The 70,478-nt window shown below is 42.6% G+C and overlaps 6 protein-coding genes and 3 long non-coding RNA genes across 12 annotated transcripts in view; 5 read left to right on the top strand and 4 right to left on the bottom strand.

Annotated features, from left to right (window-relative positions):
• Window positions 1–342: 342 nt before the first annotated feature.
• LOC6611832 (thioredoxin-2) lies at window positions 343–2,611 on the top strand. 2 transcript variants are annotated; one of them, XM_002036318.2, is made up of 3 exons: window positions 343–463; window positions 1,880–2,026; window positions 2,082–2,611. In XM_002036318.2, exons 1-3 carry the CDS (start codon window positions 440–442, stop codon window positions 2,229–2,231), a joined length of 321 nt encoding a protein of 106 aa, XP_002036354.1. In that variant the 5' UTR covers window positions 343–439; the 3' UTR covers window positions 2,232–2,611. The 2 variants fall into 2 exon arrangements, with proteins under 2 accessions (XP_002036354.1, XP_032574909.1); XM_032719018.1 differs by lacking the exon at window positions 343–463 and adding an exon at window positions 1,772–1,819.
• Window positions 2,612–3,355: 744 nt separating this feature from the next.
• On the top strand, window positions 3,356–9,769 carry LOC6611833 (galactosylgalactosylxylosylprotein 3-beta-glucuronosyltransferase S). Of its 2 annotated transcripts, none has more exons than XM_032719010.1 (5): window positions 3,356–4,382; window positions 7,783–8,055; window positions 8,117–8,379; window positions 8,596–8,947; window positions 9,005–9,769. In XM_032719010.1, the coding sequence occupies exons 1-5, from the start codon at window positions 3,848–3,850 to the stop codon at window positions 9,064–9,066; spliced, it is 1,485 nt and encodes a 494-aa protein (XP_032574901.1). In that variant the 5' UTR covers window positions 3,356–3,847; the 3' UTR covers window positions 9,067–9,769. The 2 variants fall into 2 exon arrangements, with proteins under 2 accessions (XP_032574901.1, XP_002036355.1); XM_002036319.2 differs by having other exon boundaries at window positions 3,358–4,151.
• A 1,387-nt stretch (window positions 9,770–11,156) lies between these two features.
• LOC6611834 lies at window positions 11,157–12,025 on the bottom strand. The gene is made up of 2 exons (XM_032720744.1): window positions 11,762–12,025; window positions 11,157–11,686 (listed from the first exon to the last, which is right to left on the bottom strand). Exons 1-2 carry the CDS (start codon window positions 11,930–11,932, stop codon window positions 11,567–11,569), a joined length of 291 nt encoding a protein of 96 aa, XP_032576635.1. The 5' UTR covers window positions 11,933–12,025; the 3' UTR covers window positions 11,157–11,566.
• Window positions 12,026–20,882: 8,857 nt separating this feature from the next.
• LOC6611837 lies at window positions 20,883–42,605 on the top strand. The gene is made up of 20 exons (XM_032716691.1): window positions 20,883–20,986; window positions 28,268–28,405; window positions 28,503–29,236; window positions 29,318–29,477; window positions 29,535–29,778; window positions 29,850–32,391; window positions 32,455–32,798; window positions 32,859–33,069; window positions 33,142–33,500; window positions 33,559–35,521; window positions 35,592–35,750; window positions 35,809–37,355; window positions 37,419–38,043; window positions 38,100–40,368; window positions 40,430–40,599; window positions 40,653–40,739; window positions 40,802–41,361; window positions 41,418–41,618; window positions 41,684–42,374; window positions 42,439–42,605. Exons 2-20 carry the CDS (start codon window positions 28,333–28,335, stop codon window positions 42,499–42,501), a joined length of 13,002 nt encoding a protein of 4,333 aa, XP_032572582.1. The 5' UTR covers window positions 20,883–20,986; window positions 28,268–28,332; the 3' UTR covers window positions 42,502–42,605.
• Window positions 42,606–43,090: 485 nt separating this feature from the next.
• On the top strand, window positions 43,091–43,859 carry LOC6611838 (keratin, type I cytoskeletal 14). The gene is made up of 2 exons (XM_032727268.1): window positions 43,091–43,223; window positions 43,287–43,859. The coding sequence occupies exons 1-2, from the start codon at window positions 43,212–43,214 to the stop codon at window positions 43,791–43,793; spliced, it is 519 nt and encodes a 172-aa protein (XP_032583159.1). The 5' UTR covers window positions 43,091–43,211; the 3' UTR covers window positions 43,794–43,859.
• Window positions 43,860–50,200: 6,341 nt separating this feature from the next.
• LOC116803111 lies at window positions 50,201–65,754 on the bottom strand. Its single transcript, XR_004363393.1, has 3 exons — window positions 65,226–65,754; window positions 65,081–65,169; window positions 50,201–50,927 (listed from the first exon to the last, which is right to left on the bottom strand). It is a non-coding gene; the product is annotated as an uncharacterized LOC116803111 (long non-coding RNA).
• Window positions 57,946–60,426, top strand: LOC116803120. 2 transcript variants are annotated; one of them, XR_004363400.1, is made up of 2 exons: window positions 57,946–58,043; window positions 59,904–60,426. It is a non-coding gene; the product is annotated as an uncharacterized LOC116803120 (long non-coding RNA). The 2 variants fall into 2 exon arrangements; XR_004363403.1 differs by lacking the exon at window positions 57,946–58,043 and adding an exon at window positions 58,100–58,185.
• On the bottom strand, window positions 61,570–63,977 carry LOC116803135. The gene is made up of 2 exons (XR_004363410.1): window positions 63,457–63,977; window positions 61,570–63,381 (listed from the first exon to the last, which is right to left on the bottom strand). It is a non-coding gene; the product is annotated as an uncharacterized LOC116803135 (long non-coding RNA).
• A 3,841-nt stretch (window positions 65,755–69,595) lies between the features above and the next one.
• LOC6611839 (cAMP-dependent protein kinase catalytic subunit 1) overlaps window positions 69,596–70,478 on the bottom strand; it is a 16,141-nt gene continuing 15,258 nt past the window's right edge. The window contains exon 2 of the mRNA XM_032713999.1: window positions 69,596–70,478. This exon is cut by the window's right edge and continues 1,163 nt beyond it. The gene's annotated coding sequence lies outside the window, so the exon portion shown is untranslated.

Here is a 70,478-nt window from a genome sequence, read left to right on the forward strand (position 1 = left end):
AAAAGCCTCCTACCGGTTTGAAACTGAACTACTGCACAGTTGCTTTACGATAAACTCACAATAACATTACGAGACTAAAGTGAAGAGTACTACAAGCTTAAACCAGATGTAACAGATTTTTTTTGTAGGCCCTTACCGTCGCTATCTTCAGCAAGAAAATTTAACATTTTAAGTAATGGCATAGTGGCCAGCAAAACCTATCGCATAGATGTGCCAATCGATCTATCGATTCCAAATTCACCTTCACCAAACGCGACATACACATATGCTAAAAGAGAGTAGCATCAGAAGCGTGAGCGTGAGAAAAAAATCTATAAAAGCAACTGCGACGCGCTCATTTTGGTAAAAAATTTAGCTGTGCTGCAAAGAGCTGCCCGAGTGGTAATTAAGTAATTTTTCTACATTTCTACCGGTTCCGTCTCCACATCTCCCAACCAACATGGTGTACCAGGTGAAAGATAAGGTGAGTCACTTCAACCGGATCTATGGACCCACCACATCCGTCATCTATTGGGTAACTCGATAGCGCTACCCTTTGACCCCTCAGTGTTCCAGTTACACGCGTTTTTTTTTTCGCTCCGGACTTTGAAAATATGACATTGGAAGCGGCATTCCAATTACCCACTCACTTTGAATGATTGGATTCGGTACGCTTTTCGCCATACGCTCGCCCGCGAATAGAAGGAACTCACGTTCGGTCTAGACGAGCGAGAAAGCGGATAGCAGACGAGAAAGTTCGAATAGCAGCACAGCGAAATGATAATGATATCATCCAACCCGTGGACCGCAAAACGAGTCTCAACGGAAACCGAATTTTTAAATTGAAATATTGCGGGCCGAGCTTATCGGACATAGTGCCAAGATATACGTACTATAGAATCCACATATGTATGTACGGATGTGTGTGCGACTGGCATGAGTTTGCAATTCATTATTGTAGTCGAGGCCTGTTTTTTTTGGTTAGAAATATTCGAATAGTTGCTAAAGCACAGGGTGTGCTCTCCACACAAAAGTTGCGCGCCATGCAAGTCGATCCAAAGCCAAGAAAATGCGCGGGGTGAAGAACCGGTTCCATTTCATGAATAAAAAGTTACGTCAGGAAATATGGGGAAGTAAATACGTAAAAGCATTCCTTCTAATTTTATTTCACAATATTAGTTTATTTATATATGTATAAACACTATCAAACATTGCCTCTCGCGCTATAGTTTCATATATACAGCAAACCAAATCAAATTAAATTTCTTGGGCATACACTTATGCAAATTCCTCCAAACCGGTTGCCCATTCCAATTGAAATCGTCAATTTCATTGGAGCTCTGTGCTTGCATGTGTTCTGCGATTGGCATCGCCAGCAATTAATTAAAGGTCATTGGGAAAACGTGTCACGGGCAGAGAAATGGGTGGACGAAAGGGGCTGGAACTGCCCACGACCGCCACACCTTTCGGCATACATATAATTTGGAAATTCTTTAAATATTGATTTGCTGCCCAGTGGGTGCAATACAGAAACTGAAATGAAATTGACCCGATTTCACAAGTTTATGAAGCACTCATACATATTTAACCCGTCAATCGGCGATTATTGGGGCTGATTACAGCTTGGCAACTTTGGGGATGTCTGACAACGTTGTGTTAGCAGAGAATAGCCTTATCGCGCGATATAATAGTGGGGCCTCCCCAACAACATGTACATTTACAAAAGCACCGGATCAATGATCCACAATCCGAAATCATAAAGTTTGAAAACATGACCACCACCTGCCAAAGGGAAAAATACTGAAACATGTCTCTGGAGTGGGATATTATTAGCGCTAATGTATGATGACATTATTCAGAGAACTAATTACTCAGTACTAATTTACATTTTCATTTGCAGGCCGATCTCGATGGACAGCTGACCAAGGCATCCGGCAAGCTGGTGGTGCTAGACTTCTTCGCCACTTGGTGCGGACCCTGCAAGATGATCTCGCCCAAACTGGCTGAGCTCTCCACGCAGTACGCCGACAACGTCGTCGTCCTGAAGGTAAACCCTTTGTTAAACACTATGGAAATCCTTACTGAATGCGGTTCTCCTACAGGTCGATGTGGACGAGTGCGAAGACATTGCAATGGAATACAACATCTCCAGCATGCCCACCTTCGTGTTCCTCAAGAACGGCGTCAAGGTCGAAGAGTTCGCCGGAGCCAACGCCAAGCGCCTGGAGGATGTCATCAAGGCCAACATCTAAGTGGGCAGCGCAGAGACGTCTGGCCGTCCCCCTGATCCACCTATGAGTTCTCTTCATAACATTTAGTTAATTAATTAATTCCATAAGTGCAGGGTTTTGCTCCATTCCGCCTGCTCCGCCTTGTCCAGAATCCCTTAGAGCTGCAGTGCAGTTCGCAAGGTGGAGGTCAGCAGTGGCAGCAGCTGGAACAGCAACAAACGTGAGAAACTAAGTGGCTTTTAATCGTAAAATTTGCTTTGTTAACAAAATCAATAAATCACACAAAGATTGTTCATTTTTGTATGAAAAACAACATTAAAAAACGCAATTGTAGCCAGTTGTCCAAGAGAATACGCTAAACAATAAATGTATTACACACTCGCCGTTTGTAACCGATCAAATTGTTTCGCAAAATTCTGAAGGGTGAGGTGGGATCTAGGAATTGCAAATAAAGTTGTGAAATGGAAGCCTCATTACGGTTAAGTAATAACGATTGAAACCGAGTAACTGCCGATTAGATAAGATACGGCAAACAAATTTGTATACTCCAAAGGCCTATGAGGTGCGTGATCAAAATGGCCATTTCAGAATTAAAATCCACCAGATTAAAACTAATTTTAAAATTTTCACTTTGAGAAGGCTCTTTCTATCTGTCATAGATAATATGAGAATTCTCAAAAAATATATTTTAACATATGTGTATATTGACAACGAAATTCAAAAACAAATTTTATATTTTCATGAATCCGTGTTTGAACTAAAGAATTTCACAAGGCATTTTTAAAAAAATAAATAAATAAATGTAAACTCATTTGAAAATGAAAATAAGGTAAAGAGTACACTTCTTGCGATCAAAAATATCAAAAGATTTAAGTTTGTCCAAATTATGTTTGACAGCATATCGAAAGTATGCATTGCCAAGTTGATTCTTGTCATAAAGTTAAAGAACGAAAATAAGTAGGAAACAAAATAAAAACAAAGTGTTTAATTAAGAAACTATTTTGATAAATTTAAACATTTGAAAAAAAACCGTTAGGATGCACAATCGATACTTGGCCTAGTGGAGACACAAACCGAATGCAACCCTGCGCCAGCTGTGTTGGTGGTGGGAGCGAAAATTGCCCGATTTTTCAGTAGTGTTTTTTTTTAGTAGTGTCACACTCTCGGTGACAACAACACATCGTGAAGCCGCAGCGCTGTGGAAAACAATAAAATAGAGCGTGAGAGTGAGAGAGAGACGCGCGCGGGTGTCGGTCAGAAATAAGCAATATTATCTGTGATTTTTGAGTGTGACGTCCTGTTTTGAGTGCTTCCGCTTCGTAATTCGCGGCAGTGCTGCGGCCAAAAGTTCGCCATTTTATGGTTTTTTATAGCAACCAGCGCGCACGGAAATAAATCGGAGCACGGCGAGCACCCAAAGTGCAGAGATGTCGGGGCAATTTGCATAATTTTCGGGTGGTCGCAGCTAGAAAGTTGTATAATAAGATTGCGAAATCCAGGAGGTACGCCCGGCTCACCACAAATGGACGGGGAATGCCGGGGCAGCTCCACCGCGTCCTCCAACACCACAACCACCGCCACCACCACCACCCCAGCTGAAAGCGCCTACACCATCGAATCCCAAAATATTTCAAAAAATGTCTAGTGCCCACTACCAGGCACTCGAGCCGCAGACTTCCGACGAGGATAACGAGGACATCGAGCGGCGGCACCACCAGAGCCATTCACGCAGCTGCACCACCAACACCACCGCCACCCATCCACCACATCCCATGGTCAGGAAGGGGGGCGTGGCCAGGAGGCGCTGCCTACTGCCCCTGCTGGGCGGGGCACTGTTCCTCGTCGCCTTCTGCTACCTCACCCTCAGCGGGGACACTCGCCTCGCCTTGGGACTGGGCGGTGGCTCCGAGGACTCGGAGGACGGATCTCACCATGGATTAGGTAAGCAGCGGATCCCAGTAATGGAATCCCGCCCGGCGGACTGGCTGTTGAGATATACTCGACCTGACAAGCACGAGGGGTATGACCGGAATCCAGGTGAAGAGGAGTTCCCGGGGAATCTTAGTCATAGAATGCAAGAAATCAACGAATATGAATGGAATTTCAAGATAGAAGAGCAAACGACCAAGCAAATGCAAATCCGAAAAAGGCATCGTTTCAATCCCAGAATCCGTGAGTCACGCTGCTACTCTAAAGTTCCATCGCATAGGAGGGGGCAATGCAGTTGGCGCTCTTTCACGCGGCCGAAAGTGAATTAGTCGCTCTGCCAGCACTTTCACTTTTCATTTTGGCCCACTGCCAATCAAAGCCTAGTTCACCCTACGTTTTGTGGGGGACTTTAGTTAGCGCCCTACGTTTGTTTGAATTAGAAAACAAATTTTACCTAAGGGGCAAAATAAGTGGGTACTAAACTTAAAAATGTCTTTGCTTGTGCTACTTTTTTTTTAAAGAAAAGATGATAATGTTTCGAATAAGACCTAAGAACATTTGAGCAGTAAAAACGTTTTGTTAACTGAATGGAAATACCGACTAAAAAAAACTATAGTTTCCAAAAAAAGATTATTTATTATTTATATTAGTCGCATGAAATCGAAGCATTATACATACATACATAAGTCGCTGTGACAGCACCACTTCACTTCTGAGAGTTATTGGATGCGGTAATTATCGCGTGAAACGCGTCGGCTCGTCGCTGTTCCCGTTGCGACTTTGGGTACTGGTTAGTCAGGTTGCTTTTTTATTATTTAACCGTAATTGGATCTATTTGGTAACTATTCTCTTCGCCAAACGCGATGTACATACATATATATATATATATGGAAGTAGTCACCCACCCGCACATGCAGCGGCAATTACATCGATTCGCCTGTTGGCCGTTTTTTATTGCAATGAGCGAAAGCCGGAACAAGGTCAAATTTTCCAGTTTACTTGGCATTTTCATTGAATGGCCCATAAAAGGGTTAATCTGTTTTGACCAATCTAAACCTACTGATTTACTCTATTCAGACAAACCTTTTCGATTTTTGGTAACAGATTTGTTTTGTATCTGCAGCCTGTTTTAGTTATTTATTCCCGGTTTATTGGCTATTAAAGTTCCCGAAATACAGCTGGATTTGCAGAACGAAAATACGGCAATCTAGATTCAAGGCTAACATGCAATAAGGTTACCATTCAAGTTTGCGATCAATGGTCGGGCCAAAAGAAAAAAAAAAAATAATCATGAATCTATCTTCATCTACGAACATGTGATCTGCGGTTCATTTAGTCAAGAAAATCCAAATCAAGTGCGCGATTTGAGTGGCACCAATTGTGTAATTACACATTTCCCCACAATTTCCTAGATTCTAGATTGAGCATAGAAAAAAGCTTTTAGCAGTTTTTTGCCTCTCATTTCATGAGTATAATTCGCACATCGCCAGAATTTTATTAACATCTTGTATAAGTAGGGGAACAGGGGGTCTGTAGGTCTGGCAATCGCTTTTGTTGTACCATATTATGGCGAACATGAAAAAAATGAATATATTTATATTTCGTCTAGCTCCTACATACAAATACAAATTCAGCTCATCTGTTTCGAGTCGATTTCAGTATCTTTTCAATTGCGCGTGTCGAGTGCTATATGTCCCCCCCTCCACTTTTTTTTCTACCTGTTATTGTTGCTCAAATTGCACATTTGAATGTGCACCTTTAAGCATGCTACCGTAGCAAATTGCCATCGAATTGTCTACACAAATATTTACAATCTGTGAATTGCAGCCATATATCCAGAGTAATTTGAAATGCATGGCGTGAAAGGCAATTCAGCAGAATCTAAAACACATGTCCAATAAATATTTAAGTTCAATTATATTGGCTGTGGCCTGCAATCTGCAAGGGAAGATAAGTGTATCGTCAGGTAAATAAAACGAGCTTCTTTCTTTTTAAAATTACTTCGGCTTGCAAACTGAGATTGACAATCAAAAGTTGCTCTACATTTAGCTACATTCATAAAATAAGTTCATGAGATACAAACATATAAGCTTCACTAAAATCGCTTCATAGATAAGACGCAACGAAATATTTGTTGTATGTATGTATGTACACATATTGGGGTAGATAGTATTGTGACTAATTATTTAATTAGTTGATTATATACCTGATAAAAACTTATACCGTTGGTGGCACACGATGCACCTTCTACTCAAGTTTTGAATTTATTCTAAGAATGTATTTTTAAAACGTCAACCATAGTTACATCTTTCTTTGTTATCATATTATAGATACCGCTCTGTTGCTTATATAACCTGAACTACTTCTCGTATCTTTTCGAGAACCCTTCTTAAATATCAATCAAGGGAAAGTAACAATGTCGTTATGTGGTATCAACAATCGAATATAACAGGTTGGGATTGCGAATGTAGAATTGCTGAACTTGTCATTTCTTTATTCTGCACTTTATTCGCCAGGTTTTGCCAGGTTTTTGTTTCCTTGTTTTGAGTGTACAGCGAAAGAGTGAATGAATGATAAGGGCGGGCCGTAAAACCATTTCTGACTCACACTAGCTAGCCGTAGATCAGGTGTCTGGGGAATTCTCAATTGACTGTAATCAGGCTGCGGTCACGGTTTCCCATCATCTACATAGATATGGCAACAATCAATCGTAGACACGTATGTGAGGTTGTGATTATTGCCAAATTGGTGTCGCACCCCATCAAAAAGTACCTGTGCTATCTAATATACTGGGGCAGCTAGCCCCGCCACTATCGTTTTTTATATCAAGGAGTCTCAATAGTGTTTGTCATCTGGAATACCCGAAAACCATTAGGTTTTCGATTGGGGATGGTTGAACCCGCTGCCTTTGTGTGGAGCATTTCGATTGAAGGGGCTTGATTTATATTTGCTTTGTCAATACTAAATAACTTATTAGGGAATACTTTCGCCAGCCCCTTTATATTACCAATGCGGCTTTTGGGGTCCTGTCTGGTATTTCCGGTTATCAGTCATATAAATCGGTAATGGGTATTCGTTCCCCCCAAAAGTTGCTCCAATTGCGTGCTTTTCACTTTCCGTTCTGGATAAATGATAAGGTGCTCTAATAGCATTCGAACACGCAATCGATCCGAACACTATATAGCTTGTTAGGAGGCGAAAGATTTCTAGCACGTATTAACCCATTAGGTAATTACCTCCATTATTTTCGATCGTATGATCTTTGAAATGTGTGCATAAAACAAACATTTGTAGGCTCTTAGGCTTTTTGGTTTGTTTAAATAGTTATCCAAACAATTTCAGGCCGGCTACAGCAAACGTTTCGTTGCGAAGCTCTTAAGAAAATCTGATTAGCACATTTTATGAAATTAAGACACACCGCACAGATTATTTTTCATCACTTTGAAGTGTCAGATTGTGATCTCTGCACTACGTCACGTAGTTATGGCTGGCTGCTTCAAAAGGGGGCCAGATGTCAATGAGTTGGGCTATTTTAGTAATTGAGAATTGTGATTAATTCATCAAATCCACGGCACCAGGCGGAGGAATTTCATAAGTAATTGACCCACTGTAACCGCATTACTCTTGCTTTGCTCACCCACAGATAGTATGAATTTCCGGCCATTGAACGAAACCGTTCACATTTGCAGCGAGAGTTACGAGGATCGCCGGCAGTTCATGCAGGATAAGCCCCAATCTGATTACGGCCAGTTGCCCGTGATATACTTTGTTACTCCAACGTATCCGCGGCGCGAGCAGATCCCAGAACTAACCCGTCTGGCGCACACGCTGCTCCATGTTCCGCGATTGCACTGGCTGGTGGCCGATGATCAGGAGAAATGCAATGACTTTATGGACACGCTGCTCTATCGATTTGGTAAATATGATTAATATTATTAAGAGATTCAATTTGAGTAATTAGCCATTGTTATTAACAGGTATGCCCTTTACCCACATGGTCAGCCCGATGCCCAGCAAATTCCGGAATGAAAAGCCAGCGCCGCGAGGTGTGGCAAATCGGAGGGCAGCCTTGCAGTGGATACGGCAGCATAATCTCACCAACGGAATACTTTACTTCGGAGACGACGACAACACCTACGATCTGCGTTTGTTCTCTGAAATCCGGAAAACGCAACGGGTTTCCATGTTTCCTGTAGGTCTTATTGCTGATTATGGCGTCAGCGGGCCAGTTGTACGCAAAGTAAGATTATTAATTACCCACTACCCACTGATACTAATAATGGGGTCAAAACTGAATTGATTATAAAATTTTAACTAAAATGTGTTACAAATTGATATGGTCCGATTTTTAGCGTGCCATCAAACAGATTATTCAGTTTTCATTTTTTTTTTTTTCATTAGGCATTTCAGTTTTACTTTCTTGAAAACTACTAATCTAATCTTTTGGATTTTTTAGGGCAAGGTTGTAGCATTTCTGGACTCCTGGGTTGCCGGTCGACGCTGGCCCGTTGACATGGCCGGCTTTGCAGTGAATTTGGAGTACATGGCGCAGTATCCCTATGTAAATATGCCGTACAAGCCCGGCTACGAAGAGGATCTCTTTCTGCGCAGCATTGGCCTACAAATGAATCTCATAGAGCCGCGCGGCACTAACTGCACCGAAATTCTGGTCTGGCACACACAGACGAAGTCAAAGAAGCTGGGAATGGTTCGCTTAGAAAGCAAATACCTGGACGATCGCTCTAATTTGGGCGCCCTGCTTCATAATCTTAAACTGATGGGCGTGACCAGTACAACGGAAAGTGAAGGTGAGTTAAAACTGAATCAATGTTAAACAATTGCTATAACATTTTAAATTTTTATAGGACGCAATGCACTGATCAGCAAAAATGGCAGGGAAAAGCCACACTCCAAAATTCTTAGCTGAGCCCCATGATCCAACATACGAAGAAGCGCCCGAATAACAATCATAGACTTATAGAGCTAAATGTATAGTTATTCTGAAACAAAACTAATCTCGAATCCACTGCTCGCTGTATTTCCATGGAAATTTCCTGTTCCATTTATTAGTCGTTTTCGTACTGCACAGTTCTATATTTTTTTTTACAAATTATTGCGTGGGTGCTGCCTCTCTGTTCTAGATTCTCATAATGAAAAGTTAATAAATTATGCTTGTATTGTTAATTAGTTGTAGATAAGTTTGTTCGTGATAGCAAGATAGTAAAAACAGGGACGGCCACAAAGATAGGACTTATTTAAATATATCGTAATCGCTGACAGTAGGTTGTAAAAGCAGCTAGGAATGTTTATTACTTGCTTATTGAACGTTCTAATTTGCTAAGCAAAACGAAGGCTTCGGTCTGTATGGTCTTTCGACCAAGCCCTTAGGAATCATTTTATCGTTGTTAATCACCTCATCGAATTGCAACACATATCATTAAGCTTGGTATAAATTATTTAGGCTTATCAAAAGTTATCGAATTCCCACAAGAGCAATGGTCATTAAGTAAGAAGGACTTATGTCATTTTTAATGTAAACTTTATGTATACTCTGTAAATCAGTCAATAAGATAGTGAGTCATAATGTAAAAGAATTAAACGCTAGTTTTATGAAGCTTTCCCAAATGGAATGAATTATTTTTCGATTATTTAATAAGGAAGTTAGGTAAGTATGCTAAAAATTGATTGACAGCGATGGTTCAGCAACATTCGTTTCCATCTGGTTAAAAGAAGTGTCATGGAAATGGTATGACAGAGCAAAAGCAAACAATACTTTTCAATTAACTTGACATTCCCTCGTCGTTTGCATCGAGCCCATCCCGAGTTCATTCCTCATCCTAAGACATGTTTTTACTTTGCAGTAGTTCACTTTGAATGTCCCATAGCATTCCGTGCTTGCTGCAAAAGTCGAACAGTCAAGAAAAAGTAGAAACTTATATTGTGCATGAATGGGAATGGAAGATAGGACACAGCGTATACCCTTCCATGCCCTACAATATTATCAGAATTTACTAAATGTTGTAAAGTTGCCCCATTTATATATAAAAAAGACAAGTTTTTAACATCTTTTTAATATATTTGTATTAATATGCAGTTTTCCGACATTTAACTTTCTTCAGGCAATGGCTCTCGAATACAGAGGAGCACATCCAGATTTAAGAACACTGAAAACTGGGATCTGGTTACCGGGTACCTGAGTCATTGCAGCTGGGAATGGCATGAACGTGTTGCATATGCATCTTCCTCAATGCGAAGTTATGAGCCAAAGTTTCGTTGCAGGACGAGAAAAAGGAGTTGTGTGCTACGTGTGAATGGGTCTCCTCCGGAGCAGAGTTCCTCGCAATTGGGGGCAAATAAATAGTCGGGCCGGGTAACTTTTGTGCGCTTCACCGGAAATTTGTTTGGCAGGAAAATTGCTTTAAAGTGTCACAGGGCGGTTGGCAGCCATTAATACTCGAGTGGCACTCCTGGGGCTTTCTGCACTTTGCTCTGGGCCATCGTGGAGGTGGCAAATCGAAAACAACTTAGCAATGGGATGGGATGGGTTGCGGCCTGTGTCGCCTCCTGTCTGTTATGACCAGGACCTGGCCCAAACGGCGAGGGCCCGCATTAGGCCATTAAAGCTAATTAAACCCAGCCGCCCTGGGGCCCAGGCTAACGCCATCAATCCTCCCATTTAATGCCCGTTCCCATTCCAAGACGGGCATGCCTCGGCTTTATTAAACGCAGCCAGTCGCTTCAGTTGCCATCGCCGTAATGAGTGCGGCTGCCAGCAGACAACTTGATGAGGTTGCGATTGATGTTGCAAATGAAGTCGTTCCATCCATGAGCAGCCAAGGGGGCAGCGGGGATCGGGATCGGGATGTCGTGGCTTGTTACACTTTGTGCGCCACTTTCCTCTACACTTGCAAAAAACTTGATGAAGAGGAGTAAGTACGTGACATAGTCATTACTATATTTTAATTTTAAAGTTCCCTCTACATTTTATACAAAGAAAAAATAACTGCAATTTTTACATATATTACAAGATTTGTTTGTGGATTTTATATACTTAAAAATTAGTAGTACAAAATATTTCTAGAAAATACATTACAAGTTATAATTTGGTACTTTATATTGGTTAGCTGAAAACTTGCACAATTTCTTCCACTGGATGAGCGCTGATTTTGCGCCACTTAAACTTTAAACTCAAACCACAAGCCAGGCAAGCGGACACCAGAAAGACAGAGGACGGGGTACGGTACGGATTGGATGCAACTTGAATGCCACTTAGTGTCGTCATGGTGCGGGCTGCAATAGGAAAACGAGGTGGGCGGTAATAGGAGGTCCAAAGTGTTTCCGCCAGAGAGCCGATCCGGCGAATATCGACCGGCGCAAACTTTGATTTCAGCTGTCCCACTTCTATTAACACAAAGCGGACCCTATATCTATCTCCCCAATCGGAAATGATATCCCAAATAGGCTGTCGGGCTGGCCTGCCACGGAGGGATCTGCCGCGAATCCATCCTCGGCGGGTGCAGGTTGCTTGGCTCGTTCGGATGTGTCATCTGGCGGGCAGAAGCAGTGGATTGTTTGGATATACCCCAAAGTCGTGACCAGAGCGTAGAGCTCATCCGACGTACCATACGGCTCATCCGAGGATATAGTCCTTCCCCACTCGACGTTACGGGCTCGTCCTGGATTGGTTTTGCATCCAATCGGGCAGCAACCTTCCTGCGCCGCTTGTGGGTTATCTTTTCATCCTGTTGATCATAAAATTTGGATCGATTTTTAATGTTCTTTAAATTTGACATTGCTAAACAGTTCTCTATGTGATTCCGACACTTCAAAATTTATTTATAAAATGAGTTGTAGGCCCATATGCATGTGACACAAGGAACTTAAGGTTAACAAGCTACTACGTTGAAATTCGAACTCAACTTACTGCTACTCATTAGCCACAATAAAATTGACCAATTATACGTGTAGATATTCGATTTGGGGTTCAACTTAAATTTATGGTTTGTCCTTGCAGACTGATGATTTAGTAAATGCAAACCAATTACCGCTATTTTCGAACCATCCCATTAGCAACCGAATGTCAATTACCACGGCAACCACGCCCGCTGCTTGACCGCCCCTTGCCCACCCCTTCCCCCCCTGACACCCTGACACCCCCTACCGTTTTGGCCCAGCCTGGCACATGGCTAACAAGTTAATTTCACAATGTTTGCGGCTTGAGTGCGAACAAACAAATTGCGTGGCATTTCCGGCACCCAGGGGGCATCGCTTCGAGTGGCGACAGCAAAGAGGCCAACAAATCAATTGGCCAAAGGGGGGTGCGGTGGTGGTGGCCTAAACAACCGCCAATCAAAGCACACCGACACACTCACAACTCGCATTCAAAAGTGACTATTGATTGAGCACCAACAACAACAGCAGCAGCAAGAACGAGAACAGAAATTTGTAAATTATTATTACTAATACGACATGTGGTGAGCGGTCAATGCAGTTAATGCAGAACGCGCGAACGAGGGAAGTTTCTATCGAAAGTAAAGGGTTGTATGGAATATGCGATACAGGTAGTTGTTAAGTAAAGATCAGTTTTCATTGAATGCCAATAAATGTTGGCTGCTTCTTGATATGAGATATCATACGAACTGATATGAGATGTATTTCAATCTTGAGCAAACTATACAACTGCCCTCGTTTGCCACCCGATACCCAATTAAATGTACGCCCCCACCCACCGAAAACTCACCCGGTGTTGACCAAATGTGCTTACATTTGCATAGTGCCAGTGTGTGGGTGAGTTCGGCGACTGGGCCTCTCCCAGCGTTAATGCAATAATAAATTTTATTTATACCAACATGCATGTAGCATGCAGACACGCACACTACTGCCTGCGCTTGTATATGGCTCACACAAAAACTAATTACACGCCACAATGATTACATTTTACAGCGCCATTGAGCTTTTGTTGAGCAAGTATGGCCGCAACAACAATAGCAACAATTGCAGCATCCGGAAGTGTTAAACAACAAACACTCTCACCCACACACACACACACGAGCGCATTCACGCCGAAAAATGTTGAGCTTGCGAAAGGAGTTTCGCTCGTGGCCATTCTGAAATGTGGTAATAAAAAGTTTTCCCTCAATGAATGACACCTTGGGGCATTGCATCCCCAAAAATTATGCCAAAACTATAGAATAAACTAATGAAAGATGAGCAATATGGGATATATACACACTACTGGCTCTTCTATGCGTGGAGATCTTTCAACTGCAGTTCAGCAATGCCGTTGATAAGAAAATATTAAGTGTAACAGTTGGACTAGAAAACAGTAAACTTACGTACTTACGTACATACGGAAAATATCATTTAATATTAGTAGGGTATGTGATATCCTCACAACTCACATATCTGCTGGAATCCAATTTGCCCTCGTTATGTTCGAGTACCGGATATGCATAGCAAACCGCAGAAAGTGGTGCGTTCCGCATTCTGTAGTCTGCTTTTCAGCGCACTTCTGCGGGATGCGAGTCAACAGGCGGCAGAAAGTGCAGGAGCGTTCGTTCAACATGCGTTCCCGTGCATATTTTAATTACCTCAACAATATAATCAGCGCAGCAGACAGACCATTGAAAACGTTGGCCGGATGTGCCCTAACTTGCACAGGGTATATCTGACTGAAATCCGCAAATAGCACGATATAATTGGCCAGGTAACCGCCGGTCGGTGGACAATTATTATTGTGCTCTCATTCGCTTTTGCTCCATTGCCCTGAAATGAGATTATATTGCACTACAAACATGTGACAGTCACTCACGAGGTTTAATTTTAATTATAGCTGCAGGGGCAGTGAACAAACCAAACCGGAAATGCGCCCAACAGAGACCGATCCCTTCGCATTGAACTCTTTCAGGTGAAAGAGGGTCAACGGGTGTTGAGCAGACAGAGTGTCTGCACTTTTATTATATTGAAATTCATTGAGGCATCGGAACGGTGATGAAAGCGACCCGAACACTGCGAATAATATTTGTTCTTCAGCGAGGACATCTTTTATTCAAAATTGAATGGAACGCTTTAAAAGTACCAACTTTACTTACTCTGCTTGCCTGTAAATAATTGCGAACAGAACCACGTTTTTTTTTATATAGATATTTCAAGTTAAATATAGGAAATCCGCTTTATTCCGTACCAATGTGTTTGCTTTCCCATCAGCTTTGGGCAACCTTTATCCCATTTTGGCAGAGTGGACACCCATCGATGGCCAGAGTGGCAAGAAATTGCCGCTTCTGAGTAATGTGCGAAAATTTTATTTTAAAATTAAAATAAAATGGTTGCCTTCGCCCGCCGCCCGCCACTCGAGCCCATCTCCGGCAGCAATTAAAAGCGACCCCGGACCCACTCGTGGACTCCAAATGCATTTGCATTGGTAATGCTAACGTCGTTTCGAGACCCGGACTCTGGACGAGACCGGATTCGGTGCCGGAACCGTAGTCCCAGCCGGGCAATGGCGTTGCGTTGCCAATTTAATTTCCATGGATGAGAGGGAGCGATGGGTGGCAATGAAATATGGGGAAGACAAATTATTGGTTTTTCTTTGAGTGCGCTTAAAATGAGGCAAACTGTTTAATTAAAATGGAGTGGAAAGATGCGGACGACTGGTCAGCTGCTAATTGCGGTCAACTGAAATGCGAAGTGTGCGGCGATCAAATTTCGATGCATACGTCGGTATCATTTAAGATTAATGCCTAAACTGAGTCAATTATTCATTATCCGGGCGAGATAAATGTTTTAAATTAATTACATAAAATATGTTCGCTGGCTCATGGCACATGCCACTTGTTTACTCGTTTATTATGCAACACTTTCATCGCATTACACAAACAATCCCCACTTAACGCAGTTTAACATATCGCCCGCCCAGATTATGCATTAATGAAAATGCCAGCCGCAAATTGTTGAACGCTTTGGCGCCCCGAACCGGACATTAAATATTTGCAAAAAAATGTAAACGGTCTGTGAATGGGAAAAACTGTGGGCCAGTTTCCGATGGAGCCAAGAACTTTTTAATTTCCGTTTCAATTGCCTGGCAGAGACATGTTGTTGTTACCCGTAACAAAACATCAATTTTCGAAAGGAAAACAGGAAATAAAATAGGTCCTACCACAGCAGAGCCAACCAAATAAGCAAACACCCACCCACCCACTCGATGAGATATTCTACATGCGTGTGACAATCGAATCCGAAAAGTAGGCAAGAAAACATTTTGCCTGTGGAGAGTTTGGATTAGAGGATATTAGCAGGCAACGCGTCGGATTTCGGTCTTTTCTGGCCATATCGCCACCATCGCATCGAGAACTGCACCATGTCCAGCGAAGGCTGAATGGTATCCAATAAATCTCGCTCGTATAACAATGGCTGTGATCCTGCGATGTGCGGCGTTTGCGGCATCCCGGCATGCAAGTGCCACTTTTTGCAGCATTTCCCATTGTTCGCTGCCCCTGCAGGGAAATGCCACTCCACATTCACTTTTATGATTATTTTTCATTATCAAAGCAAGCTCGGTTAATGCAACAACAACCCGGTCTCGTGCCACATGTGGACGAGGGGGTCCACTTGCCTCCTCCATAAAATAGACAACAAATTGTTGAGCTTGTTTGGTGTTTGGTTCGCTCTGCTGGGAATTTCAGTGCAAGTTTGGTTGGCAAAATTAATAAAAGGAAAATATTTAAGCATAGTCTATGAACGGTTGCGAGCGTGGTTGGTTTTATACTGCCACATGTACACACAGCCATGACATTGTCTGCGCGGCGATAACGTGTCGTATACGCAATGCTCGCCCACAAACATGCAACACATGAGCCGGGCAATTGTTGGGGCGAGGTACAATGGGGATTTGTTTTAATTAGTCGAGGGATTAAGTGCGGCAAATTGAAAAGAGTCGCCTTTATGGCGACGGTAATTGCTTGATCAAATATTCGTGACTATGCACTTGATGGATATGCAAATGCCAAATAATTTATAACTTTATTAGTAGGCCCAGTGAATGTTATGTGGATATGGGTCTCATGTTGCCTTAAGTACGCCGGCCTAAGTTGAAGTCTCCAGTTCTAATCATACATTGAAAAAAAATGAAAAGGTACCTCGTATATCTTTTTGTATTCCAACTCATTATAAAATAAAATGCGGGTAACCGTATCATTCATTAGGTTTAAACTAATTATTGGAAAATAGTTACTTTCAGGGAACTTTTTCTCTGTGTACTTGGAGTGGGTGCGTCCAATACGGCAGCATTCCCGACTGATAGTTTATATTTATGGCCCACGTATTGGACATAAATGGCTCATAACTGTCCCAAGGCAAGTGTGTTTGCCTTGTAGCAATTGTCTCCGATGGTTCCGGAATAACAATTTCATCCGGAGCTGGGGCCAATTGAACTGGAATGCGAGAAATTGGCCTGCTGGCACAATTTAGCACTCCTCGTGCGAGATTATTGAACCTGGGCACATGTCACGCTCATCAGGACAAATATTTAAATAAGCTCGCATCTGTTGCCCGGGGCTTGAAATTGAATTTACACACTTCTGCAACATTGTAACTACTAAGGGTTTCCTCGGTAATTTTGCCAGCGGCTTTCTGGTAAACTTGTCCTTACCCTCAAAAATACAAGCTAGTTGAAAGTTTGTTTTTTCGACAACATTCTGTACTGAATGATGATATTAATACTAACTCAAGACTATTTACTATCCGTTGCTTCCTTCCTCTATTTATAACAGGGTAGTAGGATATTGACAACTGACTTTTTAAAGGACATAATTTGAATAGCTCCTCAGTCCTTTTCCCATAATTAGCGACCCTTCAACTTTATGGGCTTTTAATTGAAATGCCAAAATGGAAACAGCGACAAGGAGCAATACCTATACATATATATATATATATATATATATATTCAGCTACACATTCATTAAAAAACTTTCGGCGCAAGAGCAACACGTTCCGAGTTGCAAAAGTTTTGCGATTGTCAAAAACTATAAGAAAAGGCAAGCCAACCGCAAAAAAGAAAGCCGCACAAAAAGTTCCGGGGTCGTGGCTGTGACTCCGGCCCGGAAACTGCTTCTGCATTCATGTAGAAATAAACAGACTGGGCCAAAATAGAGTAAAATCAAAATAAGCCAAAGCAGCTGAATTAAACTGAAACTGGTTTGTGTAAAACTTTGACATTTTCTGCCAAAAGAGGGGCGCGAAGGGGCGGAGATTGCAAATTAAAACAATGTCTGCAGTGAAGATCCGGAGGTCCGGCAGCAATTTGCAATGTCCGCGCTGATTAAACTCCGGCGAGGAGTGGGAAGGTTCGAGCGGGAAAATCCGCATGGTGGGTGTGGCTATCTACTTTTTGCTGCAATTCTTCGCGTTTGCCATCGCCGCCTATCCAGTAAATCTTTCATCTGTCGAGGGGCTTCTCCGGCTCTTCGCTGGTCCACAGATGGCTGGCCAATTTGTACTCGCATCCACACACTTGTCATGCTATTTATGAGTTTATTATTTTTTGCGCTGCTCCATTATTTAGCCACCCCACATCCTTCTGGCCTGCTCCTGAGCCAAATCCTTTCGCTGGGCGCTTAAAACTTTCTTTCATTGCAAGTGCTGCAATTTTTCACAACTTTTTGAACAACATTTTTTCCACATTCCTCCGACCCCGGGTCCCCAGACTTCCCCTCGTGCGTTTATGGCCACGTTATTTATTCAGTGGCTTTATGTTTACTACCTTCGAAAGGGTATCTCAGCTTTGAATACGTATTTTGAATTTTATCCAATTGCTATACATTTCGTGTAAAATTTATTAAAAGTCTTTGAAAACGGAGATTCTTTGGCTTGTTTACTAGAGCTGTCAAGCACAGAATCATAAAGCGGTCTAATATTTAAGCAAACAAATTAACTATAACTGTCTTAATATGTCTAATAATAAGCCGTTTACCACAATAAGCGAACATTTATAAAGAAATCTTGCAGTGACCAAAATTTATTATAAAAGTAAAATATTTATTTAAATTTTCACTCACATTTGGAAGACAGAGCATTTTCTGGCTTATGCTTTCGAAACCACTTTTTAATTTGTTCTTTTCCAGAGTTATTTTTTGTTGAAATCTCCTTTTTCACAGTTGCTTAAATTGTTTGTAATTTTTTGTCAGTGGCGGTTGTTTCTGGATGTTTCATTTTCATTATGACAGCAAACGACGAAGAACTGCCTTGCAGTTTTCCGAGTTTTCTTTTTGCTGGCGTTGTGTTATGTTGGCTAGATAAATAGTTTTTCGCCCCTTCGCAGCGGGTGGCTTTTAATTATGGTCGAGCTGCAACCGCAAAATGGAAAATTCCAAAAATTACGAGGAAATTGTTCCGAAATTAGTTGACTTTCATTGCAATTGGTCAGATACAGCATTTACCGACTTGGGTATTTATTTGTCCATGTCTTTCCCATATGGAAAGATGAAATCTCTGAACGTAATGCATATTTAATGCTATACTGTTCGATGTCTTTCTGTTTTTGCCGGGTCAAAGTTAAAAGTTTCAGTAATAGCACAACAAATTTTGTTATTTATCATTCATGCCACATGCTGCATGCAATCGAAACACCGAAAAGCGCACCGACTACCAAAGAAAATCCTTAAATGAATTCAAGTTTACAAACTCTTCGGGCCATTTCAAGCTCTTCGAGATATTCGAGTTGGGCTAAGTTTTCCAAACTTCACAAGACGCCCAAAGACACTGGCGAGATTTGCTCTCAAAGTATTTACCACTCATATGCAGAAAAGTGCAACAGACAGCAGCCAAATGGCGGAGCACTTATTTTATTGACACGCATGCAAAAATACCCAGGAGATACAGTTGCACATACATATATAGTAGATATAGCTAGAAACGATTCCGACACCTGCAAAGCCCTCATTTCCCTAGTTGATAACTTCACAAGTATTCTCTTTTACTTCGACTCGGTTGATTTGCATACCCGTGGTTTCCCGGGAAAGAAGGCAAAATAAACGATAAATGGTTCAAAAGGTTCCTCCCAGTACACACGAGCATTTGATTGGGATTGTTACGCAATTGGACAACTCCCCGCTTTTGTGTCCTGGGATAACAATTTTGCATTAATTTTGTTTGTGATTTCCGAGCTTTCGTCCTTCGTCTGCGCCACCGAATTGTTCATATTTTTTTTCATATTTCATTGGAAAATTAAATTCCTGGCATATTTTTTGGCCCAGCAAGCAGGCCATGGACCGCAACAGATGGAGCAGGCGGATCAGCTTGGATACCGAGCCCCAAAAATCGGACCCAACTAGACAACAACAGCTGCCAGGGGTCTGCTTTCGTTTGAGCTGGCACAAAAAAACACCAATGCCATTGAAGGCATTCACTTCCGATTTTAGCACGACAAGCGTTTGTGTTATTGAACAATCGCCGGTGAAATCACAAATAGCAAACCAACCACACACAAGCCAAGTATTCTTAGACTTTCAAACATACTTTTTGCATATTACATTTTTTGCTTGCTAGCACTATACTATTTAGTTTTATTTGCTCAGATCTTATAAAGTTTATTAACTTTTCCGTCTGTTGGTCATCGGATTTGCTCAGCTCTTACCCATATGTTATCCAATTTTAAAATATTACCATTCAGACCATGGAGCTGATAGCTTCGATCTCCCTAACAGCAATCCATAACCTTTCGCCTGACTCCTTATCACACATCTCCCATACGCCACTTATCAGAGCTGTCTCTGCGCCGCGCTTGTGTTATCTCTGCTCCTCATGCAATCAATCAGCCACAATCGCAGGAAGGGCAACTGGGACTCCGGTCCTCCGGTTCTCCGTTCCTCCGGTTCTTCGCTTGTTTGGATTGGCCTCTCTTTATGGTTCGGCTGTTGATTTTACTACAAAATAAATACGCACTGCACAGCGTGAGGCATTCGGGGTGGCAGAAACCAGAGTCGATGGAATAAATAATATAAAGTCCAAACCGATAAGCAAAACATCAGTGGATGCGGCATACAATTGACAGTATGAAATCGAAATCACATCAAAACAAAAAGGGGGGATATGGCAGAGTATTAACATGCCCAATAGCTTCTCCCGTTTTGGGCCAGGGTATTCACGGGGCACAGAGTGCCACGACGAAATCCTTTGAAATATGGCATGACCAAAGGCATTTATGTGGGCGACAAGCCAGCGGGAAGCTTTTCGGCCAGTCCGGTTCCGATAACATGAGCTGACAGCCATTAGGATGGACTGCAGCGGTGACTTCGATTGTGTTGGCATGCGACTGATATGCGCGCGACGATTTCATTCATGACCCGGCTTCAGCCTCGACTCCTGACTTCCCGATATTCCCGTTCCCAGTCCCAATCATTCACCACGCACTTTGAAACCCGGGGAGATGTTCCAGCGCGAAAAAATACATTTTTTTTTCTTTCTTACTAATATAGAAATAAAATATTTTTTTGTAAATTTTAAATATTGAAGTGGCAGACTTATAGTTCCTTATCTTTGAATAGAATCAATTTTTAACTCTAATCAAACATTTTTCTCAGTGCATCGCGGGGTTACAGGGCGAGTGCCCCGATAGTCGGCTCAGCCGAGAGCCTGAGAACGAACGAGCGGAAAACGAGCGGCGGCATCAGCATCAGAATCAGCATCAGCCAGAATCCATCGCCTCATTCGTGTTTGCCGCTTCGTGGGCAACGGACGCTTCCTCAGAACTCAAGTGGAGTGACGAGCTGTAAAACGGAACCGGAAACGAAAGCGAGAGAGAGAGAGAGAGAGAACCAGCCTGTTGACGGTTTGGCGGCGCGTTCGAACCGGAAGTAAGGATAAATTCACCGTTAGCTGCCTTCGGTGGCACTTGTACGCCATCCTGTTGCGCCGTCGCACTTAATTCCTTAGTCTCTGCGTTTGTGTGCGTGGGTTAGCTGGCCTGTGCAAGTTTGTGCCTAACGTACCGGAAATGAGCATGCATCTCATTAATTTGTGCTCTTTTTTTACAATAAAGTGCAGTGAAATGCTGCAAATTCGAATGAGGAAAATGCCATTGCGGTGCAGAGCCCAAATGTAGCGGAAAATGTGTAGAAGGAACGTGGAAAGTTTCCGAAAATAACCTCAAACTGTGAAAACCCGTGCGCCACATGTCGTTGAAATCGCTAGTTAACATCGCCTACGTGTGGATTTGAAATCGGAATCAGTCTCGTTCCCAGATAAGTTGGGTCAAGAGTTCAATACAAAACAAGAGGGAATAGTCGCAGTTTAATCAATGTCGGGTCTTATAAATAAAGTGTGTGAAGTGATAAGCAACTGTCGAGGAAGAGCAGAGAAAGATCTCTCAGTTTCAGACTGTCATATTTACTCTTCTTGTGAAATGTTTTGCAGTGAAACTATGAATTGACATATTAAATATATATAAATGAGTAACTAAGCCATTATATTGATTTTAATAATATCAGATGAATGCTTGCACCGTTAGTGGAGTACTTTTAATCATTCATTGTGTTTCATTTAAAAATGAAACACAACATTATATGAGTGAATAATCTGATCAATAAAAAAATACAAAAACGTGCAAATACTTTAACCTGATTACTGTCAACTGATATGAGATTCCAGAATGAAATCAGCTACTACTTTGAAAAATATAGATCCGTTTCCGCAGCTAAGTAAAATAAAGATGAACTTTAAACTTATGAAACACTCTTTTTAAGCTTGGATTTTAGAGAAGATTGAAGCATTTAAAAATGAAATGCTTACGCTTACGAAATATTTTATCCATAATAAGAGCGAAAACAATATTCTTTTATATAACATTATATTGTTTATTCCTTTATACCGTATATAAATTAAAAAGTACGTTCATTATTGTTGTAAGAAGAACTGAATGATTATCCTAAAAGCTGAATTATCACGAATTATCTTTACATTTATATATGATTAGTAAGATTGACACATTGCTTACTCAACGCATATCCTTTAGTCTACTTCATGTTGTAAAAGGATACTGAAAAACATTTTAACCCTTAACACCAGACAAAAGGAGCTCCGTAACTCTTGGCGCATTTATTGTTTTCCGCACAACATGGCGTATGCTCGTTGCATTCACACTGAATCCCACACATGAAACATGCAGCACTCGCAGGTGACAGATTCAGATTGCGCAGGTGAAAGGATTATGGCTTTCCCAAAGCACTCAAATGTCACCATGCACGTCAGCAACTCACAGAGCGCATTAGCGGGGGCCCACTGTGCGGCTTTTCTTTAATTTCCTCAAGCGATCTGTCCACTTGTTGGTCAGACCACTTGGCCCGAAGTCAGCCCAAAAATGTCGCTGCAGCAGTTGACATCAATCCGACTTGGCAAGATTTGGAGAGGTTTGCAGGGCGGCAACTCCTGCATATGTCTCGACCTTAAACATGACAAAGCACCGGGATTAGTTGAGGTGAAGATGGATACGAAAGTAAACCAGTGGAAAGGAGGACAGAGTGCTAAAATGAAGTGCAAAAACTAGCTAGATAAATGTACTTATTTACGGCTTCATTATGATCCACATAAATTTCATTCGGTTTATAGCCTTTCACCAGACACTATGCTTATTCACCCAAATAGCTCAAATGGTAGACAGCCTCATGAGCAACACGTGCATTTTGCTTTCAATTAGAAACCCTATAAGCAGACCGGCCGGGAAAACCGTTAAAAAGGACCTTAAACAGATGGCTAGTTTCCTCTTTGGTTTCCCTTCTTGCGCCACTTTCCCATAATTTTTTTTAATTACAAAGCCATAAAAATTAAACGAACCAAAAGTGCGGCCACGACTAGACCAACTAAGAACTAAGTAGCCCAACGACAGGAGCCACGATAGCAACAGGATGGGATAAAAAGGCAGCTGGAGCAAGTGAAGGAACGGCAACGATTTAAGCCACATAAAACCAACAAACGGACAAACTGGCAGTGGGAGTGGGAGTCCTCCTGCTGAGGAGTACTATTTACAGCCAACTGCTTGGTAACACCTTCAGTGGGGAATGGCACTGAAACGCCTGCAGTTGACTACAAGTCAGCCAAACAAACGGCATGGGGATATTTTTTGTTCAACGTTTAAACCAAATTTGCATAATAGTTCTTCTTTCCGTTCACTGCAAATGTGCGAAAGAGCAACTGGCATCAAAATCTAAGTGAGCATTGCCAAATTATGCAAATGTTTGCCAAACTGAAAGCGAGCGACACTTGCTTTAAGAGCTGCAGCAGCCGTACAACGGTGCGTATGCGTATTGATTGTAGCAGTTGGCACGGATAAAATGAAAAACGGAATGGAAAGAAGGTGTGGTTTAAAGCCATAAACAAGTCCCTCACATTCTAGATTTCCAGTGCACTGATTGGCAATACTGTTCCAAATTTAAGGGTTTTTTAAAATTTTAGAAGTTCTTAAATTTCTATTTCTATTTCTTGGCCCTATAATTTGTCGTATTTTGTATTTGCTTTAAATTTCTTACGATACCCTTTGATGATTCAGTTCTTCTCAATAAACTTTGTATATATATTTTCTAATTTCGGACATTTTTCCCTCTCCATTATCCTTTTACAAGTGCCCACCTAAAGCAATTTACCGAGGACACATAGTATGAGTTTGTTCGCAAAGTTTTCCTCGATGCAATCCCAGGCCATTTCCTATTCGTTATACTCCATTTTTACCCGCCTGCCATGGCAATTCTCAGTTTGCAGCTGAAAATCACGCCTCTAGCAATTTTAATCTCGTTTATTAGCCATTTTTCAAGTGATACACATAATTTTCAATTTTCCAATTTCTCACCCAGCACACGAACAATTTCCACCTGCCTTTCTCTGGCCCTTTTTCGTCCATTTCCACCACCTGTCCGCCCTTCTTACACCTATTGTCTTTATCGAACATGAAAAAATGCATTGCATATTGTATGCACGTTGGGATAGGCGAGCGATGAGTGGAGCAGTTGCAGGGGGGCCATTGCGCAAACACGACGCCCATTTGGAGGCCATTAGGGCCACGATGGTCCAGGCGGCTGGGTGCAAAAAACAAGGGGAACAACAATAACAAGGAGACCATGCCGAGCGGAGCGTGATGGCGCTAAAATGGCAGCCAGGTGGCGAGAAGGCAACAGAATTCAACGGGCTCTATTGTTCAGGCCCTCGACTATATGCTACCTGGTATCTCCAAAGCAAGTCTACTTTAAGGCCTTAAGGTATTAGTTAGTTAAGGCGATATTGTTAGTTAGATTTCGCATATCCTACTTTTCTCTCTCAAGTAGGTTCATTCATTTAATAAAAAGCTATAATATGCTCATAGGATACCATGTTACGTTTGTTACCCCAAATACCTTATACTTTTGAGGGGTATTAATGGCGTTTGTGAAAAAACTAATATAAGTCAGATCGCAGCGGCCTCAATGCCCTGCGCTCCCATCATTTTTTGCCTTTTAGTGGAAGTTGCAAATGGAGGAATGTGAGGCGGGAACAAACTGCCGCGTCTTTATGCAATGACTGCATGCTTCCGTTGTCATCGTTTCCTGTTCCTTTTGTCGCTTTTGTTGCCGCTGCTTCCGGTGGCGCTGCTGCATGCCACGCACTCAAAATTTTCGAATAAGCGCCATGGTCATGAAGGAGATCTGCTTCTCCTGCTCTTCTTTTCTGCTCGCAAATTTTTTCGCAGCCAGCTCCAATTTAGTTTGCAACTCCTCAGAGTTGGTGTTTCCTTCGCTGCATGGGTAACTTTCTTTTCGTACATTGTTATTAGATTTGCATGCCAGCAGCGACGACGACGATGAGAATTTCCGCCTTACAATTCATGCGGAACATATGGATGCGAGTGCGTACACATATGTGCCACGCACGACCCCCCCATCCTAACCCTTTTTCGAAGGTGTTCCTTCGCCGCCCCGCTCCGGAAAATTGCTGCAGCAAACGTAATTGCATTTACTTTGGAATTTATGTTTGTGAAAATTTCCCTGCATTTTATTCCCCTTTGTTGAATTTAGTGCCACATTGGATCACAGGGCATGATGCCACCAGACAGACTCAGAAAACAAGGCATAATCAAAATCAACTTTGGACTTACTGTACTTCTTCCGGGATCGGTTGGTAATCAAAAAATTCGTATAAATTCTTTTACAAATACGCATGTTGCTCCATTTGCTACAAAGCACAAACATTTGGTTGCTTGTTGTTTTAGAGTCAAGCAATTCATTTCGTTTATTTGTAAAGAATTTTTCTTTGTCAATTTTGTTTAACTAGTTCTTAAATTTCGATCTCTATATACATATGTATGTGAAAGGCTTATGCATACCTCTACTACTTCAAATCGTCATTTCAGGTGTTCTTTTAACTCGCTAACAATCTGCTAAAGTTCTCCATGCGCCCTTTGGCCACAGAGCCTTCGCAGTTCACTTTCTGCCAGTTTCTCGGCTGCAACTTCACCTTCACTTGAAAATTGCATTTTTACCAAAATGTTTGCCTGGGAAATGTTCTATGAGAGTTGCCCGGGGAGGATGTGAGTGTGTGAGGGGGAAATATGAAAACAAATGGCTCCTGAGTTTCTCTGGCTTTGGCAAGTAATCGTAAGTTTTGTTTGCTTGGGGATCGGGCCACAGAGGTGGGGGAGCTTGAATTTATGTGCTCTCTGCCTTGTTATTGCACTTTTTTGGGCGTTTGATTTCGGGGTCGTGTCGGGTGTGTATACAAGCTCTAAGGCTTAGGCCAAAAGTGCAGCAAAAATCATCAAAGAGCACGCCGCAGAAATCCCATTTCCATTATTATTATTCTTGCAAATCGTTGTCAAATTATATATGTGCTGGTTAGCAAAGCCACGATAGTTCTACTCCTACTCCGAATCTGTATTCACGTCCTCGTTCGTCCGAGCAGTCGCGGAAGTTAAGCCGCTTATCGCTTATCAGCTTTGTCTGCTTTGCGGATAAAAACGGCAGCAGTATTAGAGGCGTACACTGAGAAAAAAACACTGTTATAACAACATAATACTTTAATTTTTGCTCAAGGCAGCCATTTTTAATTTGAATATGAAACAGATATTTTAAAATTGTAGCTTTCAAAAGCAAAAGGAAAATATTTTTATATTTCTGACTGACCAAAAACAACTATGTAAACAATTTTCCAGACGGTTGAGATATTTGTACTTCCATTTGGACCATATCAAAAAAGTTGCTATTTGTGTAGCACAGGAGTAGTCGAATGACCTGCAGGGTGGGGTGCAGATTTTAAGGGTCATGGGGTCATCGCTGAAAGGGAGATAATAAGTGTCCTCCACACAGTGTGGGAGGAACCACTGACTCGCTGCAGTGCATTCAAGCTGGCATTGTTTTTTTTTTTTTGGGTTTCTGTGGGGCGCTGACTCGCTAATCTCAATGCATCGTGCGTGGGAAATCTAAATTGATAAGCTGCAGCGCTGCTAAACCAATTTTGGTTGACGAAATTTGGTTTAAGCCCATAACTTCGTAGATTATGAATTTTTTTAAATTCATTTTCGCTAAGCTGCTTGTGTGTAATAGGAACCAGCTAACTCCAGCTTATGAATTTTAAATTCAAACTTAAATATTAAGCTGTGCTTTGTACTTTAAAATCCCTGATGAGCAACCATATATCAATATGTTAACGGAAGTGATAGAACCTAGAACGAAAGGAGCCTGCTGAGAAAAGTAGCGATAAAACATAGTGGAAACTGCAATTTGGCCCGATTGGCGTCAGCAGCGTGATTTGCAATCATTATTTACCCGGGCAGCCACCAGCAAACGCAATTCAATCTGTGACAGCCGCACACAAGGATTCCGACAGTTATCCTGCGAGCGGGTGGACTGGGTGCTGCGCAGCAAGGGAGTCCTCGATGGAAATGAACGAATTGATGTACACGGCACGCTGGCCAAATCCGGAGCAGCATAAGTTGCAGCAGGAGTCGAAGTGCAAAAAAGTGTTAAGTGCTCTCACTGTTTCTTGCAGCAATCATTGTCAGCAAGCAGCCAGAACCGCAATCAGACCGCAGGAAGCGGAGGAGGATGGCCTTGTGGGACAGAGGTGTTCACATGGACGTATTTCGGAAAATTTTTAAATTCTATTTCACACGTACAGGTTTTGGCATTTAATTAAATTGAAGGAGCAATTATATGAAGCATTTATCAATCTCTTGAAATTCGTCCTTTTTTGGAGTTAAGGATAAGGGTGCTAGCCAAGTAACATTCAATTGGTTTAAAGCAATCTGATCTGAAAAGATCCCGAATATTCTTTCTGCTTTAAGCTCGGATTTGCGCCTGGTTCATCTTTTGAACTCTTTTACTTTATAGTTAATGCATTTATTTAATTCTGTTGACTTTCACCAAAATCTTTTTTAAGTCAGCATTATGCCAGCACTGTTAGAAAGGATGCAGGATTTATATGCAGCTGTAAGGTTCAATACAGCAGAGTGCACGGAGGAAAACAAAAAAGGATTTACACTCTTCTCTTCTGATTTCTTTTTGTTTTTTTTTATTTTTTGTGAACTGCAGCTTTAAAATCAAATGCAAATGCAAACAACAGTTGGCATCAATCGAAGCTGTCGGGAACGCCTCGCAGGATTCCGCCTGGTGCCCCCACTTTATTGCTGGAATTAATGATGGCAGAGGGTTGGTGGATACTCCTTGGGTCTTGGTTTTGTGTGTTTTATGTGGAATCAAGTGGAAATTCAATTGATTTGCTTTGGCTTTGCATTCGGCTCCACAGGGGGCTGTGGCCAGGGGGCGTGGCGTGTTATTATAATGGACGGATGGCTCTGGACGGGATGTGTGCGGCTTCAAAGGAAATCGCACCCATTCCCAAGCAAAACGCACTTGAGTGAGAAATCATTTTGCGAATATTACAGAACTACACGGGCTGCTCATTTTGCCATTTCTGGAGTTCCTGCTGGTGTCAGCATGTCAAATACGAGCACTCCGAAGTTAACTCGGCTGTTTCTCCCCTTTGTCCAATCAGTTGCAAAATTTATTCAATTAAAGGCCCCGAGTAGTCGGTGCAGTCAGCTGGCAGTGATGATTCTTAATGAAGTCGCAGATCAACAGGATTATCTACAACTTGCATGTCACACTCTTCTCTTGTAGGTTTCCACATGTAACCGGGTCCAATCTCATCCGAAGAATCCTCGATAGCCAAGGAGAAGCCCATCATGGGTGGATTGAAGCCACAGGCGGCTTTTTGGCTGCTTCTGCTTATCGCACACACTCAGGCAGTGAGAGAAAGTAATTATTTTCCAATTCCAATACTAACTTATTTAAAAGCAAAAAGTTATCTATTTTATACCAAAGATTTAATCCCAAATTTACACCTTACTTGTAGATCCACTCAAAGATCCGCGGATTTGCGGACGACCTCAATGTGATTCGAAAAGTGCTAAGTTCAATTATGGCGAACAACTCTACAAATATCAATACACGGTGACTGTGCGCACCGAGTTCGCCGGATCCGGCGACAATAGTTCTGACCTCTTGCTGAAGTCCGACTTGGAAATCTTCTTCCCAAAGCCCTGCGAGGGCTACTTGAGGATCAATGATGCCAAGCTGTACGATACGTTGGACGAGCTCAATAACGACGAGAGCGATTCCTCCGAGAAGACCAAAGAGTACGACTACTATGACAATCTGGCTAACGAAGAATCCGAGTCGCAAAACTATGATAATATGCACCCTAAGAGCTCTGATTTCAATGTGGATCTTACCAAGAATCTTCTCCGATTTGCTTTCCACGACGGCCTCATCAGCGAGGTGTGTCCGCAGGAGCAGGAGACACCATGGGTGCTCAACATCAAGAAGGGCATCCTTTCGGCCTTCCAGAATACCATGATGCGATTCGACGTCGATGCTAATACAACTGAAACCGATGTCTCCGGTCAATGTCAGGTGCAGTATGCACTGGAAGACACTGACAGTTCCTATGTCATGATACGCAAGACCAAGGACATCAACTCCTGCCGACAGCGATACGCCACCCACTCCGTTCTCCAGACTACGCCTTACACATTCCGCGACGACAAGACCATTTGGCCAATCCTTAAATCCCAAAGTTACTGCAATGTAAGTACAATTTGTAAAATTATCAATGTAGTCTTATTTTCTCGAACCTAATTAAATAAATTTCTATACAATTTGGTCTAGCTCACCATTGATAACAACGTTTATAAAGAAGTCAAATGCCTGGAGACACATCTTCTGGTGCCCTTCTCCAACGCCAGCTCAGGTGCCCTGACCACCAGTACCAGTCGGCTGAAGCTCGACGGGGTGGAGTCTTACAGCGCCGGAGAGTTTTTAGAACAAAGTAAAAAATTTCTTGTTCATTCAATAATTCAATTTTTAAACAATGGTTAATCCACAGATCCCGAGCTAGTCGATAGACGTGCCACTCTGGTATTTGATCATACACCTGCCGTAAAGCCCTCGCATGATGAAATTAAGGCTGCCAGGGAACTTTTGGTGGAGATGTGTAGAGTTGGCTTTCCCAATATCCAGCGTGAGTTCATCGATGTCTTCACCAACTTTCTGCAGACCTCCAAGAGCCTCGACTACAAGACACTATCCGTGCTGCTCCAGCGGTCTGCTAGTACCTGCGAACAGGGCAGGTAAGTAAGCTTAATTTACAGGAACTAGTTAATATATACTTTAAATAACTTTTCTAAATCGTCTACTGCAGAAATCACCTGTTGGAATCGCTTCCCTTCATTGGTAGCACAGCCTCATATAAAGTGATGCGTGATCAGATTATCAACGAAAAACTGACCAAGCAAATGGCTCACGACTGGATGACCGCATTGTCCTTCATCACACGGCCCGACGAAGAGACCCTGGAAACATTCCATTCGATCCTGGAATACGCCAAGAATAGACTGGACGCGGAATACACCCTGGGAGCCACTGCAGTGGTGCACAGCTTTTGCAAACACCACGAAGCTTGCGAGGAGAACCTTCGCGTTCAGCAGATTATCAATCTTCTGGAGACCGAGTTTCTGAACTTATACAACCTGTTTAAGGGAGAGCGTCGCACCCGTGAGCGTATGGTGATCTTGCTGAAGGGATTAGGTAACATTGGAGTGGTGTCATCGGCATTCGCCGAACAGCTACAGTGGATTATTCGTGAGGACGAAGCCCCTGTGGATATTCGCCTACACGGTATCTTGGCTTTCCGAAGGGTTGACTGTGCTCGGCATCGGAGCTACTTCCTGGATAACTACGGCAACTATACTTTGAATTCGGAACTGCGTATATACAGCTACTTGCAGGCCATGAGGTGTCCCGACTACATATCAGTTGGGGTCATAAAATCGATCCTAGAACATGAGGAAATCAACCAGGTGGGCTCCTTCGTGTGGTCCCATCTGACCAACCTGGCGAAATCAAATTCCCCAGTTCGCATCGAAGCTCAGGGTTTGCTGCTTAATGATGAGCTCTCGGAACGCTTTAAAATGGACATTCGCAAGTTCTCGAGGAACTACGAACACAGTTTATTCTTCGACGAGTACAATTTTGGAACAACCACGGATGCGAATATTATCTTTGGAACCGATTCCTACTTGCCACGCATCGCGAGTGTTAACTTTACTGCCGACCTCTTTGGCCAGTCAGTTAACTTCTTTGAGTTCACGGCCCGCGCTGAAGGATTGGAGGAGTTGGCGGCTAACGCTTTTGGTCCCAAAGGACCTTTGAGCGGTCAGTTGCTGCGCAAGAAGCTCTCCTTCCTCAATCGCTGGTTGGGCAATGAAAGCGCCGAGGAAGACGATACCCTTGAAAATCTGCTGAGTCTGGATAATCTGCGACTGAAGAGAAAGGCTCAGCAACAAGCTCGTGCATCTGAGGAGGAAGAGGACGAAGATTACGACTTTGAGGAGTCCTTGGAAGGTAATAAGCGACAAAAGCGAGATGTCAGTACCACACGTAAGCAGGAGATCGATCGCAACGTTGACAGTCTTGGTTATAAGCTGAAGTACGACTACAATAATCCACGGGCACAGTTTGGATTACGGGTCTTTGGCAATGATCTGCGCTACTTTAACGTAGAGTCTTTGGTGGAGGTGATGGCCCTGGCTGCCAAATTCAATCCTTTCCAGCAGGCAAAGAATATACTTTCCGGCAAGGAGTTTACGTATAGGAAGTCCCGGGTATTTCTGGATGCCTCATATACAGTGCCCCTGGCGGTCGGACTTCCATTGGCGATTCATGCCTTTGGAGCTTCCTCCATAGATCTTCGTGTTAGTGGCAACCTGGATGAAATGGATCCGCCCACCGATTGGCACTTTGATGTCGAAGGTCAGTTTAAACCCTCGGTGTCCGTGGATGTGATCACCACCATGCAGACGGACATGTTCTGGGAACAATCCGGCATCAAGGTGAAGAGCAACCTCTACTCTAACTCCGAGCTGGTGGCCAAGCTTAAGGTGCGTGGCCGCAATCTGGTCTCGTTCTCGTTTGATCTTCCCCGGGACAAAAACGAGATTTTCAGTGTGCGATCCGAGTTGTTGGTTCAGAAGCGGGAGGAGCAACTGCCCCAGGAGGGCATTGCCAAGCGAAGTGCCAATTCCACATGCACCTGGCCAGTTCTCGATCAGGCCATCGGATTGCAGATGTGCTCCCACTACAGTGTTCCAGATCTGAGCAATGCCACCGAAATTTACCCAAGCCTTTTACTGGCAGGACCACTTAACTTTAGCTTGATTCTGAAGAAGTCGGATCTAAGTGCTAAGAAGTACGTGTTTGAGTACAAGTGGGATCAGCAGGAAGAGGACAACAACTTTTCGCTGGTGTTTACCACTCCGGGCTCAAAGGTTCCCCGGGTTCTGGTTGCAAATGTGACCAAGGTGCCCGATGCCTTCAATGCATCCGTCGCTTTTGTGAATGGACCTAATCGTGTCTCCGCTGGGTGCAGCTATGATGGAAACCCGGATTTCAGGCGCTTGGATATCTACTTAGATACGAATGGAAATCGATCGTTGGACCTTGGAATGGAACTGCGAAGGCACCAGGATTTCACTGCCTGGATCTACAATCCTCGTATGCTGCTGGCCATTAATGGTGTCAACATTACTGGTCTGGCTGGCACCGTAAAAGTAAACGAGAAGAATGGCATCAAGCAACATGATGTGGATCTCTCATTTGAGACCAAAAAGTTGCAGGCTGTGATCAAGGGCAACGTAGTCCAAACCGAGATAACCACCTCAACCAACATGACCATTAAATACAGGGTTAGTATCTGCTTAATTAATTAATTAATCACTTAATTAAGGTAATTTCTTGTTCTAATCTAGTTCCAAGCAAATAAGATTGAGGAGATTAACTTTGCCGGAAAGCTGGTTAATAATGGAGATAAGAGCAAGACGGAGTATCGCGGTAACATGAAGCTCCAGACCTCGGCATATCCGAAGCTAAATTTCGCATCGGAATCCACGTGGCTTAGTCTTCAAGGCCACACCGAAGGAATGATCAATTACAATAATGCGCCCGATTATGTTAATCCCAACTACACCAGTTTGGTTCGTTTGGTCTTTGCTCGCTCCCAAGCTGACGACACTTTCTTGGATGAAATGCAAACGCGAGCCAGTCTAGAACTGAAGCTTCCAAGGTCAAAGATTGACTACCGCATTTTAGTTAGGTAAGTATATTTTAAAATCGTATTTTTAAAGTCTTTTAAATGTGTTATCGTTACTTGAAGGCACAAAGAACACATGAAAAACGGAACCGAGCACAATGTCATCGTTGGTCTTAAGTACGCTCCTGAGAAGGAGATCACAGGACTGTTTTCCGTCCATTTGCCAAGACGGAACCTGTTTGCCATTGATGCCTACATGAACGTGACCGTACCGGAGTTCAATTCGTGCACAGCCAGTCTTAAAGTGAACGAGAAAGCCACCAAGGATTATATCGTAAGAATTATTTTTATGAAATCAATATTTTTAATGTGGGTACTAAGTTTATGTAATTTAAAATCTCTTTAGATCTTTATTAACGGTTCATGGTTTACTGGACACTCAGTCGCAGTCAAGGCAAACTACAAGGATCGCAGCTCGCGGGTTCAGGCTCTTCACCACCTTAAAATGATTGTGGAAAGTCCATCCTTCAATATAACCTCCCTCAACATTATCTATCGTCGAAAACAGTTGTTGATCTTTTATGATATTCAAGCCAAATATGACCAAGATCCGTATGGCCTTACAATACAATATGCTTCAAATGACCATAATCGCAACACCAATGCGGAGGTGCGACTAAAGGTCAAGGAACGTGACTACTGGATTAATGCTAAATTGTTGTCAGAGCAGCCTAAACTCCTGCAGCTGGAAATTCACATGGATAAGTAAGTCTAAGTCACATTTTCTAAGCCAGGATCTTTAATACATGTCTAACACCCTTAGAATACGTGATGTACATATTCAAGTTGGCCTGCTAAATGTGGACAAGCGCAAGGAGCTTTCTCTAGAGCTGAAGTGGGATGCTAATCGCGATCCTAGCCAGAGACTGGGCCTGCTTGCCGAATACAATAATCCTGGAACAAAGCACTACGATGGAAATCTGATGATCACCTATCCGGAGCGCACCATTCACTTTGGCTTTAACTCCTTTACCGGAGGACCCAAATACTTCGGAAAGCTCCACGCCTCCTGGAGCATCAACGAGGTGATCGAGTTCGAGTACGAAGCGGGTATTCTGCCTGGCCATACACTCCATAACTGGGTAAAAGCCGAGCTGCGGACGCCTTTCAAAGGCTGGCGAGTCAACAGCCTTGATGCTGGCATTTATAGTCTGCAAAACCTGATCCTAGTCAACTCTACGCTCTTCTGGGCAGGTGATCAGAAGCTGCAGGTGGGCTACAAGAGCGACTACGACGTCAGCGATCAACTTATGAGTTTTGATGTTCGCTTCGGCATCAATAGCACCATCCGGGATATTCCCACGATCAATGTGAAGCTAAAGCATTGGATGGATGTTAAGAAGGTGGACACAGAGCTCTATCTTGGATACAGTGGACAGAATGATACATTTAACACCTACAGCATGGACTCCAGTTGGGAGATTGAGAAAAACCAACGATACAATAATTATTCTGGTTTAGTGCATCTGGTAAGTCCATTCAAGGGCTACGAGAAGGGTGGTCTGGTGGCCCACTTCTCACTGAGCGATCAACGGGTGGTCAGTGGAGCAGCTTCCCTAAACTTTGATCTTCGGGAGTTCACTTTGACAATGAACGGCTATGTCAAAAAGTTTACGGACAACATGCTAACCGTTAACATCACCACTCCATTGGAGAAATTCCGCACCATCAACGCCCGCTTTGGTCTAAACGAAAAGAAACGCCATGCCGTGGCGGAGGTCAGGGCTCCTACGGCAGCTCTTGGAGTGGAGGTCCTGGCGGATGTTGAGAATCTCCTGAACTTCGATATCAAGCTGAGTGTGGCCACGCCAATCGAAAGTTTCCAACAGGCGGCAATATTTGCACTGTTTAATCCGGAGCATGTTGACATGCGCGGGCTGTGGAACAATGTCACCCTGGGATTCACTGGCGTATGGCACAGGCAGAATATAACCGATTTTGAGTACTCCTATCACGTATTCACCCCACTGGCTGGCTTCGAAGAGAACGGTTTCATTGTTCAGCTACTGAAGAGGAAGGAGTTTGTCTTTCAGTTGCACGGCAAGATGTCCAACTATAAGCTGGGTGTGAAAATCAATGGAAAACCAAAGTCTGACTTGGTAAATCAACTGGGCAGCAATAAAATGGAATTGGAGATGCTCTACGACGCGGACTTCAAACCACTTAATGCTGAGATGGATTACAAGCCAGATGCCGATGAGGAGTATTTCTCCTACTTCACGGACTTCCAGGTGGACACTCTGGTGTGGCCAACTATTGTGGGTAATGTGGATATTCAGGAGATCATAGATTTCTATCTGGTTGTAGGCCATGTGGAACTGCCACAGGGCAAGGTGGAGTTCAAGGATCGCCTACACTACCCTGACTACATAAATGTCCACAATCTTTTGACCGTGACTACACCATTTGCGGTGGCCAAGAATATAAAGTCGATTGTGGAGTATCACGTTGACTTGCACTTCAACGCGTTCTATGAGCGCGTCAAATTTGTAGTCAACGATGACAAGGACAACACACAAGAGCTGGGCTTTGTGTTTAATTACACCGCACTGCAGGATAATGTTAAGCCCAAGGCTCATGATGTACAGATCACGCTCCTCACACCCTACGAAATGCTTCACGAAATCTACGTTCACGGACACCTCGAACTGGATGAGAATGCTTATAAGGGCAACATCAGTGCGGTTACGGCCCACACACATCTTTCGATGGCTGCCTCCATAGAGGTTAGTACTTGTGTCTAAAAACGAAGCTTATTTATTAACAATTATATTAAACAACAATCTCTGTACTTAGAACGAGGACAACTTCTTGGAAACTTCCGTGGGCATCCTGTTGGAGACGGACGCTATTCCCCACTATGGATGCCAGGTGTACTTTAAGAAAGACTTCTCAGCCGTGGATAAAGCCATTGATATTCGATTCGAGGTCACCGACAATGGAACACTCAACCATGTAATACGAAAAGTAATAGTATACTATTACAGCCTACTTATCCTATTTTCTTTATTAGCTTCACATTGCCACGGATTGGCACACGGATCCGTCTTACATTGTTAACGCAAATGGAAGGATTAAAACCACCATGCTGCCACTTCAGATGGCGTCCACGTCTGTTCTGGTCATCAAGGGTCAGAATCCCCAGCTCAATTTCGATCTTAACTTATTGAGCCAGAATGGCCAGAGCATAGGCTACGGAGCGCGGGCCAACAAGAAAAAAGATGTCTTCAACATTGAGGTGTGGACTCCAATGAAAAACTTCCGAAACATTTCCATGCACGGTACTGCGATAAGAAGCCCCCGAGATTCCGGCCGATATGATGTCTCAGGGTTCTTGTACAGAAATATGGCAACATATGGAGTCACAGGAGCCGTCCGCATGACCGATAGTCTGCCAATCGATGTCGTTTTAAGGGTACAGCCCAAAGCTGGAGGTCGAGATGGTGTGATTGAACTTAACATCCATGAGGCGGGACCGAAGAAGATTCGCTTTTCTTTTAGCGCCATTGAGGATGGAAAAATGTGCCAGATGTCAGGAGGTTACAGTGTCAGCGAGACCAACGGAGCTATGGATTTCTCAGTTCTAGTGGAGAGTACGGAGCCAGAAATCGCACGCATTAATTTCTACGGCAATCTTAGTCCCAACTCCGAGGGTTCCCTTGTGGGAGACTTGAACTTGGAGACCCCATGGAAGGAGCTCGGAATCGATACGGTGCACTTGCACTCGGACGTCGGTTTCGTCAATGAAAGAGGCCACATAGTGGGCGAGTATAAGATCGGTCAGTATATAGGCCGAGGGAGCTGCCTGTGGTCTTGGATTCTAGCCGAGGACATGCAGCTGGTACTGGAAAACTACCTGGAGAGACCAAATGCTAAGCCACGAATTGTCCACGCTAGTGCCAAGTACCAGAACCCGGGACAAACATACGCCCAGTTGCAGGCGGGTGGACGACTGAGCGTCGATTCCAAATGGAATCTCGACGTAAATGGTAGTGCAGAATATAAGTCAGTTGATGATTTCAAGTTTAGAGTTATCACCGCGTTGCCTTTGCCTGTTGGAGATCGCCACCAGCTGAGTGCCAGCTATCAGGGCAACGTGATCAGCAAGCAGTTAAACAATCCTGATTTCGTCCTTGAGGCCAGCTACGAGAGTGTGGAAGCACAAAATAAGCTTTTGTCTCGAATTTCTTATAAAAACGCCACCAATAACCAAAAGGGCTTGTGCCATGTCGAGTGGGGAAAGATTCAAAACTTGTCTGTAGTGGAGGGTGACTTTGAATTGCTCCACAAGCAGGGAGCCCAAAAAGAGTTCTCTGCCAAGATGATCACGCCCAAATTTAAGAATGAACACACATTTGCCCTTACGGGAAGTTATGACTTGGAAAAGTCGGGTCACCACAACGTGGTGGGCGCCTTGGACTATCCTGCCAGTCGTCGCATTACCGATCTGGATGTGTCCTTTAGTTCGCTAAGCAACATGCATGGAATCTTCAACAGCACACTGCCAACCTTCCTCAATGTCAGTTGGCTAAAGACAGACTTTAACTTTACCACCAACAAGTGAGTTAACAAACAACGGACTGTACTCTTAATTAATTTTATGAATTTTATTTTCCCTTGCAGTGGAAAGAGCTACCGCTACTGCCGTTGCTTCTGGCCCCAGGATACTGCCTACTTCAAGTTGAACAGCAACTATGATAGCGACACCAACAACTTTAACCACAATCTCAATGGCAATGTGGAAATAGAAGTTCCATTGGCAACACGGCATCGAGCGGATATGGTGTATGGCTTGCAAAAGCGTCGCAATCAGGATGCAGGAAATGTCAAGGTCGTCTACAATGAGAAGCAAGTGCTCGATGGCAAGTACAAGCGGGTGGAACAGGCGAAGGCCCCAATATATAAGGAGACAACGGACATCTCGCTGGAGAACGAAGTGAAACCGCTGGGAATTCACTTTGTCAGCACCAGGGATGCCAGCGACCCCGCAGGAACCCAGGACGTTAAGCACATCGAGGTCTACGAGCTAAGGAACACGCAGAACTTCAATCTCACCGGTGAGTTGCACTCAAGGGCCACTCTCAAGGCGCAGGACTTCAAGGTGGTGGCCATTCATCCGAATCGTGCCGTAGTGCTTAGCACTAAGTACGAGGACGTCAGCCCCGAAGTTGTCAGGCATCACACAAAGTTGGAGTTGTCGGAAACAGCATGGATTGGATACAACTTAGAGCTGGGTAATTTCAGCAAGGTAAGCGAAACGATCGATCATATTTGAATGATAACCTAATAGGAATTCTCTCGTAGGTTGGCAATGAGTCCCAGAGCTTTGCCCTGGAAATTTTCTATCCGAAGCGCAATCTCTCCTCTTCAGGACAGTACTACATGACGGACACAAACTTTAATTCCGACCTGTCTTTCCAATGGCTGGGCGGCAACTATGACCAACAGCCCAAGACTATACACAGCAATCTTCAATGGAAAGCGGAACCCCTGCATCGTGGAGATCGGGAACATCGCAGCATCGCGCTGACGGTGGCACATCCCCTCCTGGAGAAGGACATAAACTGCAAGGCGACGTACTACCGTGGGCTGCGTGATCTGTTAAGGACGCACTTGACCATCGACTATTCGGAATCTCCTGACCAACTTATTGAGCTGGGTGCTCAGCTGACGGATAGATACAGTGAACTGGGTCACACCAACTACACCTTCCACGTGTACGGCAAACATATTGCTTCCGAACTGGATGTCCAGTTAAATGGAACTTTGGCGGCCAGGAACTCTTACTATAAGACGGAGTCTACAGCCCACTACAAGCGTGACATCTTTCCGGCAAGATATGGTAAATTCCTGGCTCTGCTCGATGTGAATAAGCGGGAACTGGAATACGAACGTCAGTCGCCATTCCACGCAGTGCGACTACACCTGCTGCCAACCATTCGGTATCCGATTTACGGGTTGAATGCCACAATTTGGGATACTCCTGATACAAACCACTCAGGTTACATATACATTGACATTTTGGAGCGCTATGCTCGCATGGATTTCAACTTGACGGAGGATGCCAGCCAGAATCTTCAAATGGTCGGTTACATTCCGGACACACGCAGTGCATTCCTGGACATTTGGCGCAACTACGAGGAGATACGTGTGATCGATGTCAGTTCGTATCTGAAGATGAATCACTCACGTCTAATCACTGGTCGCTTCCACTGGCGTCCATCAATCCGGCAGGAAGTTCGCGAAAAAATTCAAGCCGTGGGCAAATCGGTGTACAGCTCATTCTCAGAAGGTATTGATTTTTGGATTAAGTCTATCTACACGGAAACCAAAGAATCCATGGGCGTGGTGTGGAACACAGCCAAACAGTACAATAAGGATTTCATCGACGATATTGGCCAGCTGAGCGTTTTGGAGGAGGATCTCGCTGATCTACGATTGTTTGTAAATCAGTCGTACGAGTCAAATGATTTCTATATCAAGAACGTAGTCAATTTCACGCTAACTATCCTGGATGAACTCGCCATCAGAGATCACATCGAGTCACTGCCCAAGATCTTCTCTGAACTGTGGCAGGCAATGGGGGATTCTGGAAAGGCTTTACGGAACAGCATTGTATGGCTAATCGATACCATTAAAACCACGTACAACAATCTTTTGGATGCGGTGTCCCGGTTCTTCCATGGCGAGAGTCTTGTCTATATATCCGCTCTACTAGAGAAAGGCCTCGCAAAGTACGACAGTTTTATTAAAGATCTGCACATCAAGTTTATAAAATACATTGAAGATCTTTGGCACAAGACTTGGACATTGGCGGAGAACCACTGGAAGGCAGTCCTAAAGCGATTCGAGCCTCATCTTTTCAAGATGATTAGCTTTATAGAGACTACAGCCTGGAACCTCAGCAAGGAGGTGTTTGATTTCATATACAAGCGCACCAATGAGCTGGCGGAGTCTCCGTACTTCAACAAGGTCTCCAGTTTTACGGCTGATGCAGAACGACTTTACCGGGACTTCAAGGCTAACGATGCCATCACCAACATTAAGAAGTATTCAACGCTAGCCTGGAATTTTGTTAAGGAGAAGTACTTCAAACTGGTACCTTTCGGCGCTGAGTTGAACGAGGTCCTTACTGAAATCTGGCAGGAAATCAAAGAACTTGAGAAAATTGATCAGGTTCAGATCATGGTGCAGAAGTACTATGAAGTCATGGCCAAGGTCGATTGGGTGGCAGACGAACTGCAACTGGAACACCGCCTGCACCAGGTCTACGGTCTGGTGAGGAATAAGTTCCTTAACTACGCCATGAATGCCTTAGAAACAGCCGACATGTATAGGGAGGCCAAGACCAAGTTCGTCTTTGATCCGGAAGTGGGCATTATTGACCTTGAACAGAAGCTACCCATGTCCTGGCATGCTTTCAACGAGACGCCCAAGTTCGAGGAGATTCCCGAGTACCAGGTGCTCGCCAAGGCGCAGAGCTTCTTTAGTGAAACCAACTCATCGATCGTCATGAAGCTTTATAACATGCGCACCCATCTGGATCCCAAGACCTGGCTGCCACCGTACTACTGTGAGTTTATTGAATTTATACATATTTTTATATTTACTTTAATTATTACTTTATTTCGTAGCTCGGGCATTGCTCATTGACTCGCGTCACTACATGACCTTCGATCAGCGTTATGTGGGTCTGAATCTTAACTTTGACGAGTTAGGAACTGGACGTTCCACTTCCCAATGCAGCTATCTGCTAGCCCACGATTTCTTCAAACGAAACTTCACCTTGCTTTTGGAACCAGCGGTAGGTATATAGGGAATATGCCTTGTTTACTTAATTAAATATATTTCTTCCAGAGCAAATCACTGGCTGGACAAGGACTAACACGCAAGTTGAGCTTTATTGCGAATAGTCAACTGATTGAAATCGACCTCGAAACAGATGTAAGTCAAACTATTTAAAATATGTTTTACAGTAGATATTAATCTCTTGAACTTATACCCAGCACATAAGCATTAATGGTAATCCTCAACCCATCCTACCTCTTAAACTCGGAGATGTGAACATCCATCGTGATCTGGACGTACTCTCCATCACCTCAGATACCGAGTTTAGTCTGCACTGCAATGTTCAGTTTGATCTCTGTTGGTTCGAGGTGAGTGGATGGTACTTTGGCAGGACAGCGGGATTACTGGGAACCCTGAACAACGAACCCTACGACGAGTACACCATGTCCAGTGGTGTGATCTCCAATGAGACGCAGCGGTTCACGGATTCGTGGAGCCTGAAGCAGTGCAGGCAGAATAAGCTGGCTCAGACCCAAGAGGTCAGCAAGGAGGTCAGTGATGCCTGTAGCAGCTTTTTCCGCACCGGTATACTGGCCACCTGTAGTGCAGTCCTCGATCCAACTCCTTTCTACGAAATGTGTATGGATTTGGGCATGAAGTCGCCGCCAATTCGAAAGGGACACCCGGCGGTGAAAGGAGCCTGTGCAGCAGCTTTGGCTTACATTGAGGCCTGTACGGCTCTGAAGGTTCCCATGCGGGTGCCTTCTCAGTGTGTATTGTAAGTTGGTTAAGCTTCTAATAATCAAATTTGAGTATTAATCATTCCTTGTTTAGCTGTCAGCTCTCGAATGGCTCATACGTGCCAGAGGGTACTTTCATGGAGCTCTCAGGGCCTGATATTCCAAGGAGCAGCGACGTCGTCTTCATCGTTGAAGCTAAGGAATGCAATGCCAATCTCAAAACATCCAAGAACATCATGACAGTGGTGAGCAGCATAGAAGAGCAACTCCAGGCCGCTAAGCTAACTAACAATCGGTGAGTGTTTTCCTAAATGTTTTTCTTTCACCTGCATGACCTTGTCCCAATCCTTAAAACCATAGATACGCTGTGATGGCCTTCGGAGGCGTTTCTCCATATGACAAAGCCAGGAGTGTGATATACGAACACAACGAATTCACTTCCAAGCCGGAACAGCTGGCGAACTACTTTGGCCACATCAACACCGGAAATGGCAGCAGCAACGATATCCTAATGGCCATTTCCGCGGCTGCCAAGCTGAACTTCCGTCCGGGCGTATCGAAGACCTTCATCCTGCTCTCGTGCAGTAAATGTGCGGCCAGGGATATGCGCTTCGACTACACATCCATCCTGCTATATTTACTGGAGGAGGGCGTAAACCTCCACATCCTGGCCGACACGGAGTTCGATTTTGAGCGAAGCAAAAAGCTGCGTCACTTCTTTGGCTTGGACAGCAGGCTGGTGTACTCAAAGCGGTTCCCCGAAGGTGATGCGGAGACCCGCAACACGACCCACATCCCGCAGCGCAATCTGGGAATCTGTACAACGCTAGCGGTGGAGACACAGGGATCTGTGTTCAGTGCCCGCAAGCTGCAGCCGGAGAGAAAGTATCCGATCAAGCGATTCGCTACAATTTTCGCCAAGCGGGTCGCCCTCAGTGCCACGCCCATCCAGAGCCAGACCTGCGAGTGCTCCGCCCACAACACGGGCGTCTCCTACATGGCCTGCTCGCCACAGGCTCTGCCAGGGGAGAAGTACGATCTGGACGACTATGTAAGTGGTTATTTGACTTAATACTTCATCATTTAATTTATTTATTCTATACTTACATTTGCAGGACTCCTTTAATAACTGGGACTGGGGAGACGAGCCGGAGAGCGAGACAAATGTAACGTCGTAGTTTATAGTCCGCCACAATTAGTTAGCTAGTTCAGTTATGTCCCTGCTTTTCTAATGCATAACCGACAGGCATATTTTGTAAAAATAAATCAAACCATATATAAATGCATTTGGTGTCATAATTTCCAGGCCATAGTTGGCCAAAGTTAACAAGTGACACGCCCGACCAGTTTTCTGCTTCCTATTCATTGTCTGCGCCAATCGCGGCCGCTGATTAAAAGTTGCCCGACCGCCTGCAGCAGCAGCAACAAACGATTGCATGCGGCATGCTGCATGTTGCAAGTTGGTGGCAGCCACTTGCGGTGGACCAATTGGATGACTATCACTTTTGCAGCTGGTGCTGCCACGGCCACGGTTGACGGAAGCGGCAGGCAGAACTCAAGTACGTGTAACAACCTTAACCCTAAAGCGAGGCGAGCCAAAGCGATCCGAGATGGAATGGACCATGTCCGCTCACTCGAACCACTTGATACCCAGTTGAACCCAATTTGTTGATATAACGTTTCCCTGGAAAAGCGCACAATGGAAATTATGCGAGCCGAGTGGTAATGCAATACTTTCTATTTCAATGCTATGGTTACATCAACAGGCCGTCCTAGGCCCAATTGCGAATCTTTCACTTTTGGGCAAGCTATAAAAACCAGCGGACAGATTGCAGCCATTCGCATTGCTGCACAGAGATCCGGCCAGGTAGCCACGGACATAGACAAAATGTGGAGATTCGTAAGTGCGGCCATGGGAATAGGGAATCATCGCATCCCACTTCAACACTGGATTGTCTTTCAGCTTCTGATTTGTAGTATTCAGCTGATTTGCGCCTCGGAGCACAGTGGCGAAGGATATGGCGATGGTTACGGATACGGGGGAAACGGAGGCGGCGGCAGCGGATCAGGAGGCAGCGGCGGAGGAGGCGATGGCCACTTCCACCACCACACACCCACTACGTACTCGGAGATCTCGAAGCACGTGCCGGTGCATGTGATCGAAAAGGTGCCACTGCCTATTCCCCATCCGGTCGCCGTTCAGGTGCCCAACGTAATTCGGCTGCAGATTCCGGAACCCTATGCCGTCCACGTGCCCGTCCAGCAGGAGATCCACGTGCCGGTGTACAAAATAGTACCCGAAATAACCGAAAAGAAGATACCCTACACCGTGGAGAAACCATACCCCGTCGAGGTGGAGAAACCCTATCCCGTCGAGGTGATCAAGCAGATCAAGATTCCGGTGCCTAAGCCCTATCCTGTTCCTTTTACCATCTACAAACACGTCCTGCAAAAGGAGCACGGCTGGTGATGAAGACAGTCGTGGTTAGGTGTGTAAGTTTTGGAATGCCAGCTCTAAATCGAAGAGTATTATTTTACAAAGCTAATGAGTAAAAATAGTGTTTAAGATAAAGTACTGCGTTTTCAGAATATACTGAAAAGAAAAGACATTACTGAACTTAATTGAAGTCTATAAAGAAACGAAAAAATATAATTTTGTTCCATAAATTTTCGGCAAATGCTCTTATCCATAGGTTTTAATCTTAGCTAGGTTCTTTCAAAAGCTTAAAAAGTTCTTGATAACAATGTGAAAGTAGAGCAATGTCACTTTACATGTAGACTCCAAACTTTCGAAATTTGTTATCGAAAATTAGAAAGCTTATGCTAACTTTTCCATTCAAAGCTACAAATCTCAGAACACTTTCGAGCAAAGCTTTTTTTGAGCAGTCCTTTTTTATGATGGCGGCAAAGTGCGTATACACACGCTGACAACTGACATATATACCTCGCAGGTTCATTAAACTTTTCCGAAATGATTGACGCTGTGTGGGAGAGTGTGGGGCAGGTTTCCCTCAAACCGATGACGTGCGCACGCTCCACACCCCAAGCTCATCGCACACCCAACCGACCAACCACCCACAAACCAACGCCTTCTCATCCGGTAAGGTGTTGCCTGTTTTTATATCCCGTATGTCCTTGAAGGGGACGTGCGGGCAACTTTTCCGCGATTGTCAATGATTTTCATTTGTTGCACGCCGCTAGTAAAGTCATTTCCATTCCCGTAATGCCTGTCATTCCGCAGGGCAGTCAGTCAGTCAGTTAGTCAATCAAGCGCAGCTGCCGCAAATTATTTATGCACAACTTGTAGCTCCACACGCACACGACTGGTGAGCTAAATGTATCCAAAGGATGCGCCTCATATGTATGTCTATGTATGTGTAGTGTACAATGTGTTTGCCTACGTGTCGGGAACTTTAATTTCATTTACATCCACAAACAGAAAGACACACATTCTGAAATAGTTCATCCATTTGCTCTTCAAATCTTATCTTTCCTCCATTTTTAGACAACTTGAAAAGTTTCGTTTAACAGAAATTGCTCGAATAGATTATTCTACGCAAGAGCAGCAAAACTTTTTCGTAATTAAATTCTGACACACCCAGGAAACCATTGTTCATTACAATTTACCAACAGGTCAGGTCAGGTTCAGGTTCAGGTGGTGATGGAATTTAATTAATTATGAAAATATTCCAAATGATTCATTCATCTGGCCGGATAAACATAGCTTTAATCACCACCAAACGACCGAAATGCAATTGTTGAGTTATGCTCTTTGTGTCCACCATGCGATGCCATTTGCATCATTCATCAACTCATTTGGAAAATTTGGTAATTGCACATTCTGATTAAACGATAATTGAGTGATTCAGTGTGTTTGCTGTCGTGGTTTCGAATGGCCATTTGGTCAGGACCAAATGTGCGTATTGCAGATCAGCAGCCTGGGGTGTTGGCCTAATTACCATTTGTCTACTTTGACGGGCTCAATCGACGCCATTTAGGGGGAATTTTTATTTTTCGAAGGGAATACAATTGTGACAGTGGATTTTTTTGCTATTTACAATTTGACATACGAAATATAAATATATTTCGATTGCTACAAGAGCGTAATCAACCATTTTGTTTCCACAAAAACAAATAAATTGTCTTTGAGTTGTTACTGCGCCACAACCTTTGAACATTCTTTACATTACATGGGTTCATTGAAGGATGGGTTCACCTCCCACCAAGGTATCCACTTGCCTAGGCCACATGTGGCAATTGAATCGAGCTGGCCTAAGCCCCCAGCATATTATGCGAAAGCCAAGCGCCTGATTCCGACATCCCGGTCTATCCAATCGATTGGCGCATAAAATGCAAATTAAATTGTCGGAACATTTGGTATTACAGCAGCCAAAGCTCTCAGCCAATGAGCTTAGACAAAGTCTGGCAAACAAATTTACAATGCTAAGCTCATGTGAAGGCTGGCGAAGTGAGGTGATCTGGGGGGCGGCAAACGTACAGATGGGCTGGCAAAAGGGGAACTTTTGGATTTGTGGAATTAATTTAAGTTAATTGATTTTTCTGCCAGAAGCTGTACACGTGCAAGAGTTTTCCGCACTCAGAAAGACATAGAGACAGACAGCCAGGCAATCGATGAGGAAAAGGAAACTGCGAGGTGGCAAAAGAACGAGAGCGGAAATTGACAACAGCCTCGAGTGCTGAGTTGTAAGGGAAATATATTTCCATGGCCCATTCACATTATCGCCCTCCATTCCATTGAGACATCATATGTGTCCTCCTGGTTGACAGGCAGACGTGGCCCTCGATGGACTTTTAGGAACAGCTCAGCTCCATTTCCCAATTTCCAGCTGCCACATCTGAGATAAAAATAGCTGGAACATTAATAACGCCGAATTAATCAATTGCCCAACGATTCGAGTTGCCTTCATATTGTTATTTTTAAGCATTTCAAAGGCTGCATTCGCAGAAAAACAGAGTCGACTGCTTTCCCTGGAACCGACAGCTTTTCCTGTCTAATGAGCTGTGAAGTGGTGTGAATGCATCAGGGCCTTTGAAGGATGCGGTCCTAGATGGCACTGTGGGCAGTTCCTTTGGCAAAATTATTGATTAGCGGGTAAACACGTCAGTTTTGGCACACTCTTCGTTCTCAATTCTCGGTAATGAGCGTATGATATTATTAGCTTTTCCCGATTTCCTTAAGCAAATCCTTAAAAGTCTGTATGTCTTTAAAGGAAATTCACACGATCTGGAAACTAAAAATAGCCTTTATTATTAGCACTTTACGTGCAGAGTCAAGAATACGCATTAAAAGGTGTATAAAAATATGAATCAATGGCGAATTACAAAGCCAAAAGCCAAAGTCAATTCCTTTTCCCTTTTTAATGATAAATCTCCTGCAGAAAGTGAAATTGAATGGCAAACTGGTGCCGCACAAAAGTCATAAAAGTCGCGTGGACCAAATTAGGAGGAATTCTGTGCTGTTTGTGATGGAGGCAAAAGTAAGGAATGCTCCCCACTGCCCCTAATCCTGCCCCTCTCCTCGCACATTCTGTGCACAACAATTTTAAATGACTTTGAGGAGGCGACCCAGGACACACTCACATACAGCCAGATACACACACACACACGAACGCACGGGAGCGGCAGCCGAAAGTAACAGATAAGATTAGACACCCAAGCCAGTGACAACAGGCGTCGTCAAGATGGCGCTCCACGCCCACATTGCGTATGCGCGCTCTTCTACACTGTGAGAAAATATTTATCTCGCGTCAGAGAAAGACTAAGCCCGACTAAGCCGCTCTACCTGACTTAACCGATTTTGAATTTCATCCTGAGGGACCATCAAAAATTATTATACATTTTCGAGTTGTTTTTTTAAGCAATCTATATATTAGTTTCTACTTCACATATTTTTCACAGTTGCAACACAGCCCAACTGGGCTTTTAATTTTCCCTTATGCTTAAGTAAAATGTACTGTTGAATGCATTTATTTCTCTCAGTGTCCGCCGTAAGCGAGTCAAGGCTAAGCTCCGAAATCGCTCGCAACGAAACGAACTTCAGCCATCGGAGGCAGCAATGTTTTTTCCTTATTTTCCTGCCAGCGCCATTTCCTTTTGCCTGATTTTTCCTTGCTGCTTTGAGTTCTTTTTTTTCTTTTTTTGTAGCACTTTTTGTTTTGTTTCGGATGCTGCGCGTGGCAGGGAAAACAGCTGGCTGGCTCGTAATGATTACGAGACTTTTATGGCAGAGCGAACGCGGCACACAAAGCCCAAAAAGGGTCCCCAAGATGGCGAAGGAAGCAACCTTCTGTACCTGGAACCCAATCCAACCAATCCACCCACTCCGCCCACTCCACTCCAACATTCGCACATCGTTGGCCAAAGTTGGGAAGCGTTTATTGGAAGGCACCCGCAACGTCCCATACCATTTTCTCGCAGATGGAATAAGTTAAGCGATTATGAGCACCGCCTAGAAGTAGGCAACTGTTTTTATCCGGCCGGGCAAAAAGTAAGGGTGGAATGTCTTAAAATAAATATACGCCATTAAACGTAATGTGCCAAATGTAAAGTAAAACATTTAAGATTCAGTCGAAAATACTCAATTTCAGTCGAAACAAATCGCCTGCGGTTCAGGTGTTCGAAATTTAATGGGGTGAAGGTTTGCGAGTCCTTTCCTCATTGTGTTTCGTGCTAGATTTATGGCTACGTGCTCATGGTGTCGCAAAAGGTTTGCTATCGCATACCATTGTATTTCACATTTTGTGTCCCTTAAATCTGGCGCCACCTTGATGTCCTGTCTATTACCCAAATTGTGTCTTATACATACTTAGATCCCCCATTTTGGGTTGCGTGCAAAAATAGCCCAAAATAAAAACATGAATGAGAAAATATTTGTGCAGAAAGTCATAAATCACAAGAACGCAAACACGAGCACATTTCATACACCCCCCTTATTGTTTCTGTGCTGGGTATATGGTATACAGTACTTGATGGCTTTGCATTTGCCAAACTATTTAAATATTATTCCAAATGAAGGGCACAGCAGAAGCTCGGCTTCATATCCGTTTCTCCATTTGCAAGCCAGCCGCATCCCAAGGTCCTTCAGTTCGAAGTGCGTTATTATCATTCTGATATTTGCATAGGGCTTACCAACATTATCGTGTCATGTATATGTATGAATATATATATATATAGACATCGGCGCCTTTGGTGTGATGAGAAAGCATTAAAATCCAACCTTGAGAATGCCAGACACGTATTCCCATTTCCCCGACCACAGGAGATATATAGGCAACTCATAATGACAGATATCTGTGCTGGAGCTTTAAATTCGTTTATTTAAGTTTTGAAATGCTTGTGTGGCTTTTGCTTCTAAGGTGCCGACCCTTTCGCTCAAAGTTTCCTTCAATTTAACGTTTGAGCGGGTTTTCATTAGTTGGGATTAGCTGATCAATGTTCCGTATCCTGGATAACACTGCTCTATTTTGGGGCATATTTATGCCGTACCAAAAAGGGTACTCAAACTTTTTTTACAAATAATATCTCTTGCCTAAACATTGGCATCTAGATTTTATATGTACCAATAAATGGATACGAATTTTTTATATATATGAATGTAGTTTCAGTAATGTAGTAACTCACTTCTAACTGTACATACGTTCCACAAGCTTGTGTTTAAAAACTTGTCATAAAAACTGTAGGGACCACAAAGGACCGTAATTTGAAAGTAATTTTCATGTTTTTGAGATCTCAGATCCCAGAGAGTGGCTAATCAAACCTGAGCATATAGGAGGATAGCTATCCTTTGAGGCGGGCTTGCTCTTTAAAGTATCCACGCGAGCGGCGTCCTTGGCCAGAGTTGCCAGCTACTTTTCGGAGGCACTTCACCTTCGCATCGGCCCACACCTTCACTTTTCACTTTCGCCGCTCTTTCTGCTTTCTCCGCTGCGGTGCCAACTATCAGTGGTGAGTGAAAATCGCTGATGCGTGGCGCGGAAAATGGATGGAGATGGAAGGCGAGGGCTGGGGGTAGGGAAAATGGGAGGGAGCCCCAAGCGAGCGAGGGAAAATAAATTTCTGCACTGAAATAGCAGCTAAAAGGTTGTGTTCGTGACCTTTGCCAGGCGTTTTATGGTTGTCTCCAGCGTTCAGTGCCTGCGATTGCTTTGCCTTGCTGATTTGGCAGCCTCGCACTTCCATACAAAGGATCCATGAGGGGCACGGACTCCTGCTAGTTAGAGCTCTCTGCGAAACGTGCCGCAGCTTAGACACCCGCTTGCCACGCACATTTCCTTTGTCAGCTCAGTTTCATCGAGCAGGTACAGTGGAGCTTCCTTGGAACCAATCGCATGAGCATCAATATTTTTAAAATCCAAGAAGTTGACTAGGATACTGAAACTATAACATATACAGTTGCACATTTTATTATATTACTTTTCTTAAAATGGTTTCTGTTTCATATGCTTTCATATTTTCGTGACAAAAATCAATATTGTCGAAGTAACGAGTGAAATTCTACTGTACTCGTACATGCATGTAGAATTTTCTTGCCACGCTGACTTCACGCTGACTTGCCTCTGGCGGCTGCAGCTTCAACATTGCGTATACGCAAAGCTAAGGCAAATAAAAAGTGACAAATTCGCCCAGGTTGTCAGAGACAGCTTTTAGTACCCTGCACCTTTTGACCTTTCTTTAAAATCCAAAGCTGAAAATTGCGAGACTAAAAAAAGGAAAAATCATAATATTAGAACAGGAAAATAACTATTATAAGGATGTATGTAAGTAATGACAGGACAGATACGTGGAATTTAATCACTAATCGTTTTTTATCTCGAAGCAAATACATGGAAACACCAATTTAATTTGACCTATAGCCTTTATTTCGTAATATCCAACAATTTCCATTTTCGGGAACGGAATTTTTCATTTGTCCTTTGTACATTTTATTTATTTTTGTGTGTCCTGCAATCGACTCAATAATTCATAGTCCTGTTCAAAGTTCCCTTCTGTTGGGTGACAAACTTTTTGCGACACAAAATTGGTTTTGTTTAAATTTATTGCCAGTTCAGGGTCCAGCGAGGACCACCGAAATCCTTGGCCCGCACACACACCCGAACAGTCATCGAAACCTGAAATTGCATTTCCTAATTGATGTCGAGCTCCGAGTGCCGAAAGGGCGACGCATGTTCACCAGCTCATCGTTAGCTCAAGGTTGATGGCTGATTGATTCGGGCTCAATTGAGTCCGGACAAAACGAGAAATGCCCGGAGCATGGCCATGTGGCATTCGGGCCTCGAGTTTGCCTCCATCCCTGTAAATCCCCGTCTCCAGTCCATCAGAGGCTTCGCATTGTTCTATTAGCTGCTGGTGTCACCTAGGACTTAGCCACACATGATTGGCCCAGAAGTGAGGCGCCTCTTGGGCCATTAATGGCTTTTCTCCACCACTTGCCACTGCTCCATCTCGGCGGCGGCTCCCGATGTCCTTTGTGCACTGCTGCCCTCCAGTTTGTAGGCTTCTCTCCCTCTTTTTACGGCCTTCACGCGACGGGATCCTGGTTATGACTGGCTCCCGTCCTGGTAATTGATATTAGGACAAAACGAGCCTAATGGGATGCCACAAACAAACAAATTTACCAAGTGGATTTATTTTTAGCCAGCAAAACTTTCTGTGCTCTTAGTGTGGCAATAAGTTTTTATGATCTCGTGAAATTACAAAATATGAAAGCGAATGAAGGAGCTCTTGCTTAAGCAAAAGTAAGACTAAAGTCTGGCAAAAGAAATAAATGAACGAAATGGAGAGTGGCTTAGTTGGGTTTGGCATATGCCATCATTTAGGTAAGATACTTTGAGTCCGATTATTAGCCCATCGCATAAATATCCGTAGACCCATAGATTGCACGAAATCTTTGCGTAAATCAATCGCAGGGATATTGGGAATGGTACTTCGCCTGGCAAAAACCATAAAAAACCAAAGTAACCGTCATAACTTACAGAAATCAATTTGGTGGAAAACAAAACTCGGCCCAAATAAATCACACAGTCGCTGTAGAAAAATGCTTACATAAAAGGATAAACTTAAAGCTTGCCAAAAGGAAAGTGGAGGCAGCGCCTAAAAGGAAACGGAAAAAGTTGCGAATAAATGGAATTATATCCTTGGCAATGGCTGCAGTCGAGCAGAAATGATCAACTGCTGCAGGCAGGACGACGAGGGCTCAAGGTAAGTCAAATGAGGATAGGGATGCGGGATGGGGCTAGGTCTGAAAGCAACTGACGTTGCAAGTGCACTGCCAAAAATATAATATTACCAAAATAAATCATCAATCTGATTGTTGTTGCTTTAACTACAATACATAGATATTTATTCTTTTATAAATATTATTTATTATTATATTATAACCGATTTCAAAACTATATACACATATTTAGTAATAAAAACTAGTTTCAATGACTTGTAATGCATTTTTCTGAGTGCATCGAAAACGGATATGCCAGTGAACCATGCGAACGCATGCCAGTCAGGATTGGAGCCTCCGGACTTGAAAAGCTGGCAGGAGAGCAAGGAGGCTGACTGGCTGGCTGGCTGGCTGGCTGGATGGCTCCATGACGATGCATCATTGGTAGCTGCGGTCTGTGCAGCCCTTAAGCCTTTTTTGTGACTGTTGGTCCGAGCCGATAAAACGCTTGACTGGCCCGCTCCTCCACCCCATTCACTGCCCCATTGAAGGGTTAAAGTTGGGGCAAATTATGCGGGGCTGGGTTCAAGTCCCGATGGACACACGCTAATGAAGCAGACCCAGGGCAGCAGCAGTCCAGCCGCAGGCCAACCCCTAATCCTTGACACGTGTTGGCCAACAAACACAGACGGCTAAAAGGAGCAGAGAAAAATCGGGTAAGAGCGCGGGGAAAAGTGCGAGCCACAAACAGACTGCGAGCCATTTCAAATGCGTTCCCACAATTATGGAAATGTTATAAATAAGCATTGAAGTACACGAGGCGGCGATGCCCTTAAAAATGCAGAAATCCATGAGATTAATGCAAACAGAGATTGAATTTGTAATAGTACTCTTGAAGAACAATCAATGAGTTTGTGAGTAAATGAATAAAAAAGAGCAATCATTGCTATCTAGACAAATGTATAGGAGAAAGCACTTTTATTATAGTGCAATCGATTTAATTAAAAGTAAATAAAACACAACAACTTAAGTTAAGTGTTAAGTGCGGATCCTAAAACCATTTTATACGAATTTCTTGTTGTGAAAAGGAAACTTCTTGTGCTTACCAAATAACAAGGATAAACTAAAGCTAAATATATAACAGAATAAAATCAAACCCTTAAAAGTGTATAGAAAAGGACATGCTAATGGGACCATAGTCGTCCCGTCATCATGAGGTTTTGAGAAATCACCTCGAACCCCGGGTGTGTAGAGGCAGGAAAATTTTGGTCAGCAGACGCGACGCAAAAGGAAAACACAGACAGGGAAGAAATGCCACAAAAATGTGATGCAAACGCAGGGTCCATAAGGTTGGGGACAACTTTTTTTGGCCCTCATAAAACAAATAAAACAATTTTGGATGGAAAACCGCCAAAGGGAATGGTCTCGAATGACAAATGAAAGACAGCTAAATCTTGGATGAGCAAAGAAACGAATATTGCGAAGGATATCTGTGAGTTATGCAAATGTATGTGCCCATTTCCTGTTCTGTATTAATTAATTGAATTTCCAAATCAATTTAAAGCAATGCCAGGACCAACTGGTATAATCTTCTCTGCCGCGGAACGCTCTCCACTCAATTTGCCGAATCATTTGCAAACGGCCAATTGGCCAGCCAAGATGGCCATCCCGCTCACTGACCCTGTGCTGCCAACTGGCCCTATATCTTGGCCATGATTGCTTTTCAATACGTTTGTGCGAATATTCCAAGGCTGCGAATATGGACAGCGAATAGTTTGAATGTTTGGCATTTGCCAAAAATCGTTTTTTTTCCGCTTGTCCGTTGTCTGTGGAGGGGAATTCAAGGACAATTATGGCCTTGGCCCCTAAGCACACCCGCATCCACCATCCTGCTTCAATTCTAACCCTCGCCTCCATTTGTGGTTCCTTTTTTTTTGTTTGCTGACCATGGTCATGACGTTTTATCAAAAAACGCTCAAATGCGTCGCAGCCCGAAAGCAGGCAACGTCTGTCAATGGTTTGGGGGAATTTGCTTAGTGCCAAAAATAAAAAGCAAATGAAAGACGCATATTACGTGAAACGCGCGCTATAAATGGCCGAAATGAGGCTGCAGTCCCTAAAAAGCTGAGGGGGCGTGGCATAAACAAGCCAGCTCGTTTTCTGCGGAAATACAGCTGCCATAGGAACAAAGATGGCCAACGGAATGGGAGGAGGACCAGTGAAATGCGCAACTAATTGCGTACTCAAAGGATGCGAAAAAAACAGGGGAGGGTATTCCATTAGTACTTGGTAAGCGCGAGAGAAACCCAAAAATAAACCAAAAGTCCGATGGAGTGCCAATCTATTTTAGGTATTTGGAATTCCAGTTTAAAGTTTAATGTAGTTTATTTAAGTAAAAATAAAGCTAGCTTTATCAAAACTAAATGTAAATATTTTTAATGCTTATTTTTTTTTGGAAGAAATAGTTGTGTTTATGTACCCAAAAATTTGTGTAACTCAGTAGAAAAGAATGTTTTATGTAAATATTTATAATCAATATAAGTAGAAATGAATTCTTTTAATATATAGACATAAATATTTTAAATTCCGCGGTACTTTAATTCACTTTAATCGTATGGCCATTTTGTTTAAGGGTTAACTCAACAAAAGGACGTGGACCAATGCACATAATCCGATTTCGACTCCATCGGCAGGATTTCCATTTTCTCTGTTGTTGAAAAAGCGCCGAAAGAGCGACTTTCGGTGCTGAAATGAAATTAATAAACTCATTCGCAAGAGGGAAAATTGTCTGCGGCAAAGTTGGCCCATTAAGCGTTGCAACAAGCCATCAGCCAGTCACTGGAGCACGAACATTTTGGGGCCAGCCAAAGGGAACAAGTTTTTACTTTCGGCTGACCTGCCCACCATCGACTGCACTCGTCCCTCTTCGCTGACCCTTAACCAGCAGCTGCATCAGAAACAGCAGCAGCAGCAGCAGCAACAGCCGCAGCAGCAGCATCAACAAAACTGCCAACTATGTTGTCGACGACGTCAACAGAAACTTTCAGCATGGCTGAATTTTTGCAGCTTCGGCTTTTTGTGTTGTTGAGCCCGCTTGTTGCATGTTGCAATGTGTCAGCAGCACGCCCTCTTAAACCCTTGTAAACCCACCCCTCCTCCCCTCCCCATTCCCCTGAGTGCGTTTGACAAACGCCGCCGCCATTGACGTCATTGGAGTTAACCCTTGGCCAGGCCGAGGTATTTAGATGCTCAGGTGAAGGGCGTGGGCGTCCACACGGGGGGAGGGGGCGTACCCGGCAGCACCCAGCTCAGAAAAAGCTGCAGAAATGCTTTTGTGGCTTAACCAGCCGCCTCCGAGTGCGGTAATCGAAGCGTGCCACGAAAAAAGAGACGGAAACACAAGCGCTTTAAGCCGTAGTCACTACATCGTGCCCCATATTCAGTCAGTACGCATTCATATTGATTAGCTGGTAAAAAAGCTATTGTTAGCTATATACAAAAGTAACACAATTAAGATGAACAATATGTAAAGGCGAATGGAAAATATAGTTTGATATTATAAGCAAATATCTGATAAACTCAATAAATGCACAAATAACAAATAAATCGCTTGCAACCAGAACCATACGTGTAGAGAGGTCTCGGTTCAGTTTCTTTCGCTTTTCAAAGTTCCATTAACACGCCTGCCACCGACCGATAGAAATTACAAAGTGGCCATTCAGATACACAGATACGATGCGTCGGCACATGTGCTGGCTGTGCACTCGATTATGTCATCGCATCACAGGCAGCAACAGCTGTGAGCGTCAGATACATTTGCATCTTATGGCCTGGTCAAGCAATTATCGGAGAAATTAGTCGCCGCCAACGTAAACGCATTGTGAGCAGAGCAGCTGAATTGTCCACTAACCGACGGATTTGGCCCCCATTTGCATCTAATGTGGAGGGGTAGCATTTAAATCCTCCGGTGCACTTAGTGCCAGGGTCCCAAAAACGAAACGAATTGGGCCGCAAAAATTAATTTCCCCATCGGATGGGCGGCAGGGAGGGACAAGGGACCAGAAGTCATTTGCGTCAACCATCCATCCTGGCAGCTGACAGCAAATTCAATTTGTAAATTTTCATCTCATTGTTGCTCTTCGCCAGCCGAGAAATGGGATGGTTGGCCAAAATGGTTGCAGCTGTTGGCCACATCACAGCATCAAAGGCAGCACCATAGAAGATACATGCAAAGTGCCCCCCAGCCGGCGCAACAACTCGGTTTCAGTTTAACGAAATCCAATTCAAATTAGTCCGTTAATTGAACTTTCTTTGGGGGGGTAGAATGTATTTTTCAAAATACAATACAGTTCTATGTGGTGAGCGGCGATTCCGGATCAGCTCGGTTTATCTCACATACTGATGTGTATGAAAAAAATATATATATTGCTTGCGTTTTTTGTTCGCACTTTTCGTTTAACGAATTGACCTTGTAACAAATATTCGCAAATTGCAATAACAGCAACACCAACAACGGCTGCATTAAACAACAACAAAGCCAAAAGTTGCACAAAAAATAACAGCATGGCATGGCTACGTGTAGATACAAATGTATCTACACCATGCAGCTGTATTTGTGTCTTTGCGAATGTCTAGCTGTCTTGTGCACGAAAAAAAAAGAAATATCATAATTTCAAAAACTTGTAAAATGTATTTTAAAATATAAAGCAATAGAGAACTATTGGCCAAATGAAGATGTCCTATGCATCATTTTCAAAGTAGTTAATTATTTATTTATACAAGTATCCAACATTAGTATAACTTTAGTTTTTTTCTGTCTACCTTGTGTACTCGACAGGCGCTAGTTTTAATGCTTACATAAAGTGGCGTGCACAAAAATACAAGTATATATACAGATGTACCTGCCTACCGAACAGAACCTGAACGGAGTCAAGACCGAAACAAACTCCTAGGCGATTTCGGGGGGAAGATGATGATGATGGCGTGCCCAAGTCGGGGACTCCGGTTCAGACAACAGACAGTCTTATATATGTATCTTATTGCGAGCCGAGTTTGATTGTTTGATTGAACGCCACGACAGTTTGAGAACTGCCTGCTCCAGCGGCAGATTCATCGTAGGGACACTTTCGCGAATAATGTGGTTCAAGGTGCTGCCGAATGGGAGCAGAAATCAGAATCAGAATCAAACAAAACGAAACGAAATCTAATAATAATTGCCATTGGATCGATTGGGGCAAATTAAAGTTATTATGGCGAAATTTCCATTTCCATTTGGTTGGTAACCAGACAATGCAATAAAAAAAACCAAAGTAAAACACTTCAATTCAAACTGAATTGAACTCTCGACAGTCATTCACCCACCCGGCGTATGGGTAATTTGTCTCAATTAATTGAGTATACGCAATGGTTCGCATTTATATATGCAACAGTTATGAAGAGCAGCAAACAAAACAAAAAGAACGAATAAATAGTCAGTGAAAGGAGGAAAATGCAGATGGGAAGCCCTTCTGAAAATGCTGTAACCCAGCACGACATCGCCGCTTTTCATATTGAATTTCCCCCCACGGCTGACCTTTGCGCTCTTTCACTTTCTTTTTGCAAACATCTCTTAAAGTGCACGACTTGTTCGGGCAGCCAGAAATTCGTTATTAAGTGGCCGACACTTGAGTGCCATTTCGGGCACTATTTATTACAGTGGGCACCCGCTGGCAGGAACCGTGCCAATCACGAACAGATAAGCTGCCTTGATTGGAATGTAGCTAATCGGAAGGTGGCTCGATTAGAGATATCTGTGAAAGACGGAAGCCTTGTGACTAAAAGTAAGGGGTATACTAGAAGTGACAGCTTATAGGGAATTTCAAAATATTTTTAGATCCAACTGACAGTTGTGTTCTGCGCTCACCTTTCAGTTATTACCCGGCCATTGTTAGCTGTCATTTGGCCAAAGTAATTTCCATTAGCAATTCACACTTCCAATTTGGAATGACAACAAGCGAGTGTACTCAACTCTTTACGCCCATGGAATGGCGGGGGTTTCGAGAGGGCGCGGGGGAAACCCGCATTCATAAAGCATTTCCCCCGCAATTTAAATTTGATTTTCTGTACAAATTCATTTGACGCTCAATTTGATGTACGTACGATTAAGTTTTATTATTTCTACTTTTATGTGGCGCAGTAACAACCGAACTAGCTACCGTTCCCTAATTACGAGCAGTTTGTATTCACTTAGCATATGGGCACAATGGGCACGCAGATTAGATTTATAGAGTGGGACGGAATCAGAGCTGGAATCGTTCTGTGGGTGGGCATCTCAACGCAAACATTCTTGTCATCCGCAGGGATGTTTGACTACATGCCCACTCTGCGTGCCAGCGCACAACAGCAGCAACAGAAACAACTCAAATCTGAACAATAAAAAAAAATGTGATATATATCTATAGATATGGTGGTCGCTCATACAATGGTACACGTCTCCCAAGCCAACGTGAGCGTCATATTAATTTATGAGCACCAAAAATATGCCAAAAACCCATACAAAAAAGTTGAGTGAGTGCAAAAAAAGATCAAAAAAGCAAAGAAATTAAATAAAAATAATATTGAGTGAGGCAACAACAACAACGAGTCGTCATCGTAAATTTGTGCACAAAGCCAGTTTAAATGTATCTCGCGAATGCGAGAACGCGTAGCTGTAAGTCTGAGCTCAACGCCACGTCGCCATTTTTGGCAAGTTGCAAGTTACGCATTTCCAGTGTTGAAATATTCGAATCGGTTTTTGTGTCACTGCCCACAGAATTCAGCATTCGAAATATCAAAACTTCAGACACTCTCTTTTTGGGTGATTCCATGGCAACGAGAAGAAGTTGGCGAACTCAAGTGGGCGTTTTATCGGAATGTGGCAACAACTTTCAGAAAATGCAGCGCACTTTGGCTTTCAATTCGGCTAAATTAGGTTGACGATACAATCGCTTTCCAAATAATGTCCGGGGATTAATGAAACTAGAGCAAGCTATCTAGACACTTTTAGATAAACACACACAGACGGCCGAGTAATATACAAATAAGTACAGAGTTCTCGAGGCAAAATTTACCAAAATAAAGCAAAGAAAAATAGGGAGACAATTAAGTGCTGAAAAAGTTTTGAAATAATTTGTGGCCATAGTAAGTCTTATTCACCTCTCATAAAAAAAAAAATTCAAAAATATAGTTTTTATGTGTTTTTTATCATTTTTTTCAAAAATTCAACTAACATAAATAGTAATGATTTCGACATTGTTTTCGCAAATAAACTAAATTTTTTATTTTATTTTTATGTGCTGGACATTGAAAATAATAAGTATAAGTCACTTTTGAAATGTGAACATTTTTCATGCTTGTTTATGATATTCCAAATCGAGGCTGCCCAGTGTTGTTTTCCTTTCGCCTTTTTTAAGCAATTCTAAGCAGTAGACGGCGCTACATTTAATCTAATCTTGAGCAAACAAATGGCATCATACACCGGCAAACAGACGAGCATATATGTAGATATGTATATTATATATTCGGCCTAAGATATGATTGTTTGTTGTGGGCGTCGCTGAATAGTTTGGCTGCTCGGATTTCGAGCTGCGGGCGTTGAAATTATTAAACTTGCTTTGCGGCTGCTGGTGACTGATTGAATTTTAATTGAGAATAATCACAAATTGATGGTATCTGCCGATAAAGACATATGGTTTTAATTACGGCCATGGAACCTTTGACATTCGGCGTAGTTGGTAATCGAATCCCATGTTTGTTTGCTTGCTTGCTGTGCAAATACGAAGAAGATGTAATAAATTCAGCCGTAGTTGGCCCTGAATGTAATTTCACCGCCCACCGGATTTGTTTGAGCCGGTTAAGCCGTGACTGTGGCTCTGGTCCTTCAGTCATTTTACCACATTTCAATTTCCGTTTTTTGTTTTACGGCTGAAAGCATCAATTTTCGTTTTATTGATTTCGATTTTTACTGTCAACAACAACGGCAGTGGGGCAGCCAACGAAAGTGGAATTGGAAATGCAAATGGCAGCCGAATTACAGCAACAACAGCAACAGCACTCGAACAAAAAGCACTCACCACTCATACACACACACTCGAATGGAAAACTTTTTGTTAAACAAAAAGAAATTTACGAATAAACCCAATTAACGCCTTGGGGTTTTCGGTTTTGAACCGAACTATGATGTGTGGTTCTGGTCCATGCTGAAAAACAATTTTCCTCTGGGTTTCCCCAGCTAACCGAATGCTTCACCTCATTTCCTTGCCACTTTTCTTACGGTTTAGTTACATTTGCATTTTCGATTCATTTGCTGCGCATTTTCACCAGTATACCCAGTAACGGAAATGCTTGTCTCCCGACCTTCCTATGGCTTGTGTTTTTCTTTTTTTGCAGCCCATTCATTCGGCGAGCGACCTTCCCCAACCGCCCCCCTGAAAACCGCCACCCACATAAGCAGGCACCCTGTCGCGCTTGATATTCCGCCCCCCTTGGGGGTGGGCGTGATACTTTTGGGGCAGATTAGCGCAGCTGCCAAGCGCCAGCACCGACGCCTACCGTTGTTGCTGCCCCACAGTGGGCTGATATGCAAATTTCGGATGTGCTTATTATCCGGCTATGGCCATTAGATTGCTCTGAAGCTGATAAATTGCAGTCAAACGGAGAGGAGAACCATTCTGCCTGGCGGAAAAATCAAAAAAAATCGGAGAATTTTCGGGTCCTCAAGCGGATAATTCGGTGCATCTCAGATCAATAAGGTGGATCCATGGCTGCCTCCTATTTTTCGAAGGCCATTTATTGTTCGATTTTATGGCTGAGCTTATAATTTTTTTTTTTTTGCTAGCTCTGCTGGAGCGCACTCAGCGAACGCCATGTTGCGGTCCATAAAATGCGATAGAAATAAATAATTGCAACATTATTATTTATGCGAGGCATATGCCGGAGAAAAAAAAGTGAGCAGCGGGGGAAAACATCAAAAACTGCAAAATGAGCTCCGAAACCATACATGTAGCAGGCATTTCATTAATACTTTTTAACGAACTAAATTATTTCAAAATTTTTTCATTAAATGAAGAGAAGATTAATTATATAATATTTATTGTGAAAACATAAATAATGCAATACAATTTTATGTTGCATGCGAATAGGTAATATTTTTTAAAAGGAAATACACCTTTTAATATATTTTCTTTCTTTTTATCCTTTTAACCTCTTATCAACTTCTTTGCTTTGGCGTTTTTTGCGCACTTGTATTATGTTTCAAGGATATAGGACTCGCAATCGAACACAAAAGGGATAACAACGGTCGACTGGTCAAGGATTCAAAGGTGTGTCCTTTGCCGGGTAGCTGACTGACAGGCAGGGTAACTGGCAAAAAGGCGTCAATGGTGGGGCCATATTACGCATACGCCCCGTGTTGCCAGGCGAAGCATATTGAAACGCTTTAGAATAATTGACTTAATTAAGTATGCGCCAATGGTGGCACTCTCCATTCCTAGCGGATTCTCGCTCATTGATTTATCGTCCCCTCGACTGCCACGCCCCCTCGCCGCCCACGCACATTCGGAATGCCATTATTCATCCGGACACCTCCACGCCCACCTGTGCGTGAATCGAATAAAACTGCAGGCGGCCAAAGTTCAGCTTTCGCTTCATTTGTTAGCCAAGTTCTCGGCACGGAAAATTGAAGCAGCTGCGGATGTGGATGTGGATGCAGAATCCGAAGTCGAAATCGAAGACCACCGAAGCGGAAAGCAAGCCTCCCAGAAGGTTACAAAAAAGCGCAGGCCAAGGCAGCTTAACTCAACTCGGCCAACGAACCACCCACTCAGCCCACTCAACCATTCCGTTCTGGAGGCTTTTCAAGCCTGAATAGTAATCGAGTGGGCCACCCTTTGCCACCGAATTTCTCGAAGGGATCGCCTCAGTTAGCCCAGTTAGCTGGCAGGCTAACAGCTTTCGAGTTTGGCTATGTGTAATTAGCAAACTTTACCCAGTTTGATTCCGAACACGGTGGAAAGTTATTAAAATTCGCCCATAATGTAGGCAAAGTTCGAGCATATTGATTAAGGACTATGAATGAATGGGTTTAATCTGAAAACTAATTTCCAAAGGGCTTGAGTACGGGTAGAGGTAAAGTGTATCTAATTAATAAGCCTTGACAGGCACTAGTTTAAAATTAAGAATTTATATAAAGGAAAGTACATCAAGCATAAATAAGGTAAGTAAATAACATGTAAACTTATAAATTAATTAGATGATATCATTACCTTATTAGCTTATTTTAACTAATTAAAGTTACACATAAAATGTCTTTGATAACTATATACAATACAATATATAAATAGAAAATTCACAAAAATAAATATGTATTGAGAAATCCGTTTTTATACATGTTTATAATCGGCCGATTATTAGCCTAGCCAAGCTGAAAGAGAAATCGTAAACAAACTGAATTTCTAGCCATACATTAACCACTAGAATGTCTGATTAGCAGGCTCTCCATATATCGGTGTGCTTCTTTTTTTGCCCGAATATTTATTTCATTTAAGTTAAGTTCTACGCATATTTTGATGCCATTGACGCGTTTGGAGTGGCATGTTATTATTGTTATTATTATTATTATTATTGTTCTTGTGTTCAGCTTCCTTTTTGTTGCTACTGTCTCCGCTGTTGACGCTGTCAATATTAGTGGCTCTCATGCGGTTCAATGGGTTTAAGTCCTCTGACGTATGAAAATGCAATCGAATTTGATTTGATGATTGGATGGGTATGGTTTAGTAGTGAGAAAACTATTCCATCTATCTAGAAATTTAAAGCCATGCGCCGCCGTTGCCAATCAATCAAATGTCGATAATTAACGGACATTCGGAATATGTTTCCCCCGGCAATCGGTGGAACGCCATGAGCTCATCCGCCGAACGCCCGAAGTGAAGACGCATTCCGAGGTAACACAAATCCAAGTTGCTCAATTAAATCGAAGCAGCGCGCAAAGCCGAGCAAATCAAATTAGGGGCCAAACACGTTTACTGCTTTTTTTTCTTACTCCGCTCCGCAATTTCATGGAGCGATCTCGATGCCCGCGGCAATTATGGCGACATCCAACGGGGCGGGGTGTTATTTCGCTGGCTGCGTACTCACTGAGAAAAAAGAAAAACACTCATACGCCGTGTGTGCCGGGCTTTTATCTCAATTTGCGAAATACGCAGATACAATTAGATATCCGGAGAATGTGTGGGCATATCGCCGCACTCAGTCGCGTGTTAACATCGCTTCTAATTAAGCACGCTATCGCAGTTCAACGAAAATCTTAAGTTGTTTTGGGTACTCCGTATCTGTTGTTTGATTTTCACGAGGTTAATAGACCCCACATCAATTTTATAAACTCCAAGTTCTCGATTCCCACAGGTTGACCACAGTTCACCCTGCTGACTTGATTGACCTTTTGATTGGACCAAAGCAATAGCAAATTATCCGACTCGCCTGTCATATTCTATCATTAAAATCGATCCAAGACCCGTCCCAAATCGTTTGGATTCCTCGGCTGTTGGCCCGACGGAGGGTAAACAATTGTAAATTGCTCTACGACATTTGTCTGCTTTCGCTTTGCTTGTTGCTATTGCTTTCGGCCACATTCCTTAATTACTCGATCATTGCCTACCTGGTAATTTTCCCCCTCGCTTCCCAACTGCGAAAATAATTATTTGCATTTACATTAACGTTGAGCATGATTCAGCACTCTGATGGCCTGTGTCCGCAGATAAGACCTGTTAACTAAAGTCGGAACGGACGAATGGATTGAAATTGTACCATTGATTGATGGATGGTCATGGTTATTTTGGACCAGAGAACTTTCAGATTACAACCGCAGTCACTTAATAAAAATAATTGAAACAAAGTGAAATCAAATTGAAATATCAAAGTGTATGAAAACATGTTCATCACTCACCGCAAAATGTCATTAGTAGAAAATACTATGATGCCTCCTCATTCGCTAATATGTAAATGAATTAAAATTTGTTTTATTATTTAATGGCACTCAAAAGGAGTGAAATATCTGTGTGGCATAACAACCAAAAGCCAATGCCACAAATGCCGTAACACTAAATACAGCCCACACGAATTCACAAGTTTCCTACTTGGCCCCTCGATTTTTGACTGACATGCCACCCCCGCGCTGAAATCGGGGCAAAATAAACACACGTGTGAGCATGAATTGAATGGCTGGCCAAGAGATGCGCTGCAGATACAGATACAGATAAAGATACATAACGACACAACGGCACGGATACACACAAGCGGTTGAGATGTTTCCCACAGATACAGATAGATGAAGGAAAATCAACGCGAAATTGACGTAATTGTCACAAATTTTGATTGCTGTTTTGGTGTGAGGGAATATGGGAAAATTTGAGAGGCCAAGGGAAGGACTGTTATGACAGTAGAAACGCCCCACATGAGCTGCAAATATTATTGTGGGTCTCAAAAATTTTGGTCATTTTTTGGAAGGCATCTCTTTCCCAAGTCGTACTCCTTTTATTATTTTTTTTTTGGCTAACGCAGGCGCAGTGCGAGCAAAATATTTCGGCTAAGTGATTGAATATCCAACTGACAGACTGGCAACAAGTTTTGCCCATCAATTAAAAGCCATTCGCCAGACAAAAACAAACTTGACAAACCAGACAAAAGTTTACACAATAATTATCAAATCTCTACGACACAAGCTCTGAAAATATAGTTTTATGTGCTCTCTAATCAGTGTTTAGTCGAACTTTAAAGTACAGCTCAAATAACTTTGCACCTTATATAGAATGGATAGAAAACTTTGAAGCCCCCATCCATTATTAGGTAAAACCAGCTAATGCGAACTTGCCCTTAGAAAATTGCTATTATTAAATGCATGAATTGCTAACAACAATGTAAGTTAATTCAATTCGATCAAACCGTAACCTAATCAAATGAAATTATATCAACGGTCGAATTGAAATGAAATGTATAATTTAAAATAAATTATCACACTAATTTCCACGCGTGAGAATACTTGAAAGCATTTCTTGCCTCCATTACCAGGCGCCCCGCTGACATGCTGGGTATACAATAGTTTGTACTACATTGTCCATTGTTTGTTTGGCCCCTCGCCTACTAATTTGTTAATAACGTTTGGCCAATAAAATTTCAGTTTATGGAACTGATAATACAATTATGTGGAACTGGTAAAATAAACGATTTCAAGTGATATATGAGTCCCTGATCTTTTTAAATTGCTTCAAATGTAGTTTTTTTTATTTCGGTAAATGTGGAATTAAATTTTAAAATTTATTTCTTTGTCCTTAACATTTTCTGGCCTCTTCATCTATATGCGCTATACCATTTTTTTAAATAAACAAAAATGTTCAGGAGAAATATTCCAGACAAAATATGCGGTTCATTTTATATTTTTCTGAGATATACGCCAAGTATTTTAAGCTGATTTTCTTGACTTTTATTTAGCATATTATGAGTAATTTTATGTGTGTATACGTATGTATATGCTGTACGTGTATGTCTGGATTCATTTGCTGGCTATTACTCACCGGGAATTAGCAGGGAACATCTATAATGATCGAAAGATACTCGATTCTATATCTAGATCCAGGCACGCCGGGAGAAACTTTCGCATTAACTGCGAGCTCACTTCGGATGAATTTGCATATAATTAATTTACTCATCTGTACATACTTATCAGCTGCTCGACGGAGCTTTTGTTCATTTATCGTGCTCCAGATCACTCCGCTGGTCCCGTCAACGCTTCATCCAATTACCAGTAAATTCACTGAAATAATTGCACATATTCGAATGCGAGGGGTCTCCAGTCTGGACCGCTGCATTCGAATGGCTCGTAAAAGTTGCGGCCACAAAAAGGTTTACGAACATCGAATGCATTCGCTGGAAAGTGGGTGGTTGGGGGGCATGGATTTTCGGGTGGAGTGGGCGGTGGGTGGTTCTGTCGCTTTGTGTGTGCAGCCAGTCGGAAAATGAATTCAAAACTCGAGCTGACTCAGCTGCATCCAAATCGCGGGCCCAGACCGACATTCAGAAACGAACGAGAACAGGAGAATCCGCTGGTGTTTATCAATATCCAATGCTAACAATTCCAATGTTAATAAATAATTAGAATTGCTACACTAAAAATTCGGAAATGTGGTTACACATACAATTCAATTAGCTAATGAAGAACATTTTCGAAACGGAAACCATTTATATTGAAATGAAGAAAAACATTCCAAACAAATAATTTGTTTTATAGTTTATTATTTAAAAACTATACTATAAAAAAAAAAACAAAATAAACCAAATAAATTGGTGTCTATAATATGGGTTTTTTAAAGGATTGTTCGCCATTACCCTATTGTTTTTGAGCCCCAAATTAGACCTCAATTATTTGAAAATACTATGAGGGCAATCAAGATTTTTTTTTAAGTGCACCGCCTGCGTTCTGTCTGATGATGCAACACAGCAATTGCAGTGGAGCCAAAGTGAATTGTAACAATTATCCACTGCGAACGGGCAGCAATTTCGACGGGTTCCACTCCGATCACTTTGGAGGGAGTTGCTCACATGCAACATGGTTAATTTGAGAGGAACATTTTCAGAGGGGCGTAGTGAACTGGTAACGTAACAGGCCACAGATAAATCAATCTTTGCACACAGCCTGGCCCCCTCCTGTCACTTGGCAAAGTTGTCCCACTGGTGGTGGTGGTAGCTCACTTTAAAAGTTGGCGTTACTCCTACTAGACTGATGAATAGACTTTTAATTAACGCGTGCCAGTGTCCAACCTCTGTCACCATTTCTACTCTATTTCCCCGAGTGTTCTGCCCTCGGAATTTGTTTACACAGCTGCCAGCATTTTGCGGTAATATATATATATGTACATACGTATATATCTAGTCCCTTATGCCTGATCGCCATCGGAATGCTGTGCTCGATTTATGGCCATTTTAAGTCTGCCCATCCGAAATATAGTTTCGTGATTAATATAGAATTTAAGTCTGAGAAATGCACAGATAAATTATTCGCAGCATTTCATTTGTGGGCGCCGAAAACATTCGTGTGAATATTTTAAATAAATTATTTTGGCATATATGTACATTTTATGCAAGCATAGTTGAATTTTATCCGTGGTTTTCCACAACACTAATAAACGTCAAGAAATAGATTGGATTCCTTTGGTTCAAAGACCCAAGTGTCCTCCTTGTCTCGTTTACATACGCATTTTCAACTTATTTTCCAATTACCAGGTCCAATTGCTTGCCACCTTTTCGCTGGGCCAGCACAATTGGCAACAAAGACAAAAACGTTAGCTCAATCCGGAGCAGGCCACATGGATACATATATATACCTAGATTTCCTTAACCACAAATGGTCGAAGAAATTGCTGAGGAGTAAACCCAATTGACCCATTCCTTTCTTTTCTCTTTGGCTTTTTGGCAGGGCAAGTCAGAAAACCCATACACCAATATACTTGAGAAGGTGAAAGGTAATATACATATAGTGAAACCCATTCAAAAGCACTTTGTGCTCATGCATTATTTAATAATAAAAACAGAAATAAACGATATATATATAATTATACGCTAGCGATACTATTAACTCGATGTCAAAGGTTACGTTAATGATATTCGTATTTAGCTGAAATCGATACTAAAGCTTTTTAAAGTCAGTAGATGTAGATGGGTACTAAGCAATGATTATAAAGAGTAACATATATAACCGAACTATAATTTCACCATTATTCAAATTAAATTATTTAGAAAAATCAATTTAAGCGGGAAATTCCACGAATATCTTGAGCAAAAGCACTAAGCAAATAATTTTCTACGGAAATACTGGTTATTTCTGTATTAAACGCTATTCGCATGACACCATTATATAACTGAATTTATCAAGACCTGCCATGCCACACACCTGTCTTCAACTCTTGCATCAAATTTAAGCCGAATTTCCGCCAACTATTCATCGCATTTTCCGGACCAGTTTCAGAGTCAGATTCCCATTCCCATGGGCGTTGGGAGCCCGTCTATTTATAGGGAAAATTCCTCTTTGATGGAAAAGCCCGTTCCGCTGTTCAGTTGGCAATGTCGGGAATTATTATTTTCCGTCGCTGGCCGGCATAAAGGAAAATTCCCTGGCCCCCGGGCGGCGCACTCGCACACACACAAATCATAAAAGCTGCTTAGCTGTCCCTTCGTGCATGTCCTGGCCAACTTAAGGACAAACTTGGCGAAAGGAGCAACCGCCGCAGAAGGAGCCATGGAGTCCAAGAGGCTAATGGGAGTGTGGCCGAAAAAGTGTTGCTATAAATAACCTGAGACATGCGGAACCACCGTCCACTTCTCGACTCCCTGCGCCCTCATATGGAATATGCATACAAGGAGTGTTTGGGTTATGTGGCATGTACACACGCCAACTTTTGTCTGCAGCCCAAAATCGAGGAAACAAAATAAAAGCTGTATTTTCTCTGTTTCTTTTTTTCATGTATTTTCCCTTCGCTTTTGCCCTAAAATGTGTAATATAGTAGGGGCATATATATAAGCCGACGGCAAGTGTGTCATAGGTGTGTGTATGTGCTGGAAAATCGGAAGCAAACGGAAATACGAAACAAACCAAAAAATGATGCAGAACTTTTTGACAGTCCCGCAGTCCTTTTCAGCTTTCTTATTTGCCGTTTCCTTTGTTGTTCCTGTCGCTTGAAAGTTTCTGTTTTTGGTCTAAAAGTTTCCCGATACGGAACAAGCAGGAGCAACTTAAATTGATACGGATGAAAATTGCATGTGTGCATATGTGGAAATTCAAAATACTACGAAAAACAATAATAATAACTTATCAAACGTGAGAAGAAAAAGGTAATGTAAAATCTCGAATAAAATCTAGAAACCATGATCATGATCTCAGTTATATAATGTAGCATACATACTTGTAATAGAAATATCCTTAAACAGCATCTGAACTTCAAGGACACTGCTTTGACAAGACCCCTGGCAATTGAGGCGAAAAATTATAAGAAGGCATGTGCAACGCAGATGTTTTCCTTTTAGAATTTGCTCTCCAATTCCACATGGCACACATGTTCGTCTCAAAAGCTCATCCAACAAGAAGAAGCTAACAAAGAGTGGTTAGAACTACCAATCTCCAGATTCTGTTTTAGCCCCCTTTCTGCTCCATTGATTTGGTCCATCGAACAGCTTGAATAAGAACGCACACGCTTTGTGTATATATTTTTTAAGGATTTCAAATTCATTTTATTGGTTTTTTTTGTTTGTTTCTTTTCCTTTGTGTTTTGTTGTTTCTCATCATCTCCTCTCCTCTTTAAACCATCGATTTACTTATAATTCTTTTAATTTTTCGCAAATTTGTTTTTTATTGTATGCTTGTTTGTTGTTGTGTTTGTTTGGTTGTTTTTGTATGTTTTATTTTTTTTCAAGACTCTTCATCTTATTTGTTGGTTTTTAAATATATATATATATATTTTTGTATATATATGCACTTGCTATATAAACTTAAATTTACAAACTAAATTAAATAACTTGAATTTTGCTTTCTCATTTTCTTGCGTTCTGGTTCTTGTCACACACATAATATTTATATATATGTACGTTCATTTAGTTAATATGTACCTCGCACGCACTCACATGAAACAACAACGAAAGGGTTTCCTCTCTACTGGCTAACCTAACCGAACAAACTTTTTGACTCAGGAAAAGGGTTTTAGAGTACAAAAAAAATAGACAGACGATAAAAGTAGTACAAATTAGTGCATAATGTATCTTTAATACAATAACATAAAGCATTCAAATCGTTAGGCAGATAGTAAAGCTCAGGTTGGGCTCCTCAGATACTCAGATACTGTATCTGCACATTCAAAGAGCTGGGCTAACAGCTATCGTAAAAAGTTAACTAACACAGGAGAAAAATTGCACAAAATTATAGATCGCCTTCTTGCCCTCTTACTGCACATATGTTTCGAATATATATATTTAGTTTTATATATCCACATTAAATTTGTATGCTCAGACTACCGTAGATTATTTTCAGAATATGCTTATGTGTGTGTGTGTGTGTGTGTGGTCCGTGTGTTTTTTTGGGTGTGGGGGTGTGTGTGACTGTGGCTGACTGACAAAGGACACACAAATCAAAGGATCGGCGACGGGTTTCCACACAAACTGATCGGAAACACATAAACATGTGTATGTTTCATATAAAGGGGAGACATTTTGGTTGTGATGTGAACATTTCGTGGCTACAAACATCGTCTTCTTAGTCGATTGATTTCGGTTTTTGCTTTGTTTACTTTTATTTACCATTAAATTTAGATGCTTAATTAATGCCTATTTATGACTTTTGTCTCGCAACTAGTTGAACAAATGATCATAGAAAACATAAAAAGTATCTATAAATTAAATTTATTTGTTATTTGTTACGATCCCGAGTTGCTCTCGCTTTTTATATCTCTTTCTCTCTTCTCACAACAACATAATTTAAAAGTCTTCACTTTTAGAAATAAATAATAACAGGGCGGGGAATACGGAGAAGTGCCATTAAAATTGAAAGATAGTTTCGGAATCGATTTCGATGGATCCTAACGGCCAGTTAAAATGATTTCCACTCCACTCCCGCACATAACGAAACAATAAATAACTCCGATCGATATTTACTTGAATATAACTGCTATTTTTCTATTCATTTTCCTCTTTGCTCCAAATAATTATACCTAGCACATGATATTCGCTTTCTGCTGTTCTGTCCTGGTAAGTATAATGCTTCAATCTTTGTGTATATATAGACATGACTCCGTCGACATATTCGGCATCCGCTTCTCTTTAGTTTCATTAATGCTAAGTTTTATACGTTTTTTACACACAAATTTCAGTTGATTTTTTTGTTTGTTTTCTTTTCTTATGTTGTTGCTTAAATGTAAACATTTAGATTTGTTT

The sequence above is a fragment of the Drosophila sechellia genome, chromosome 2L (assembly GCF_004382195.2).
Source record: "Drosophila sechellia strain sech25 chromosome 2L, ASM438219v1, whole genome shotgun sequence".
Classification (NCBI taxonomy): domain Eukaryota; kingdom Metazoa; phylum Arthropoda; class Insecta; order Diptera; family Drosophilidae; genus Drosophila; species Drosophila sechellia.

What these genes read in the sequence shown, in the direction of transcription:
- LOC6611832 (XM_032719018.1), top strand. Translation starts at nt 1,787, where the DNA reads ATGTCTCTGGAGTGGGATATTATTAGCGCTAAT. An exon ending in GGGATATTATTAGCGCTAAT is followed by an intron (nt 1,820 to 1,879) that starts GTATGATGACAT and finishes TTTCATTTGCAG; the next exon opens with GCCGATCTCGATGGACAGCT. An exon ending in ACAACGTCGTCGTCCTGAAG is followed by an intron (nt 2,027 to 2,081) that starts GTAAACCCTTTG and finishes GTTCTCCTACAG; the next exon opens with GTCGATGTGGACGAGTGCGA.
- LOC6611833 (XM_032719010.1), top strand. Translation starts at nt 3,848, where the DNA reads ATGTCTAGTGCCCACTACCAGGCACTCGAGCCGCAGACTTCCGACGAG. An exon ending in GCGGGCCAGTTGTACGCAAA is followed by an intron (nt 8,380 to 8,595) that starts GTAAGATTATTA and finishes TGGATTTTTTAG; the next exon opens with GGCAAGGTTGTAGCATTTCT. An exon ending in CAGTACAACGGAAAGTGAAG is followed by an intron (nt 8,948 to 9,004) that starts GTGAGTTAAAAC and finishes AAATTTTTATAG; the next exon opens with GACGCAATGCACTGATCAGC.
- LOC6611834 (XM_032720744.1), bottom strand. Translation starts at nt 11,932, where the DNA reads ATGTCAAATTTAAAGAACATTAAAAATCGATCCAAATTTTATGATCAA. An exon ending in ATCCTCGGATGAGCCGTATG is followed by an intron (nt 11,687 to 11,761) that starts GTACGTCGGATG and finishes TCTGCCCGCCAG; the next exon opens with ATGACACATCCGAACGAGCC.
- LOC6611837 (XM_032716691.1), top strand. Translation starts at nt 28,333, where the DNA reads ATGGGTGGATTGAAGCCACAGGCGGCTTTTTGGCTGCTTCTGCTTATC. An exon ending in AAGCCACCAAGGATTATATC is followed by an intron (nt 33,070 to 33,141) that starts GTAAGAATTATT and finishes AAATCTCTTTAG; the next exon opens with ATCTTTATTAACGGTTCATG. An exon ending in CCTTGCTTTTGGAACCAGCG is followed by an intron (nt 40,600 to 40,652) that starts GTAGGTATATAG and finishes TATTTCTTCCAG; the next exon opens with AGCAAATCACTGGCTGGACA.